At 42.9% G+C, this 72,089-nt stretch overlaps 1 protein-coding gene across 1 annotated transcript; it reads left to right on the top strand.

Annotated features, from left to right (window-relative positions):
• The first annotated feature begins 35,794 nt into the window (after positions 1-35,794).
• Positions 35,795-61,610, top strand: YWHAZ (tyrosine 3-monooxygenase/tryptophan 5-monooxygenase activation protein zeta). Its single transcript, XM_079301411.1, has 6 exons — positions 35,795-35,925; positions 38,129-38,432; positions 53,304-53,427; positions 56,822-56,985; positions 57,075-57,170; positions 60,571-61,610. Exons 2-6 carry the CDS (start codon positions 38,139-38,141, stop codon positions 60,628-60,630), a joined length of 738 nt encoding a protein of 245 aa, XP_079157537.1. The 5' UTR covers positions 35,795-35,925; positions 38,129-38,138; the 3' UTR covers positions 60,631-61,610.
• The last annotated feature ends 10,479 nt before the right edge of the window (positions 61,611-72,089 follow it).

Raw genomic sequence — 72,089 nt, 5'->3', positions numbered from 1 at the left:
TCTAAAGGATTAGAAGGCCCCAGTAAGGAGCAGGTTTCTCCTATAAATGCTTTCAGGTTGACTAATACATCTACAGGCAGCTCTCAAACATGAACAGCACAGACTTAGAGAAGTGAAGCAATTCAAATTTGTATGTAAGTTGTGAGCAGAAGTCAAATCAAAGAAGATGTTCCCCAAGGAACTTTTTCAGCCTCTGTGCTATCATTTGATTCAAATCTCATTAATTGCTATGCCTTAATACCATATAGGTTTAAAGGCAGAACTACCTCTGTCTGATGGGGGATGTAGCTGAGGGACTGCAAGTGTCATGGCCCTCTCTGCAAAAGACAGAAAGGTCTGAAAAGTACAAAATTTACCTAAGTTGAGGTGGTTCTGGACCTCATTCCAGAAATGGTTTCCAGCAACTAGTGCTGCCTCATCACCGTGTATTTAGCAGGGCAGGTCAGAGTTGTTGTTCTTCCCTTGCCACCACCAGAGGCAAGGTGCAGTCACCCATCAGCAGAGGCAGAGTCCACCCAGCTCCAAGCAGGGAGGAGCTGCTGTGTGCTGGTGCCTCCCAGCTCCTCTGCAGCCAATGCAGAGGGATCAGCACTGCCTGGGTGACTCACCACTGCTGGGAGAGGTGCCTGGGGGAGGTGGGGTGACTCATCCTTGGGGTGCTCCTCTCCACAGATGTTCACAGGATCCTGGATCACAGCAGAAATTACCTGCCTGCTTTTCCATGCTGTATTGCATGACAAGACATTTCTTTCTCTGTTATCTTGCACACACTTAGGACTTCTGTAGGAATGCACAACCTTGTCTGGGACTTGATGCACTCAGTGAAGGCCTTATGTAAGCAGGAGGCAAGAACTGTAAAATGGTTTTTACAGCTTCAGACAATTTGTGCTTCAGTTATGTTACATCTCAGGCCTTTGGTTCCATGTGCTGGCAGTATCAGCAAGGTCAGGGTGAGAGTAAAGCCCAGACTCTGGCACATGGCCAGTGTAGGCTGCAGGACACTGGTCACCATGTTCTAGCCAGCAGTGCAGAACATTTTATCATTAAGGTGGTAAAACATGGGACATTGAACACAGAACATTTTGACATCCTATCCTGTGTTTTCCGTCTTCCCATGAATCCACAGCATCGTTAGCAGAAATGCTGAAGAGTGGATTGTTAGCAAGTCTGTAGTCTTGTAAGAGCTTGTTATGTAAAGACTAAAACTGAATAAATTAGAAAAGCTTAATAAATAGCCACCTCACAATATAGAACAAAGGAAAAAAGTTCTTATGCTAGGACAGGTGCAGACAGAAAACCAGTAATCATCTGGAAACTGCACCAGCTCAGTGGGCCTGGGCACCTGTGGCCAGATGTGTCCTCTCTGCTTAGAGGCTGGCAGAACTGCCTGCACAGGACCCAGAAAACAAAAATCAGGACACAGAAACAGTACTAGGATTTCCTTCTGGAGAAATGCAGAGATCTGCCAGTGGGACATGTAGGATACCACCTCTACTCTCTGATCTTTTAGTGCTAACACATCTCTGAATAAAAACCATAAAGTCCTCCTAAAGGCAAAAAAAAATTACTTCAACATTTATGGAGTTAGGCCACAAGGAAGGGATCCAGAAGCTTTGCTTTGCATCCAGATGTGCTTTTTGTTGATATCTTCCCTAAGGGAATAAACATTTTTCTGTCTGTCAGACTGTGGTTATGTTAAATGCTTTAAACCCATGTCTCATAATGAGCACACTGAGAGCACTGGCTCTGCAGAGCAGATGGCTGCAGAACATGAGCGCCCTGAGAAATCCAGGGGACGGTCTTGAGCTGTGGTTTTATGTTATCTGCCTTCAGCTGGCACTGGAGAAGCCAATACATCACTTTGACAGCAAGGGTGCTAAGCCTCAGCAGCATGACACCCCAGCAGAGGTCCTGCCTTCCTGAGGCACAGGTCTGGAGGTGAGATTTCACTGCTTGTGCACACAGGGGTCATTTCCACTGTAAGGAAGGATAACTTGTGCCTCTTATGACTATCTGTTTTTTTCTTGGCACATTTCACATTGACACCCTTCTGGGCATCTTTGCAATGAAGTGAATGAAGAAGTGGATCAAATTTCCTGTCTTTGAGTAGAGGGGCACAAAATAAGCACTGTGTTTCAAAACTGGTTAATAATGTTCATGGAAGGCTTGATTCCACCAAAGTTAGTCATGCTGAGTAGTTTCTTTTCCAACAAGTAGCCTATTCATCTCAATTAGATTAGTCACAGCACGAGGAGAACGGAATTGGACTTTGAATGATTTCAATTAATTTTCTGCTGTAAAAAACCACTATTAATTAATATTTCCCATTTCCTTGGCATTTGGCAAATATGTTTTAACTATGCATAAATATTACTCATTTTCTACATTTTCTTCACATAAAACATTTTGGATAGTTTGTCAAGTTCCACTTAGCTTTTTAATACAGCATTTGTCTAAGCATAATTCACTGCATGATCTAAACAGAAGTGCCAGCCCAGAGCAGGCATTGCTTTATTCTGCTAAAGTTTAGAGTACTTGAAGTGAGGGCCAAATTTTTTGTATACAGAATTAGGACAATTATTTGACTGATCTAATGAAATTACTAACCTTTAATGTTATCTTTTCTATGTCTTTGACATTATCTTACCTATGCAGAGAAGGGCTGAGTTCTGCATTTAATCCTCATGGTCAAACATGATGCAATTTTGAATCAAAACTCTCTTCCATTCTTACATGCTGCTCTGGGTCTTCTTCCATGCAGGATCAGATGTCCTCTTCTGAAAACCACAGTGTGGTAAATAAATTGCAGAGTATCAGTGTGCAGGTATCTCTAGAGATAGGAGAAGGGGATCTTGTGGAGTATCTAAAGCACACATATGGCCTCAGGAGCAGAGTGGTGACTTTGCTCCAAAACACAACTGAAGGAAGGAGCTGTGCTTGCAGAGAGGTGCTAGAGCTGGATGAAATTCCTACATCAGAGGGCAGTGCTTCCCCTGCACCCAGGCTGGGAGGGAGGGGGTGTTGACCTCCAAAAGCAGGGGTGAGATGTTCCTGAGTTTAGCCCTGCTGGTCCCACATGTAAAGGGCTCAGTTTCTCTATCTCTGCTTCTGATCACAAGCAAGGCACAAACAACTTTATGAAAGGTTCAGCAAATGCTTCCAGAGGGAAGTGGAGGCAGCACCAGTGGGATACTGAGATCAGGGCAGTCAGGTGAACTTTGGGATTGGGGTTCTGACAGAGAGGTTCCTGGACCACTTCTGCAGACAGAGATGTTCCATGACTTGCTACTGTGAGGAAGGGCTGGGGGGCACTGGTTGTTTGCCTGATCTGCTGCCAGATAAATGCCAGTACTTAGTGGCACCAGAACAGTTTTCCACCAGAAGTATCTTCAGCTGATGAAAATACCTGGCCAGTTCTGCCCAGGGCAGTCTTCTGCAAGAGCCTCTGGAAACATCTGAACAACAAGTTCCACCTGCTCCTGCATATCCACAGGAATTTTAGGTGGCATTTGATGAAGTCCAAGTCTGTGCTCATTTCTAAGAGCTTGTCTTTCACGTGCAACAAGTGAGTTATAAGGTTGGGGGAAAATCTGAAAAAAAGAAGAACTGGTTTCACTCAATGCTTAGACATCTCTCTTTTTAACTTCTCCTGTGAAACTGATACCTGCCAGGAGTTTCATGCTGTTTTCTTACATAACTATACCAATTCTCTCCCCTGCACCACTACTCCTGACAGACACAAAACCATCCTCTCCCAAACAAGCAGCTGATCTCCATGACACTAACCAGAAATGTAAGAACCAGCTCAAGAGCCACAAAGCAGACAGGTGTGTCACTTCTGTTAATTTTTATGGATATTAGGCTGTGTTATAGATCAGGACCTTAGTTATTCTGAACACAGAGTGTAAGCAAAAGAAAAACACGTGTTATGAATATAAAAGAGGTACATTTGTTTCAGAGTGCTGCACTGGATTATCCAGATGACATTACAGAGGAGTACCTTCAGGGAAAACAGTGTTTATCAGAATCCTTGAATACTGAAAATTTAAAATCCATAAGCAGAGAAACTAAAGAGATGATCAGACCTCTTCAACCAGTCATCCAGAATGCAGTATTAATTTGCTGCTCTACCAAACCCTGAAATGCCATTCTTAATAGATAGGGAGTGATTTGCTAAGATCCATGTTATTTGCCTCTGGGATTTATAGAGATAACAGCAGGATCAGATAGAATTAACACCTTATCCTATAATATCTCATTTCTCTGAGAACATCTGAAAACACTCTACAAGTAGCAGTGATCCTTCACTGATGCATGGTACACTGAAGGCACTGTCACCTCAGAAAAATGGACAAAGGACCACTGTTGCTCTCCTCCTTAGCAAATATAATCATTGGCAAGAAACAAATACAACTTTTCATCACTGCTTTGCTTCATGGACAATTCTTTCAGAGTATTCCTTGTAAAATAACGAAAAATAAATGGAGCACATAGGTACTGTTTTTCTTTACCATGGGAAAGGTTTACCCATAGGACCAGTAATGGCATACTACAGCAGTGACCCTGGCCTCCATTATCTCAGAAGCTGCATTTTCTAGTTGCTGACACAGAACAGTTGGTCTGATTTGTTTCATATAATGGTATAAATTAAGTAGCCAGGTGAATCAAGAATGAATCCCCCCCACAAAAAGATATGCAATACCTTATATTTAGCTTTGTTCACTAGAAGTGTTCAGAATACTGAAACCTACCGTCCTGCAGTGAGGGAAAGATACATATTGGGCCATTTCTTTGAACACCAGAGACATTCCTTTAGGCTTTGACGTTAAGAGTAGGTGAATCCATATAAAATATGGATTTTTATCTTTATAGCTTTAAAGAATTTTCTGCAGTACAGCTGTGTTTTTCTTCAAAAAAACTTATTTCTCTTATTTGTCATTCACACAAACACAGTTATATATGGAGGTTAATGAATATCCAGTTTTCTGATGGTACCCCAGGGACCTGTGCTTTATTGTAAGGAAGCTCCTTCAACAAACATCTCACTTAACTGTCAACTTGGAGATGTAAGACTAAGGATTTCTGTATTCTCATTTCACTTATACAAGTACTGCTTTTAAAATAAATTGTTTCTGGCAGTGGTCCACTGGAGTTTCTGAATGACCTAGTTCCCTCCTGAGGCAGGACTTCTAAAACCACTTAATTCAAAGGCAGTTATCCTTAATTCTTTAAAAACACTTTGAAAAAACAGAATCCCAAATTTGGTGTTGTGTTTATCTGGCCAGCACTTTTGTGCTGGCTCAGAAGTACCTTCAAAACAAAGTTCATTTTGGCACATCCAATCAAGTAAGGGATTAGTATCTCTCATGTGGGAAAATAACAAATAGGCTTCAAGGAGTCATGGCACTGCCTTGCTCTTCTGCCATTCTTGCTGTAGAATGTGGGTTTTTGTCTGCCCTTCCAGCTGCCAGCGAGGGATTCAACTGGAGTCTCGCAGGGAGAGCAAATGGAGCCCAGCTGGGTTGGAGATGGACCACCATCTCCTTGCTCTTTTTTGAGCAAAACCCCCTCTGAACCCATCAGTGCCCTTTCTCTCAGATATTTCAGCACATGCCTACATCATTTCCTCCTGTGGAACAGTGCCATCACATTTCCCTTCTTGGAGGCATTTTCCCAGTGTGCAAAGGCCCTTCCCAGTGTGCAGCCCCCAGGGATGTGCTGGTGGCTGTGCTGTCTGAGGAGCAGCACCCCTGCATCCTGCCCACAGCCAGAACCTGCTGCAGGGTGCCCCCAGCTCCCCAGGGGATCTCAGGGACCTTTAGTGGAGTGAAAATGCTCTCCAAATCCTGCTTATCTAGCAAGAAGATTTGCAAAGAAGGAGCCCTCTGCCCCCTCATCTTGCACAGACGGTCTGACTCACTGGACTCAGGATTCCCATCTGGATGTCTCTTTGAAAGATGGGTGCAAGCCAAGGATTTCGTCTATTCTTAGCCTTATCTGTTATAAAGATAGTTTTCCCATGAAAATCTGCTGTCGTTGAGCCATCTCAGAGAACACCTGTCTCTGAGCAAAAGCAGCAGCAGTGTGAATCCTGCTCCCTGCTCATTTGAATGCGGTGTTAATATCAGAGCCCGATGGGGATTATGTAAGTGCTGACATAGCTGAGGAAAACCGCGAAAGAAACAAAAATAAATGGAAGTCAAATCATTTGAACCCTGTCACCGTGCAGTGCCAGCTACAGGAATGTGAATGGCACTTGGAGGCAGAAAAATCTTCTTACACCTCCTGTGCTCCAGAAATGACACCACTTGCTTGCCAGCTTCTTCGACCAGCATCTTCCCACTTTCTCCTGTGCTGCCTGAGGACATGGCATGTCCTAGCTGACGTGAGCCATAAAATGTGCCTCTCTCTGGCTCTCTGCTCCCCTCCCCTTGCATCCTGGATTGCTGCAGGAGCCAGGCAGCAGCAGAGGGGGATGCCAGAGGGGGCAGTGTATATTAAAAAACAACACGCAGCCTCTTAAACCACCCGGAACAAAATTGTGCAATAATTGGCTTGTGCAACCATGTGATCTTATCACTGTGAGCCAGGGTTTTCAGAGGAAGCTGAAAGGAGTGAAACACCCACTAGATCCTGCTTCAGATCATTTGAAAAGCTCGGCTGTTTCTCTGTCTTCCTTTCTTGGTGTTTTACATTTGCTCGTGGTGGTATTTCTCCCCGAGCTCCTGGGAGGGAGGCCAGGCTCATTGCCAGATCTGTTTGTACACACTCCCAGGGTGGCTTTGGGTTGTTGGCCAGTTTCCCTGTGTCCTGGCTTTCCCTGTAGCTTGGGGCTGAGGCAGCTCGGTCATCTTCCATCGAGAGGCTGGGCCAGCCAAGCACGGGTGGCATTGGCCCTGTCTCCAAAGGGCTCTGCAGGCTGCCACCCCAGCAGGGCCAGAGACAGACAAGATGTGGAGACTTAAAAGGCCTGAAGAGAATGAGGAAAGAGAAATCTTCCTCACTGCACAGTTAAGATAGAAAAATATGAGTCTGTAAAAACAGGAAGAAAATATAGCAGAGCATGCTGGTGTGCTGTGTGGTTCCTGTGCTGGGCTTATCAACAGCATTCTGGACCACTGTGTTTCAGTCTCTTGGCTGTCCATGACAAACACCTGAGACTCTCCCTTCCCCACAGATGTATCTTGCAGCTTGCCCCACCTTCAGAAAGGATCTCTGGCTCAGCACTGTGTGTTTCTGGGGTTGCATGGTGAGGCTGTCTCTGTTTCCTGCACACACGTGTTTCTTGTGCAAGCTCCCATCACTCAGGGATGCAGGGAGACACGAGTGGCAGGGGGAGCAGGAGGATTGGGTACTGGGATGGCAGCCCCAAAACAAAGCTCTGGACTCCTCTAATAGTCAGGGAGAGAAATCAACATATCCAGAACCTGATTCCTCTTGTTCTCGTGCACATGCAAAAAGATCAGGCAAAAACCTTTTAAGTGCCTGTTTCTCTCTATGCTACAAAGGGAGCCCAGTTGCTTAACTGAGAGAAGAGATGTGAAAAGCCCTGAAATCAGGTGGTATAAATCCCACCACAGCTGTAGAAATCAGGCAATTTCACACAAGGACTTGATATATAGCAGTTATATGTGGACACAATTATGTGTGGAGACACTTGCATGTGTAACATAACACCAGTGTGCATGAGGAGCTGTCATCTTCAAGAAGGTATAAACATACCCTTAATAGCTTTACCATCATGTGGCCTCTCAGTACTTAAAACTGTGTAAAACACCAGAATGACTTTAAAGAGTCATCAGGATAATGCCCTGGAGTGATCTGGGATCACAGTGACCCCAGAGCTGCCAAACCCCAAATTAGAGGAGCGTGGGGCACGAGGCCTCATCTAGAAGTCATGCATGTGCCACAATTTTTGTTCTTTTTTAGTACATGCTGCCCTTGATTAGTCATCGACCTGGTTTAGAAGTTGCACTGCTGCCACTCAAGCTGTGAGTGGAGTACATGTTTAAATATAATAGACTCTGCAATCATTTTAAAACTGGCCTAGATCTAGACCCACGGGGAGCTATAACTAATTTGATAGAAGCTGTAGCTTCTAAATAGAACCACCTGAGACCTCACCAGAGTTCAGCTATGGGGTTCACTGTTCAGCACAAACTCTCAGCTCAGGTCCCCAGACATTTTGTGGCCCTTCTCAGCAAACTGAGGCTGATTTGGGGAGCAACAGAAACTCAGTTTCCTCATGGGTGTCCTTCCCAGTGGGAATTATGAACCAGAGGGAGGAGGGGAATTATGATTTCAACTCCCAAAACCATCAGAGGGCTGCATTTTTGCACAGTTTTGAGTCAAAACCATATGCAGCTCCACAGTTTTGGCTGTGGTTTGCCTTCGGTTTTTTTGAGCTGACTGCAATAGTGACTGATCCAAAAGGTAGGAGGAAGTAAAGTCACCGTATGTTTTAACCTTCTACACTCAAATGTTTTTTTGCAGTGTGCAAGTCCCATTTTTAATGTCAGGAGCACTTCCCACCTTAGATTTTCACTTGTTCAGCACTGACTAAGCACCTCTGCAAACTCAGGACTAAATATCTGCCTTTTATCTGCAAGCACAACACTGTCAAGCAATGAGATTTGTGTATCTGTAGTGATTTAGGCTGAATTATTTGCAATAAGTGATGCTCCTGTACCTTCCAGACCAGAACATCATAGGGGCTGGCTCTACAGGGTGAACAAAACTTCAGCTGATGGTGGGTGACACTTCAATGCTACTGAAGCAAAAGCATCAGCCTTCAGACAGCACCATAGCTGAGATTGCCTTGCCCATCTCTGATGTCTGCTGAAGTGGAAATCAGCCATTGCCCCAGGCTCTTTATTCAAATTTAATTTCTTTCAAATTTCATCTGTTCCCTCTCCAAAAAAAAAAAAAGGTCTAATGGAAGCTTTGTGTGAGAGTGCTGTTGTGTTTTCCTCTCTTTCCCACTCCTCTACCATAGCATAAATACCACAAATCCATGGGGAAAAAAAGAGATAGTAAAGCAAATATTAGTGCTATTGAGTTGTAGGTTAATTTTTATTCACAGAATCACAGAATGGTTGGAAGGGACCTCTGGAGATCACTTAGTCCAGCACCCCTGCTGAAGCAGGTTCTCCTAGAACAGGTTGCATGGGATCATGTCCAGGCAGGTTTGAATATTTCCAGAGAAGGAAACTCCACAACCACTCTGGGCAGCCTGTTCCCCAGGATTTTTGTCATCCTCACAGTAAAGAAGTTTTTCCTCATATTCATATGGAACTTCCTGTGTTTCATGTTGTACCTGTTGCCTGTGTCTTATTCCATCACTGAGCACCACTGGAAAGAGTCTGTCCCCATTCTCTTGACACCTTCCCTTAAGATACTTGGATGCATTGATGAGATCCCCTCCCAGCCATCTCCTCTCCAGGCTAAACAGGCCCAGCTCCCTCAGCCTTTCCTCTCTCATCATCTTCACAGCCCTTCACTGGACCTGGTCCAGTGTTCCTTGTGTTTCCTGAGCTGGAGGGCTCACAGCTGGTCACAGCTCTCCAGCTGTGGCCTCCCCAGGGCTGAGTGAGGGGCAGGATCAGCTGTCCTGACCTGCTGCCACACTGCCACCACCCCAGGGTGGCCCCCAGGGCACACACACTCGTGGCTCATGGAGCCACAGGTCCTTCTCCACAGAGCTGTCCCAGGCCAGCCCCAGCCTGTGCTGGAGTTCTCCCTCCCCATTTATCCCTCCCCAGTGCAGGGCTCTGCACTTGCCTTTATGAGCTCCTCCCCACCTGTCCAGGTGTCACTGAACAGCAGCACAAGGCTCTGGGGTGTCAGTCCCTCCTCCACTACAGAACCACAGCAAACTCCCTGGGGAGCCCTGTGTCCTTTGTCCAGGTCACTGGTGAATCAGGGGAGCAGATGGGCCAGTTCTGAGCCCTGCACACCTGAGCTGCAGCCTCCAGCCAGACTGTGCCTGACCACAGCCCCCTGACTCTGCTGTGCAGCCAGTGCCCAAACACTCCCTCTGCCCACCCAGCCCACCTGGGGCTTCCTGAGCCGCCTGTGAGCAAGGGAGACAGTGCCAAAAGCCTTGGTGAAGGTGGACAACAGGTACTGCTCTGCCCTCAGCCACCCAGCCAGTCATGGCAGCACAGCAGCCAGATTGGTCAAGCATGATGTGCCCTTGGTGGGTCCATGCTGGCTACTCCTCATCACCTTTTCCTCCACATCTCTAAGACGACACCCAGAACAAACTGTTCCATCACCTTTCCTGGCTCTGAGGTGAGGCTGCCTGCCCTGCAGCTCCCTGTGTCCTCCTTCTGGCCCATTTTGAATACTGAAGTGACATTTGCTTTCCTCCAGCTCTCGTGTTCTCCACGACCTTTCAAAGATGATGGAGAGCAGCAACATTTGCCAGCTCCCCCAGCACCCGTGGGCACATCCCTTGGGGCTCCATGGCTGTGTGTGTGACAAGTTTGCCTCAATGAACACCAACCTGATCCACCTCAAACAGTGGGAAGTTCTCATTCCTCCAGGCTTCCTCTCTTGCCACCAGGGTCTGGGATTGCTGACAGCCACCTCTTGCAGTAAGGACTGAGGCAAAGAAGGCATTCAGCAACTCCACCTTCTCTGTAGCCTCTGGCACCAGCATGCCCACCTCATGCAGAAACAGGCCCACACTTTTCTGTTTTCTTTCTGCTACTAATTCATTGCAGATGATGCTACAACATATATTCTGAATCCAGTGCTACACAGCTGACCAAATATTCCAGTGTAGGTAAGGTTCACCTATAAAAACATAAATATCGCATGCAACTTATTTGCTAACTTTATGGCATCAAATGAAAGTGGGCATTCCTAAAATATTGATTATGTTATGCCCTCTCCACACCAGCAGAATCAGTGCTGCAAAGTCTGCAGTATTCATAACAAGCTCCACATCCCTTAAACCCTTGTCATCAGAACTGTATCATGCCCTTTCCTGCCTGGGGCACAGGGATTATGCAAAAGGGAGACTTTCCCCCTGGATTTGAATGCAGGGGAGATGTGGCTCACTTTACATGCTGACAGGGTTAATTTTTTTCTCTTCCTGCATTCTTTCGAACAGCCATTCCGAGGAGAAGTGTCATATTACCTCACCTCTCACTCCTTCTAAGCTGGACCTGGATTTGAATTTCCCTTGCATTACAGAGCAGTCTCAGTGCTGCTTTGGGTCCATCGCACAGGGGTAGGTGGGAACTTCACATGAAGGGAGTTAGATTTGCTTATTCTCCTTCCAGCCTCTTGTTTTACACAGATCCTCTGTCTAGTCTTCCCCCTTTTGTGCAGCTGTGGAAGATACAGGGACAAATCACTTCTTTAAAGAGGAAATGAAGCATTGCCTTCCCACGGGAGAATTCCTGAAGACAGAAAGACAGGGTGGTTAGCACTGCAGCCTTGTCCTGGCTTGCCTACACATGAAAGTTATTCCAGAATAAGCCAGGGGTTGAATGTAAAGCAGCATAGGCATTCCACAGCTGCTGTGTATGTTGCTGAAATCCCAGCAGAAGCAATGGGATGAAATAGCTCCATGCTGATTCACTGGGACTCCCCTGTGTCTTCTTTAGCTGTGCCCAACAGAAAGAAAACAGGTAAAGATTTTTGGAAGTTTGTGTGTGGTACAATATATACAAAAGCAGAAGTTAACTGATGCAGAATAGTCAGGATTAAATAAAGAATTCTTATTTTCCTAACTTTATAATACTGAAGCAATGAGACATCTCTAGGACTTCTTTCCAGAATAGAATGAGAAATCAAGGTGAAGATATGTGGAAAGGTGGCTTCAAACCATCTTGTTCCTTCTGGGTCCCATACAGATGACAGTCCAGAAAATCTCCTCCATGTCCCATATCAGCACAGACCCAATCCAAACACTGCCTGGCATCAGCCAGATTTCACCCAAGCATTCTATGCTAACCTGAAGCACCAGGTTTACAGGGATGGCTTTAACAGAAACTTCATGTCTACCATTTCCTGAGCAGTCTGGCAGTGCAGCTTTGGCTCCACCTCCATCCCTCCCAGCTGCTCTCTGCAGGACAGAAGAAGGGCACTCTAACCAATATAAACCCCACCTGGAGGGTGGCAAGGCACTGGCACAGCTTGGCCAGAAAAGCTGTGGCTGCCCCAGTTCCTGGGAGAATCCCAGCCAGGCTGGATGGGGCTCTGGGCAACCTAGGTGACCTTTAAGGTCCTTTCCAATCCAAACATTCAGTAATTCTGTGGTAATATGTTGGAATAAAATGTTTTCAGAAGGGTGACTGCTGAAATGAACACTATTCCGTGTGTTCAGCATAAAAATAAATACAGTTTTTTTTGCATACTGGCCTTCCCCAAATGTGGTAGACTCCAAACTTCCCAGCTGGCTGAAGCAGAAGCACTTTATGCCCCCCAGATTTAGGAAATCTTCTCCCAGATGTATAAGTAACCAATTTTTGTCTTCCCTAGAATGTGATCAGAGACTAACGAACAAAATTTCATGTAACAATGGCTTCAAGACTCGTTTGGGGATTTTTCCCCAAGAAGTGCTAGGCTATGTCTTTACCTGGAACAAAACAAACAAACAAACAAATAAAACAAAACAAAACAAAACAAAACAAAACAAAACAAAACAAAACAAAAAACAACCCCAAAAATTAAAAAAAAAAAAAAAAAGTAATATTTTAATGTACCTATAAGGTCCAGATTGAAATAGGTTTTCCTACTGTTCTGCCACAAACTGACTGCTAGGACAGGGGTTAGGTTCAATTGTTAGAGGGTCTATCCAAAAAAATAAGAACACTTAAGCATTTTTTTGAGTTCCCATAGAGAAATCTGGGGAAACTGCATTATATTATCTGGGCCTCATTGTGTGAAACACCTCCAACTGTGAGCAATAAAGTGAAAAATGTATTTGAACGGATATAACATTTTTGGACGGGGATGAAAGAAAAGCTCAATAGATCACATCAATTTGGTAAATCTGAACAACACTCTCCAACACCTTTCACTTGGCACATTGGCAGCAGTCACAGATATTTTCTCCTCTAGCTGGAACTGCTCTGCAGTGAGCAGCTCCTGCCCTCTCCCTTCCCTGCTCTCCATTTTCTCCAGCTCAGAGAAATGCAGTCAGGGAACAGGCTGATGTCTTGCTCCTGTTTTCTGCAGCAGAGATACAATTCTTTAGTCAAACACATCAATTCTATGGAGGTAAAGCTTCAAAAACAGACATACGCAGAGTGCTCCAGAGAAGATGCACCATCTGCCTTCCCCTCTCCTCCTCCTCCTCAAAGGAAGGAAGAAAGAAATATAGCAGAGGCTCAGCTCTTCATTACCTGCTTGCACTGACATTCATGAGATTCCCTGCAGGATTTTTCTTGCTAACCAGGCAGGATGAACACCCACAAAAATTGGCAAGGAGATGACTTTTAACTCGTTTTCACAAACTGGCTCTATTTCAAGTAGACAGTGTCTCTCTGGTATCAAACCAGGAAAAAATTGGCTTGGCTTTCCTCTGAAAAATAGAAAAGGCAAGTAGCCATCCTACTGGTTGCATTGAATACTAACAGTGAAACATGATGTTTCAAGGATTAAAAGGAATTCAATTTCACCTCTCAAAGCCTGAGCATGAAGTTCCATGTTGGCCTGATAATACATTTTAGCTGAGCATTGTAAAAACCCAAAGCAGAGTTTGCTTTCTGCATTGTCTGCCCCTTTGCCACTGCTCTAGAGGTGCAGGCACTATTGCCTGCAGCAGGGTACACACAGATGTCAAATTCAGAGCTTGGACATTGTGTCAGGAGAGAGCTGTCATTGCTACACCAGTGGTCAGAGTGGAACATTATGCATCCACATGATATTTGTACCCTGGGAAAATTAGACTCTTGGTACAGAAGCAAAAATGTAACTTTGTTGGGATAGGTTTTTTGGGTTGAGAAAAGTTAAACCATCTCCTTCAGAGGAGAAAAAAAGAAAAAAAAAAGGAACTCAGAAAAGAAAACAAAATAAAACCAGCCAAACTTCTTTTATCCAATGTACCCTGAGTAAGGAAATTTACTCTCTTGGCAGAACTATACAAGGCTTGACAAGGCTTGAGATAGACTTGACAGATGACTCAGATCAGAAACAAAAAGAAGCAGTGGGTAAGAAAGTACTGTTGTAGAAGTGTGGCTGCAGAGTTACTCAGTACAGGAAAGCATGTGCACTCTCAGAAAATATTAATCTTAATTAACTTCAATTTAAGTCAATTTGTTGTCTGGGTGCTACCAAGGAGTGTTATGCCAAACAGGTTATCCAAGACACTTCCCTATCTCGGAATGTTTACTTCTGGACTTTGAGTTACAACTGAGCTGATTTTCTTGGGGCAGTGAGGTTCTGTGACTGCACATAGGAAGGGGCATCTTTGAGACACAGCAACCAAGCTCTGCTTGGAAATGACCAAATTTGCTGTACACCATCTCCTTTGTGCACCCCTATTGCAAGATCAGCAAGCAAGGCTCTGGGAGGAAGCAGCACCCAACAGAATTACACGACTAGGGCTTTTATGAGTTACTGGAAGTCTTCCACAGCCTGAAGAAACAATTGCAATTTATTGCATCAATAAGAGTGCAGTTTACATGAGAAAGTAAAAGTACATTGTTTGTTCCAGGAAATTATTGCCATAGCTTGACACCACTTACTACCTTGAAGGTGAAGAGCAATATCACTACCTTGTAGTCATTAGCAATAATTCTGAGCAGCTCATCAACCTTAATACCTCCTGTGGCAGACAGGGAAACTTTGACTGCAATTGCTAATGTTTTTAGTTGCAAGCAAGAGTAGCAACTAAACTGAATATAGGCAACAGTGGGATGGATGACACTTTTGTGCTGCTACAAATATACACAGCACTGGAATCAGTTACCTTCCACCACTTTGTCTTGATCAAGCATGAGATTTTTACTCACCATAGAAATTTATATGGTTGCCTTTTATGTATACTTGTCAAAAATATTATAAGAAATATTGATATTTCCTGTTTAAATACCCTCTGTTTCCTGGCTTCTTTTATGTTTCTCCAATGCCATGTATAGAGTCTTGCTCCAGATAAACACCAGTTGAATCAGCTTGTCTTGAGTGTGCTTAGTTAGCTCTGGATAGTCCTGCACTGCATCTGGCTGCTCTTTGCTTCAGATTCAAGATAAATCTGTTGCCCAGATTTACCACCACTTCTGGCCTGGACATGGTCTAGAAACAAGAAGAGATTCCTTCCATTTCATTCATCCATGATGAATGTTTGAACCTGAACTCCAAGTCCACAAGCTCCAGTCACTGCAAATATTTGCATTTTGGTCCTACACTACAGAAGTTTTGCTGATAACTATAAACACAGTTTCCCTGTAGGATGGAGAAACATTTTACATTAGCAATGGAGACCTGTTGCTGCTGACAGGGTTAAACCATCTTCCTGAAAAATTCAAGCTATCCACCTTTTTTCACCTTTATGTGTTGTGTCTGATTTGGCTTTGAGTTCCAGGAGAGGTGCCAGCAAATCTTTGTTAGGAATATTAGTTTTTTCTACTCCTGAGCCAGTGGGGCTGCTGTGCTGGGAAAATCTGGTGTCCAGGACCTGCCTAGCACAACTCCAGTCCACTTTCACCTCTCTGGGCAGACTGTACAACAAATGATGTGCAATATCTTACTGCAGGCAACTCACCACATCTCCCTCCCCAGATCACTGCAGCTGCTGGGAAAACCAGTATCCCTCAAATTAGACACCTACTTTAAAGAAGAACAGTGTGCTTCACAGCAACAGACATGCTAAATGCTGTGAGTAATGACAGATCCGTGTGTTAGCAGCACTATCAGCCACCTACTGGCTCCTTTCTTCTTTTGATGAAGGCTTTTCTCCCTGGTTCTGCATGAAGCACACACTTCTCCTGTCAAGGTGGATGTTTCTGCAGAAGCAGTGGGAGCAGAAGGCAGGAGTTGTGAAGTCCTGACTGCAGCAGTGAAACAGGCTCAGTGCTGGTCCAACAACTGGGGCTCTTTGCCTCAGTTTCCCCACTTGTAATAGCAATAATGTCTGCATTGCAATCACCCTGCAAGGGCAGTTAATGTTTACACAGAGGTGATTGGGAGATACCAAACATCAGATATTCCCAGGATACACCAGTAAATCAATTGTATCTACACAGTGAACAAAAGCAGGCACAGATGCTAGCATAATGTTATGTATTTTGGTACAAAGTGAAATAAAAATCTTGCCTTCTGTCCCCAGATTTCATGTCAAACTTCCATTGCTTCACATGCTGAAGCAGTTAGTAATACAAAGCATATTTCTATCCTACTTTATTTTACACTAAAGGGTGAAGAACCATGATTGAATCTTAACACAAAAAAAAAAAAGGGCTTAAGTTACATTCTCCTGGGATCATCTGTAGCAAAGCATAATAAGTTTCTCAATATCTGACCTAATTATATCTGTCCTTCTAAGTTTTGTTTCCCATAAGAGCTAAATGTCTGGTTAAAAATAACATTTGAAATTCCTCCAAGTTCCAACAGAACTTTTTCAGCCTCTCTCAAATTTAATACCTATTTTTGCTTTAATTTTCACCCAACTTTAAAAGTTATGGTTTGAAGGCCAGCATTTTGCTCTGTTATCCAATTCCTAAATATGTCTGCATCAGATAAACTTGAGAAATGGAGGTGGGGGAATATTTTGTGTGTTTATTTCATGTTAGAAAAATACGGCAGCTATTGAAACAAATGACAGATTCACATGGGGAAGGAAGGATGTCTTTGTGGTTGGAAAGGAATTGGCTGTGTTAGAAATGTACCTTCTGATTCCCATCAAGGTCTCTTGACAGAAAACACCAGGAGATTCTGCAATAGTTGTATTCTACAATGGTTTGTATGTCTGTCCTACCCAAGCACCAGTGTGAGTCCCTGCCCCAGAGCAATGGTGATGGAGGGTGACACAGCCCCACACCCTGTGACCCATCTGTCCTTTTATTGCTCCCCATATCCAGGGAAGAGCTGGGAAATTGTACTGCTGTTGGGCTGGCAGAGTTCTTCATACTCATCTCCTCCTGGCCCTGTTACAGGGGGGCTGGCACAGAGCTGAAGCTGGAATGCTCTGCATCTAAATCCACTTCACACAGCAGCCAGGGATGCCAGGGGCCATTTAAGACCTTTGTGCCTCAGTTTCCCACCTGTAACCCATGGAGAACAGCACTGACCTTCCTGAAGAAACATTGCAAGGCTAAGTGCTACCATCTGCCAAGAGCTAGGAAATCAGGTTTAAAGTGTTAAAGAAATACAAAAGATTATTATAAGCAGTCCCATTCAATTCCCATGGAGATTGATAATAAATAATCTTTATACAGCACCCTCCACTGTGAATAGGCCAAGAAACAAGAGAGTCTGCAAACAGACATACAAACAGGATTTCTGGATGGGAAATTCAGATTAGCCCTTTTCTATTGTGAAGCTTTTTAGGCCTTGTGGAAGGAAGAATCTGGAGATCAGACTGACTATTTGAACGTCAAACTTTGTGCTCCTGCAGGAGTTCTGCATCCATCACTGAGGATGGGCCATAAAAGCCCATCCTGGAGGTTTATAGATGGTGCCTGCTCACAGGAGCAGAGCTGGTGTGAGCTCTGTTTCCACAGCTCAGCTCTCAGGAGGGGGGTGCAGGCTGAACAACAAATGCAGGTTATAATTGCCCAGTCGTTCTGCTTCGAGGGTCTGGGACACTTAAATGTCACACTGTATAAATGGGAATTGTTGGAGGAAATAGAGCAAAGTGATTTCAAAGGCATTTGAGCCCAGTGCTTCTGCTAGCTCATAGTACAGGTTCAAGGCTGGAGCAGATTGCCTGAATTCCCTCAGAAAGAGGCAGTGAAGGGCTGGGGGATGAGGCAGCAGCTCCTCACTGGGTGCTGTGGTGGGAAGGTCTGGTTTTGCTGGATGGGCAGCAGCCCAGTTTGGTGGTTCTGTTATTCCCAATGGATGTGTGCATCCAGATCCCTGCAGGCTGAGAAGGGCTGATCTCTCCAGTTTCACTGACCTTGCCTTAGCTGTGAGCTTATTCTGCTGCTGCAAAACCTGACTGCAAGCTCTGAATCCTAATATAACTTAAGCATTTGACTTTTCCTTAAGAGCTCCTGTGAGGGACACATTCATACCTTTCCTGTGGGCAGCCTTAGGACCAGAGGCTGCTGTGAGCCCCAGCTTTAATTGCACCACTGCTAGGGGGAATTCAAGGCAGAGTCAACCAAAGGCTCCTTAGAAGAGCTGGTGGCACTAAGAATTGCTGTCCTGAGAACAGGAGGCCAGGGCTGAGTTGCTCCTGCCACAGGAAAGGGGAAGGAAGGGCAGCACAGTGACGGAAAACCAGGCTTGCTACTGCCACCCCTACTGCAGAGATAGGAAGGGTGAAGACAGAAATGCTGTTGCAGGATAGGGCCCTCCCTTCACCCCCAGCAGCAAACCCTGCCCTGGCTCCCTGTGCTCCTGTGCCAGCCACTGCAGCCACTGCAGCCATCAGCAGCCAGCCTGGCAGAGCTCAGGAGGTGTTTGAACAATGCTCCCTCACACATGGTGTGACTCTTGGTGCAGGGCCAGGACATGGACTCGATGATCCTTGTGGGTCCCTTCCAGTGCAGCTTACTCTGTGATTCTGTGATTCTCTGAGCCTTGTTTCCCAGGCTGATGCCTTGTGCTGCTGTGACAGCCTGAAGTCCTGTGCCTGTGCTGTTTGTGCCCAGCATGTGGCAGTGTACATTTCCCTGGGGATCTGGGGTCTGCATGTACAGCTTGTCTGCACTTGGTGAAAAAACACTGTCCAGACCCTGCAGAAGGCTTTGCTAATATCTAATATCTGCTTGGAACTCTGTAGGTCCCTTCCAACAGAACTATTCTATTCTATTCTATTCTATTCTATTCTATTCTATTCTATTCTATTCTATTCTATTCTATTCTATTCTATTCTCAGAGCCATCTTTCTCTTCTCAGTGATAGAGTTCCATAAAGCAGGCACTTTGTAAAATGTCAGGAATCAATTTGGTCTGGAATGAAGGCTCCCTTGCTGAGACAGAAACCACCATGGGTGGCTGGGGCTGGCAGGGAGCAGAGCATCCCATGTTCATCCCCAGAACAACAAAACCACCAAGCAAAGGAGGGAAGAAGACAAGACAGCACCAAGGCATGGGCTTTACTTACATGGCAATCCAGCTAGCTGAGGAATGGAATATGACAGTAGTACCCTGGCTCACTTTTAATACAAAGGAGATGTTACCGTGAATTAAGTGCAATGTGCTTCTGTTCTCCATTTTCTAGCTATTCTCCCCTGTATAAGGTGTTGATCTGGGTTTATTTCTTTTATCCTTTTTTTTAAAGAGTAAAGTATAGTAGAAATTGAGGATCCTAGGCACTTCTGAAGGTTTAAGTAGCCCAAATTTTGGACATTGGAGGGGGTTCACCAAGATGTTTTCTAATTAAAAATGGTTTGTAAGCACTGAGCCCATGATGTTCTTTGATGATCTGTCACAGCTTTACCAATACCAGTTTGGGAAGCAGTACATGGGGAAATGGCTGTTACAAAAAAGCCAGTGAGATAAATCTTGAAATAATTTTACCCACATTAGGCATCCTATTTTGGGAAGAAACTGAAGAGATTTTTTTTTCCACAGAAAATACTGGTATTTACAAAAGCAAGATATTAAAGGTGATAAGACTGATTTACAGCAATAGTGCACACAAACATTCACTTGCTCCTAGATTGTGAGCAGGAATGTCAGATTCATTTCTAAATTGGGCACTTGCACCTGTATGTGTAATATTCCAAACACAGTTGGTGCTTCTTACTGTTTCCCTATGTCTGATTTTGAAAAATCTGTTCCTTGCTAGATTGAACTCATTGCTTCTCAAGTACCTTCTCTAAATACAAGTTTGCATGTGACATTCATCCAGGAGTTCTCTGCAGATTCAGTTCTGATGCTGTACTTTCAGATGTTATTTGTTTTCATTCTTCCAGAACATTTTTCAGTCCTCCCTTTCATTTCTATCTAACTCTCAATAAACCTTTATAATCCTGATATGCTGTTTTCATAGTTTCTCCAACAATCTCTTTGAAAAAGCTGGACAAGCTAGACCATCTCTCAAACGATACAAAACATTTTTCTAATGTGGATACTATGTGTGCCAAGAAATTCCTGAATTAGTTTGAGTACTCCCATACTGCATTCATGGATGTCAGCAGCAGTCACAGGAGCTGTCTGTCCTTGCTGGAGACTCCTTATTCCCAGGAAGGGAATTGCACCTCTTGGCTACCACATCTGCCACTGCCAGTTCTAATGAAGAGTTTCCCATCCCTCAACAGGAAATATTCAATCACCCACCCAAAGCCCATCAGGACTAATTCTGTTCAGTTTCTAAGCAACAATTCAGATAGCAAATGTTGGGGGGGGATTTATGGCCAAATACTGTCCCAAAGTCTCTTCTTCAACAATGATGGTTTTTTTCCTGCTTCTTGTCTAGACCAAGTTCTGATCACCCAGGAAAGGCCAAAGCAAAGGCACTTTAAGCAGAGAGACAAAACCAGGGTCCACAGTAATTTTGTATTTCCAGCAGAGCTGCTCTTCTGCTGCTGCCTTTACACAGTCCCAGTTCCTCTGCTCCCTTCCCTGCCCTGCAGGGAGGTTTCAGCACCCAGGCTGTCACAGCCTGGCTGGCCAAGTGTGCAAAGCTCTGCCCTGCTCCCCTGTGCACCTCCTGCACCCCACACAGGCAAAGGGGCTCCTGCTGTCCCCAGCTGCTGCTAAAGGGGACGAGGGCTTGTTCTGCTGTCTCTGTTTGGGAGAATGTTCAAATACCAAAGTTAAATCCAGGCTTATCCTCTCTTTTCTTTACATAAAAGCTTCCACTCAAAGCAGATGTTCTCAAATCTATTATCCTCTACATTGTTCATATTGGTTCTAATTTTTCCCACATTGCTCAAAGCTCTATCCTCAGGTGACTGTTCTCTGAGCTTTCCCAGCTCAGCTTTACCTTTCAAATATGATTTATCCATTAAAAAACAATTCTGCTGCTTTTTGCAGCTATCATTTTGTCACATATGGATTTATTCAATAAATGCTTTTAATAGCAACATTTCTAGGCTTTGTTTGTCAAGAGCTGCCAGGCTTTTACAAGCCAGGGTTGGCACAGACACAGAATTGCCTCTCTGTACCCAGGGGAGAATTTCCTGCTGGTCATGACAGAGGTCCTGCACACAAGTAAATGAAAGGAAATTAAAAATGTGGGTAGCTACATAATTCACAGCCAGTAAATGGTGAAGAGTATCAGGTTTCCAGCAACTTCTGGACCTCAGAAAAGCTTCTAGTAAAAGCAGGGATATGTGATTTTAATTTGCAGCTCCAAGATCTACAGAAAAACCTTAAAAACCCAGTTTCAACACAAACACCAGGACAGGGAACTGTATAAAAGCCATCAACAAGAGCAAATTCAGCCAGCCCAAGGGCAGTGGGAAGTAACAGCTGACAGGATAGAAGAGAGGTCAAGATCAGTATGCCAAAAATCTTTCATTCACAGGTCAGGCTGAAATTAAAGAGCATTGCTATGTCCTGCCTGCTGCCTGCTGGGGCACAGTGTGTGTCCAGTGTTTGTGTCTTGGTGCACACAGCATCCACCCATGCAGGGTTTCACAGGTGTCCCTTGAGCAGCTGTGGAAGGTGGGGGCTAAGAAAAAAAGAGGGAGTCTTTCCCTCTGTTCTGTTTGCCCAGTCCCTTCTGAGGTCCTCAAATGTCGATTGCTAAAGTGTCCTCCTTGAAAGATGCACAGTACTAAGTTTGTCTAAAGCAAAATCAAAAGAAAAAAGAAAATATACATTGCCTAATAATAAATTTTAGGTTCTTCAAGAACTGTAAACTTGTTTTGGTGCATCTTTTGCTTTCTTTCAATGAAATATTTAATACAGTCAGACATTAATAGGATTGCATTTTGCTCATCTTTCTCCATTCTTTCCATACTTACCCATTCAGTCCCACAAGGAATTTATTAATTAAATTCTCTCAGTACAGTGTTATCTCTCTTTAACTATCTCTATTTTCTGTACTGAAGCTTGTGTACATTGTAGAGAGGAGCCAGAGAGAGCAAAGAACCAAATAAAAAGATCCCTCCAGGAATACAGTATTCGATTATACAAAGAAAACCAGCAGTTCCAATTGCTCATCCTTATTTCCCAGAGGAGGCCTCAAATGTCTTTGTTCTTTGGCTCTTTAAAAAGAATTTCCTTTTCTGGTAAAATCATTTTACCTGTGAACTGCAGGCCAGGCTTTTGGTCACATTCACCTGCTTTTCCATTAGCAATTGTTAAAATTGTTCTTCCCCATGCTCAGCCTCCAACAAACAGCCTTGGGGTGTTTTGCAGCTCACAAGGCTTTGTGCCCAGGCTCCAGGACCTTCCACCAGACCTGGGTGTCCAGGGGGAGCATGGCCTCATGTGAACCACAGAGTAGGCTCTTCTCAAACATCAGAGTGTCATAAACGTGTTATTGCTGACAGCAGTGATGATGAGATCCTGGAGAGGGAAGGGATGAGCATCTCTCAAAGGGCTGTGCCTGTTTTATGGACAAAGAGCAACTTCTGCTCCCAGAGTTGTCCAAATCAGCTTCCCCAGTGCTAAAGTGACCACCATTAACAAAATAACTCTTAGAAATTTAAATGGGAAGCACAGTGGTATATATAATTAACTGATCTTTTCAAGTTGCAAGCTCCCTGTGTCCTTGAAGTCCACAAGCTGTATGACTCACAGCCATCACACCTAGGGTATATACACACAGTTATGCATGTCTTGATATGTTCAGTATTTTGTTCTTGTCTAAAGGCTGAAAAATTGAATGAGAAAATGCATTTTCTCCCTTACACTGGGAACCTGTTGTTACCTCCAGTTTACTGTTTCTCAGCTGGCTAGATATCACATCATTTATGTCAGATCTCCCCCAAGATTAATGGCATCACCTGAACAGTGTTAACAGCCTAATCTTGCTAAATCTCTTTGTTTTGAAATTTGATTGTGCCTGATCTTCATTATTCTAATTGTTTAATGTATTATAATTAATTAGATCTAACAGATTCCAATTCAGCCCAACATAGTCACATCTGTCTGCGAGCTGTGGGAAGCACAAGACAAACCAGGCTGATTCTAGGCTGGCTTTTCAGTCCAGAGACCAGGTACTATTTTTGCCACTGTCTTGTTTATCTGCAGGCAAGTAATCTATCTTTCTGTTTCTCCAAGGGATTCCAGCTTGCTGTGTTTACAGCCTAACTGGATCTCAGCACAGGTTAGTATCTTTACACACAAGTGTTACAGAAGTAGGAATAACAACCCATCCCATACACAATTGCCTTCTCAGTGGGACTGGCTCCTGTCTAAACTGAGCACAGCAATGAAGACTGTGAACATGGATGCTTGTGAATATGTATGTTGTTTCAGCATAAGGCATGGAAACCTCCCTTTCCTCCCCACCCACCTCATGTCAAGTTCTGGCAAGATTTTGGTACTTCCCAAAGGACAGGCTTTCTGCCTACACCTTTTATTTGCTGTGCATGACAGAGCCCCATCAGAGTCATGTCAGTTTTTCCCTGAAAATGCCTCTGCTGTTGCTGCTGCATGCACAGGCTGGCATCCAGAACCTTTACACCATCTCTCCAATGGTGCATCTTCATTCTGCCCACATCCAGGTTGAAGGGAAGAATCTATTTTTGCCAGGGATTAAGAGCTAGTTGTTTCTTCTGAAGGTAGAGCTGTGAGAAGAGCAAGCCTTCCTTTCCAGCAGTGAATGAAGTTGCCAACCTTCTCTTCTCCATCACCTCAACAAAGCACTTCAGTGGGAAGGGCTCTCACCCAGGACACGAAGGACCCAAATTCAATTCACTCCTCCACCTGAGAGAAGTCAAATCCATTTCTTCAGGGCACACTCTTGCTCTTAGTCTCCACAAGGGGATCTTTAGATCCTGATAAATATTTGTCATATTTTTCCAAAAATTAATAATAGAACATTGATCCTAAGAGCAGCAGCCTGCTGGTTTTCTGTCCAGGGCTCACAAACAAGGGTGAAAAGACTTGGTTCTGTTTTGTGCCCTGAGGACTACTTTTGCATCTTATCTGGTGATTACTGTGTAAAATTTATTCATTATGTCTTTCTGAGGAGTATCAGGGTTCCCTAGCACCCTCCTTGCAGCAGTAAGCACTATGGCAAAAAACTAAACCCCCCTTATATGTAACAAATCAGACCTTGACTGAATTCACCACGAAAAAGAAGATGGGAAGAAACAAACATATGCAGAGACCTGCTGCTGTCATCTCCACAAGAAAACCTCATGTTAATGCCCCCCAGGCTGATAAAAGACATTCCCTGTGGTGGTGTAGACAGCCAACAGCCCAGGGTCCCTGACAGTAACAAACAGATGCTCCAAAGAAGGCACAACAGGTGTGACCCAAAAAGAGCAGCTTACACTTGATCCAGCAAAGATCCCCCCACGAGGTCACCAAACAAGCCCCCACAGTACCACACCTCAGAAATGCTGCCTTTGCTCCACCCATGGGTTTGGGGCAGCCAGCCTTCTCCAGAAATGTCTAATCGAGATTAATTAACACCCTCCCCAAAAACTCCAGGAAAAATAGTATCTTACTTGGGGACCTTGGTACAAAAGAGCAGAGAAAAGGATCTCTAGCAAACATGGAGATTGGTTTCAAAACACTAAGGAAAAAAAATGTGCTTCCTGTATTTTTGAATCCCATTAATAATTGTCAGATCTGTAAAAATTTTCAGTTAGAACATCTGTAATCAAAATAATATACTATGTGTTTTTGTTGTACTGTTTAGGGATTCTTTTCCACTCCCAAAACATCACAGGCTTGATTTTAGGTAGAGACACATTTTTTTTTTTTTTTTTTTTTTACAATTTGTTTTTCCTCTAGAGAAAATGTGCTTTCAAATTATATGCAGGATGGATTAATGAATTTGAAGCAGTTTGGAGGCTTTTAGGGGGGCAAAGGGAGAGTTTGTGGTGTTGGGGCCAGGTATGCTCACATCCACCCCAGTAGCCATGACCACAGACTGGGAGGAACCTGGCAGGAACTATTGCAGCCAAGGGAGAATTTGTCAGAGCAAGAAGCTTGCTGGGGAAGGGAGGAGCAAGGCAAAATCACCAGCAAGGCAAAATCACCAGCAAGGCTGGTCTGTGGGAGGAGGATCACGGCAGGAGGGAGAGCGGGAATTTTTGGTTGGTGGCAGAGCACCAAGGCACAAGAAAAGAGCACTTTAATGCTGCATGTATCCAAGAGAATGTGTTGAGCAGTCCTTGACCACCCTCTGAGCTGCTATGCCAATTTAGCTGGGGAAGGGATCTGCTGGGGATAGAAATCATTGTATGAGTGTCAGAGTGGTGCCAGGGAATGTGTGAGCCAGGGCAGGACATGCCAAGCAAACTCCCAAACCCTCCTGGGAGTGGCACACTGTGCAAGTGCCAGGAGAGGCTTCATTTACAGCTGAGCTGAAGGTACATCAGCCTAGCTTGGGACTCAAAAACCTGCAGGAAAAATCTTCCCTGAGTTTGTGTCCAGATGCTGAGGAGTAGCAAGTGCCTATGCACCCAGAAGTCAAAAGCTCCATCAGAAAGAGAACCCCTGACTGTGCTTTCCTCATCACCAGCTACCCCTAGGAGATGGAGAAAACAAAAGGTTCAGAGAGTTTCTTCATCAGTGCTGAGCAGCTGTAGCATAGACTGCATTGACAGACAGATATAAGCCTGGAATTCAGGACATTTTCAGAACTTCCTGCCTGAACATCAAGCATGGCTCTAGCTGGACACCTCCAAATCTCCACTTGGTCTTGTAAACTTCTTCTTGAGAATACTCTACCCCATGTGCTTTCTGATAGTTGCAAGATATAGTACAGATCTTTCCACATCCCATGAGACTATCTGTAAATCTCATCTGTAGTAGTGATTTTTGCTACTTTTTCTTCAGCTGAATTTTGAAACTAGATAGGCTTCATTCTTTTATTACCCTCCTTCTTTTTTGTTTTCACAGTAAGTGGAACATTTTTTTCAGCAGGTTTGTTTCCCCAAATGTTGTCCCTCCACCTATTCTCCTTAGAAAGGCACCTAATCTCTGCTTTTGAGTTCTGAGCTTTCCTTGTCCACACCATTTCCTCTGAATAATTGGCTTAATCCATAGCCTAGCAAGTCTTCCTGCGTGCTGTTGTCTCCATACAACTTTTTGCATTTTTAGGCGTGAGCTGTAACCAGCTCTGGTGACAGTTTTTCTGTAAAAGAAGAAAAATGACATTGTAAAATCTGGAGCTGATTAACAAATCTGTTGGTGAAGCTCAGAGCAACTTGCAGCATTCTGAAGTTAGTCTACTGCTATTATTGCTGCTCACATGCTGTTTATCATATCATGGAGATCATCTGGTTACAGCCTAGTTGCACTCTTAATTAGCCAAGCCAGGAGTCTGCCAAGTTTCAAAAAAACAAAATAGTTTAACTGAGAAGTGAGACATTAACTATTTGAAAGATAATATCATCTATAAGCCTGGTAGTCTTGTTCAGGAGTTTAACCTTTTTCTCATTGAAACATCCTTTTCAAGTTAAATAACACAAAAAAAGAGAACCCAAAAGCAGGGAGAAAAAAAAAAGAGTGCCTGCCCTGTGAGACCTCAGGCCTGGATTTTTATCTTCAAAAATCTTTCTTTGGGGCCTAGCTTTCAAAGTCTGCCCTAGATAAATTACAAGAAAGATTGGCTTAGTAACTCTGGCACTAGCTTGCAAATATGAGCTCAGCCCCTTTTTCAGCCTCAGGTTTTTCCATATGGCCACAGGGAAATGGACAATGGGAATATGGACATTTTCCTGAGAGCTCTGTTCCTGCAGAGCCTTTCCCTGCAGGACTGAGTGTAGATGTCAATTTGCTGCTGACCTTTAAATGACAGTAAAACTGTAACTTGGCCACACTGCAAGTACTCCCACTAATTTTATACTTCCTGGGCTTATCTATTATGCAAAACCAGTCAGGTTTCACAAGCTGGAAGTTGTGTAGAAGAGCAGCTTTTATCACAGCCCAGTACCATACATGTGTGTAGTCTTTGTTTTGACATCAGCTCAATTGTGTCCTGTTTAGATAATTGAACAGAGAAGAACTATAAAAATTTCCAGACTAGATAAGTTATCCATCTTGTGGAAGAATCTGATAGAAATAACAAAGGAGGAAGGGCATTTTTCTTTGTTACTCCAGCTAAGCTGATTTGTAAAATATACAACTCTCACCTGTTTTTTCTTAGTAATACAGACCCTGTGGGACAGTTGCAAAATTTCGTATAAGAATATTATAAGACCATTGCAATGTACTATTTGAAATGTGCATACAGATTTAAAAAGTAATAATTTGCTTCATTCTAGTTATCCTCTCTTAAACTGGATTCATTAGTTCCCACACACAACAGCTGGGTCTTCAAAATGTCAGGTAGCTGACAAGGGGGCATGATAGGAATCCACAAGTGTTTCTGGAGTATAAATTACAAAGCAAGAGATTCTCCAGTCAGGATGGAAAGGGGTAAGTACCAGTTAGTTTTGTTACAACTATTGACAGGAGCATATCTTGGATGAAGAAACAGCCAGCCATTAACTGGCTTACACCAGGTATATTTGAGACCTCATTTCTAAATCAGACAGGATTCTTAGACTGGTTAAGTTACAGGAATTGATGCTGAGCCAGGAGAGCAAAGGGAATACAAAGATAGTAACAGACTCCAGAGATCCTGGGAGGAAAAAAGGTGTTCAGGGCCAAAAGGAGGAAGAGGCAGGGCAGGAGAATGGAGTTGTTCTGTAAGAAGTTAAACAAACAAGGTGGGGTTTGATTGATTGTTTTCATAGACTGAAGTTCCTTGTCTCCTATAATCTCCTCTGCCACAGAACATCAGGTTCTCTTCCAAGGCTCACTATCCATAGGGCAGATAATGTGCTCAACCCCAAATCCCTGAGCCCCTCCACCAGGCTGGCAGCTCTCAGCTGCAGTGTGAGGGCTGCATCCACCTGCCCCTTCCTCAGCACAGGACTTCTTAATGCTTTGTCCTCTGCACTTCTTCACAGACCTTATTTATCCTGAGATTTCAGCTCATCTTTCAAATTTGCTTGAAACCCAGCCCCAAAGTTTTTTGGGGAAATTGCTGAATGTACAGAGAGATGAACAACACAGTCTCACAAACCTAACTTCAAAGGCAACCAGGCTGAAGAACTGCCAGGTTTTAATTTCTGATCCTTCTCATGCTAAATGTTGTCTAACACTTGGGCAGCAATATGTGGCCCTGAGATCTTCCTTCAATATCCTATCAAGAATATAAAATAAATTTGGATAAATGTAGTCAGTATAAAATAAAGTGAGTTGAAATTGGTTGCTGGGATGCAAAACTGAAGCTGACAGGCAGTTGTGAGGAAACTTGTAAGAAAATGCTTATTTTATGTATTTCTTTGGAGCTTAGCAGCCTGGAGCTGTCAAGATGGTTTTGCACAGTGAAAACAAGGGAACTGAGTGATTTTACCAGTAGAAAATGTAAATTCCTACTGCATTAAGCAAAGCTTCAAGATTAGAAGTGCTATTAATGCCTATAACTTGAATAAAGTTACTTTAGTATGTATTTAGGGGGCCTAAGTTTTCCTTGTAAAATTGTATTTTGAATTTTAGTAGCCTGTTGTGCTAATTTTGCCAAGAGCTTGTGGAACTCTAAACAAAATATATTAGTAAATTTGCCTCCATCCACAGCTGTATCAAACTGTTTAAATCAGTAAGCGATTAATGAGATTTTTTTACTCCAGAAATTAGAAAGGACCACCTCATAAAATGACCTGTGAAGTGCTGTCTCATTTTAACTTCAGATTATTATGTGATGAACAATTCACTGTATTAACAATTCCTTTGATTACCTTATAGATGTATAGGTTCAATACATTATCCATTGATCCTTTTAATGGCAAATGTTTAGAGTGAGAGTTTAGAAGTTGGTGTGTATCCTATAGGAGCTATGCTGTTTCATTTTTTAGATATTCCAGAAATCCTCAGAACACACCCTACAAGACCTGCACCTTAGCATTTTTTTTCTGATCCCTTCAACTCTAACAACTATGTTCTATTTCTAAAGAATGCAAAGAAAATAAATAATTTATCTTTAAAAAATAAGAGACAAACTCAGGATAAATGCATGCAAGATGAGAAGCTCTGAAATTAAGTGGCACGACAGATTTAAACCAAGACATTATGGAGCCTTTCTCCTGACAATCAACATTAAAGTAACATTAGCTAGTACGAACAAATAAATAAAAAATAAGTCCAAAAATAAATCAAAGTAGGTATAATAGGATGATGTTAGTCTCAAGTTTGCTTCAAGACATCCTGTCTCCTCTGGCAACACTTTTTAAGTGTTATCCTGCTCACTCAAGAGCAGTCACACACAGTGGAAATGAATACAAGCTGAAGAGTTCTGAGATCCCAAATCCCAATGGCTGCTGTTTGCAAAAAGTAAAGAACTGTGTTCATCTATAAATGAACAGGATTACTCTGCATTCAGTCATTCAGGCCCATGTGAAGGACTGGGATAAGGCTGATGCACAGTTCATTTATCAATGCCATGCTAACTTGTGCTTGCAGCCCAGAGGACTCGGGTTCAGTCGCTGCTCCCAAAGGAGCAGTGCCCATTGTGCATCCCAGGGCACAGTGTGCCCATTTGGCACCATCCCTCTTGCTTCCTGTAGGGAGAAATGGGGAAGAAAAGACATGTGAGGGGCTCTGTATCTTTGGAAGACACACAAATATCATTAGGAAATCAGATAGGAATGAGAATATAATAAAATCATAATATACTGATGCCTTAGCATTTTAGCTTTTATGTTTTCCATATATTTGAAATCCTGTAGTTCTTTAGTGTATAACTCCATATAGAGTGTTAGTTTACTGTCTTTCCATTTTGGTTAGACTAAACAATTCCTCTCTAGGCCTGGGAATCAAGGACACCTTTATGTCTCAGGCCCTGAGAAATGTAAAACAAAAGTGAGTTTGGAGGGGAGCAAACCTGGGGTAAATTACTTCATTACCTGAAGCTGTAATTGGAAGATAAACAATATGCAAATGGACTAAACTAATAAAAGTATGAAAACCTGTGACCTGTTGTCCATTTTGGGTACAGTCCCTGGGGGTTTCTCCTGTCCTAAATGTACCTGAAGGCCCTTCAATAAATATAACTGTGTTTTATTCCCTTAATTTAGTCTGGCCTCTGGTTTTAGGTAAGCCAAATAAGGCATCACACAAACCACTTGCAGGCCTCTGTTTAGCCAATTGTTTTCAAACATTCATGTTAAATCTCCTCCTGGTTGCTGATGGTGGGATATTTATTGTGGTTTCTTCAAAGTTCTGATGACTGCAGCAGCATCCCTAAATCACTTGCTCCCTAGCTGCATCCCAAAATAATCTGATTAATCAACCTTACTCATGGGTGATGAGCTTTGTTCTTACATGCAACTTTTGAGTTCATATCTAATATTGTAAGATCAGTGCAGGTACAGAAACAAACTGGATTTTCCCTGAGAAAACAGATAAACCCAAAGCAATGGCAAAATGCCTTTTTCAAAATGAGTTCTCAAAACTCAAAAATTTGCACACTTTTACAATGTCACTAATATACTTGAACACTACAATGAAAGGAAATAAATGAGATTCAGAACCTACACAAACATACAAACATGCACACAGGTATGTGACACCCAGATCTCCCAAACCCTCCTTTCAGCTAATGGATTATTGGAAGTTATTGCAGCCCTGTAAGCGCAACTAATTCTTGATGTTTTCCCCCATCTCATATACTGAGGGTCAGAAATAAAATTCTTTAGAGTAAACTCAACTCCTAGTAATCTCTCTGCAAACTTACAGTCTTTCATAAGTTTCAGGAGCTTTTTCTAAACAAGGAAGACCAGCATCTATATTCCTTTGTCAGAAAGGTCAGTAGGAAGCAAAGAGCAGTGCTGATTTATCTTCATCACTTGGTGACAGGTTCTTGCCATTTTATGTCACTTTTTTCAGAATCAGGGATTGTAATAACCTATAATTCATCATTTCTGTGCCATTTATTTGTTGGGTATCCTGTCCTGCTTGGATACTTGTCACTGTTGACAGGATGTTTGCAAACATTTTAAAATTATTTTGGTGGAAAGTGTCTTTGCATTGTACTGACAGTGAATTGGAGGAATTACCCTTAGGGACACTTCCAACCATGCACTAACTCTCTAATATATATACCTAAATCCATCCATACATAAAATCATTTAATCCAAGGTAAAGTATTACTTATGCAGGACTCACTGGCATGTCGATTCTTTGGCTAGATATGTAATTTTTATAAAATAAACTAGACTACAAACAGACAGAGTAGGAGATTACAGAATGCTTGATGAGGCAGAGAGAAAGGCCTTGTGAGATCCAGCAGCTCCAACTACTTTGCACTCAGTGATGGAAAATTATCCACAATTCATGTTTTATCACTGGCACCAGACAGAGAGTCAGAATCTGACTCATTTTAGAACACTGGGGATGGGGGAGGAAACCAAAAAGAAGAGAATACTTTAAATTAATCCTTCACTAAAGTTTTTCAGGTGGGTCAACCTAGAAGACTGTCCTGAGAATGAAGGGTCTCCATTGATCCAAAATCAGAATACAAAGGAGATGAACAAAAGATCTCATTCCCTTATGCAAAGCTTAAAGTTTGGCTTGCAAATCACAGGCAGTGGCCAAGGAAGGAAATAAAGATAGGTATGATATATTCCTAAAAATATCAATAAATGTTTTATTCCAGAAAGGTTATAATAATCAAAGGATCTTACTTTTGCTAAGTTGGGGGAAGGAAATTCAAAACCCTACAGAAGTACACAAAATCTGCATAAAATTACCCCCATATGCATATGATCATGTAGCCTGAGAATGAGCACAGGAAGGTATGTAACAAAATCACAACAGTCAGGATTTTAAGCAAGCAGCTTTTGGAAATGTAGCTCCTAACAGTGGGAGAGCACATAACAGAGCTGCCAGCTCTTCTTTTCTTCCCTCTGCAGGTCGTAAATTTGCAGAATCATCTCCTGGTCTCTGGGGAAATGCCCTTTGCTAGGCTGCCTTTCCTCATTTTCCTGTTCCCAGGAAAAAAAAAAAAAAAAAAAGAAGAAAGGAACAACACAAAGACCAACCAACAGTAAGTCAGAACATCTCCATTTTCTAGCAGCAGCCTGGTTAGCACCAAGAGTCACACCAGTGAGGATTCACCCACTTCTAAGATCTATTCCTATGGATTTCCTGGGTTGTCATTCCTGGTCTGTGTGAGGGTGACCCCCAAAAATCCTGCCATCCTCTTCTAGTATGGGGATAACCCTACCTTGTACTTGTCTACTTTTAAATAATTACATTTAAGCACAAGAAAGAATAACTGAGCACTTGTGGGGAAAGGATGGGAGGGAAGAAGAACTAAAAGCTGTTTTAGAGGGGAAGTAAAAGACATCTGGAGTAATTTTCTCCCCTCCCCATTTCTTCTTCTCATGTAAGAAAGTAAAGTAAGAATGAGTGTAAATAAACATGCATATATGTACTTTCATATGCAAATGTTTCTAACTCTACAAATGAGTTTTTGCTGCTGGCTGCCGCCTGACAGTCTGAGATAGTGAAAGTGCAAGTCATTGAACAAAAAGCTGTGAGGAGAGCAACAGAGAAAATGCATCTGAAGAACAGGAAAGCTGCTTACAGCCTGGGTTTTTAAGAGACCAAGTTCCCTGGTCAAAACTGCAATAAGCAAGACAAAACAGAACATTCCACAATGGGGGAAAAGTGCAGGAAATGTAAGAATGGAAGACAGCAGGCGAGTATCTGTTTAAGAGACAGCATATGCAAAGGTGAGTAATGTCTAATTCCTTGGATCTGTTTCAAATGGCAGCGTTCATGAAATCCAGAGGAGTGGAAATGGTGTTTGGCAAAAATAGCCCACTTAAAAAGGGGGAAAGAGTGCAGCATCTGTTGACGCATGGGGCTGATGGTTAGTGGCAATTAGGGGTGTTGCAGGAGATGTTCCATTCACTCCGAAACCAAAAATAATGGAAAGGACAGAATGGAAAGGCTGATGTTTTCCTTCCACAAAACTATTAATGCTGCCTACAGTATTGCAGCCTACTTCACACGGGGTTCCCCTCTATTTCCTGGAAATATCAAAAAAGCAAAACACACTTGTGCTTCATCTAATGCAGGCTTCAGTCTGGGCTCTTCATGCACTTTTAAAGATTATAATTTTTCCTGTATCAGTTAATTTTTCATCATGTTACCAGAAAATATTCAAGTACCTCTGAAAATGTATGCTCTATATTTGGGTGGTTGCCATTTCAATGAGACTTTTCTACAAAATAAGGGTTTTTAGCTTATGTTAAAAATGAACTCTGTAACATAACTTGAAACAAGTTGCAGCAAATGCTGTGCCATCATACCATCTGTGTTCAAGAACAGCTCTAAAGCTCTCCTCCTATTGCTTCCTAAAGTGGAAAATAATGGTAAAAAATAAAAACAGATAAGATGAAGCATTGTGTATTGGAATACATTATCAACCTGAGCCTTACAATGTTTGTTTCAAAAACCCCCCTCTGCACCTGTGTACTCCAACAAAGCATCATTTGGAAACCAAAGAGGAGGGTTATATTCTTCACATTTAAATTAAGCAACAGTGATGTTCTCACCTGACACAGCTAGTAAATTCTGGTGAGTTTCTCTATACAATATTGCCTATTTTGCTTTTTTTAGCTCTTTTCACAAGCTTTCCAACAATATTCCATGGGAACACGAGTGAAATTCATTAAACCTTGGAGCTAATTTGAAAGAACTAGAACTGATGAGAAATAATCTTTTAAATATCCCACTGTTAAATTAATGTCTAAGATAACAGAGGTTGATGGGCAGAACTCACAATACAGTGCAATATACATTGTCACAGACCCCAACGCACACTTTAGGCCATGAGGAAGGGTAGTAAGGAATCCAGAAACAAACTCTGCAGGTAAAATGCTACCATGGAAGAACTAACTGCTCTTCATATGATGCAATGAAAAAAAGCCCAGTTCTTAAAAACTCAACTTTGAGGATCTTAAGGTAGCAGCTTTCCGATATTCAGTCAAAACACAGGATCACTGTTTTGAAGAGGAAAGTGACCCCGTTCTGATCACTTTATCTCACTCATAGGTCTATAGTCACTTTGTCCTGCAGGGTGCAAGGAAAAGGACCACGCTGTGCAGGAACCGCCTGGAAAAGCGAGAGAGGCGTGCAGGCGAGAGCAGGAGCAGCGCATCGGCGGGAGAAGCTGTGGATGCTGTTTGCCCCGGCACGAACCAGCCTGCTGCGGGCCGCCCGGAGCACACGCCATCCTTCCTCTTCTTCCCCAGCAGCAAGCGCCTCGCTCTGCCCCACCGGCAGATTGTCGTGACCGCAGACACAAACCCAGGCCCGTCCGTGCCGGGCTGTTCCTGCGGGATCCGTTCCGAGCCCCGGCGGCCCGGGAGCCGCTCCGGGAGCCGCAGGGCCGGGACACGCTCCGAGCCCGGCCCGGCGCTCCCGGGGGCTGGCACCGAGCGGATCCTGCGGCCAGCCCCGGAGAGGAGGGAATCCCCTGCCACTCTGGCACTGCCAGCGACAACAGGAGTCAGGAACAGAACCCTCAGCCTGCCTGGCCCTTCCCGAAAATATATCGAGGTGCTTTATTGTTCTCCATTTTATTTCTAATGCTGTGAGACAGTGCTGATCCCAGAGCCCAGGAGAAAGCAGGGGAGGCCAGGACACTGCATACTTGAGACAGGGATTCAGGCTGGGGCATGCTGTTCAGAAAGGGGACAAGTGAATGCCGACTTCCAAGACCTTTAGGAAACAGGGTGGTTTTTTTCCAGAAAACGAGAAAGCAGTGTTTATTAATACTCTTCCTACTCCTGTCAGCACGCTCTCATCAGCGTTTGGGTGGTGCTGTCCGAAATGCCCGCTCGCCTTTCCAAGGGACAGGCTCCCTCCCAGAGGGACGGTGCTGTGCCTGCAGACCCTGAGCGCCATCCGCCAGCCCCGGGAGGCTGTCCCGGGACCTGCCGCCAGCCCGGCTCCATCCCCTCGTACATCTCTCGTTTCTGCCCCGTTTTTGCAGGAGGAGGCTCCCTGCGGAGCCGGTCTGTGCCGGGACAGCCCCGGGGGCTCAGCCACCCGGCCAGGGGCTCGGCGGGGCTTACTGGGGCCACACCGGGCGCCGCGGGAGGCTCAAAGCCCGCAGAGCCCGCCCGGGTGCGCGGAGGACGGCGGTGACATCCGCGCACAGCCCGCACAGGCCGCACGAGGAGGCGGAGCCGCCGCCCCCGCTCCGTGCCGCAGGCGCGGGCAGCGCTCCGTCGCCCTCGGGCGGGTGCGGGGGTGTCCCCGCCGGGCCGGGGCGGGGGTCGGTGCCGGGGCGGGACGCGGACCCGAACCCGCGGCGCCCGGGAGCGCGCTCGGCTCGGGTGGGGGCTCGGGTGCAGGCGCGCGCCCGCGGGCGGGGCCGCCGCCGGCTCTGGGCGTGACCGCGGGCCGGGGGAGCGGGCGGGAGGGGGGTTCGCGCGCGCCCTCGCGCGCCGTTGCCATGGCGCCGCTTGACGTCACGGGCGGCGCGCGGCCCGCGAGGAGCGGCGCGTTGATTGGCGGAGACGCCCCGTGCGCGGCGCCGGGAGAGGGAGGGAGGGAGCGAGGCTGCAGCGCCGCGAGCGCCAGAGCCGCACAGTCCGCGCCGGCCGCCCGCCCGCACCGACGCACCCGCGCCCGCCCGCCCGCCCGCCGCGCACAGGTAACGGGGCCGCCGCCCGCGACCGGCCCCCCGGCACGCCGCGGGTCGGGGGCGCTGAGCGGGGCGGCCGGGGGGCAGCGCCCAGCCCGCCCCGCTCCCCCCGAGGCGGCTTCGCGGGGAGGGAGCGGGGCGCGGGGGCCGCCGCGCGGGGCGGCGAGGGCCCTTCTCCGCCGGGGATCGGAGGGAAAAAGGGGGAAGCGGCCGCGGAGGGGGCGGCAGGTGAGGGCGACCCCGCGGGCGCAGGGAGGGGAGCGCCGCCCCCGCTGGCGGGGGCCGGGGCGCGGGCGGCGGGCGCTGCCGGGTGTGGTCTCCCGCCGGGAGCGCTGCCCGAGCGCGGAAGAGCCGCGGCGGCGGCCGCCCCTCGGCCGCGCTCGCTTCCCTCCCTCCGCCCAGGCCCCCCCGGCCCCCCTCTCGCCGCCCAGGCCCCCCGCCCCCGCCCATCCTCCCCGCCCCGGCCGAGGGTCCGGGCGAGAGCGGCGGCTCCCCCGGGACTGGCGGGGGCTCCTCCTCCGCCGCTCCCCCTCCCCCGCGCCGAACGGCCCGGGGCCGGGCCCGCGGGCTTTCCCTATTCCGGGGCGGGGACGCGGCATCCTCCCGCGGGGGCGCTGGGCGGAGGGGAGCGGGCTCGGGGCGGGCCGGGCTCCGGCGCCCACCCGCCGTGACAAAGGCGGCGGGCGCGGCGCTCGGTGTCCCCGCGGCGGGCGCGGCGCAGGGCGGAGGGAGGGAGGGAGTGAGGGAGGGGCGGCCGCAGCGCCCCGGGGCCGCCCGCCCGCCCCGCCCTCCGCTCCGCCCGCCCCCGGGCCGCTCCATTTTCTGCTGTCACCGCGCTCGCCGTGCCGGAGCCGCGGCAGCGCCCAGCCCGCGGGGGCGGCGGGCGGCCCGCCCGGGGTGCCGCCGCCCGGGGCGCTGCCCGCGGGGCCCCGGGGACCGGCGGCGGGGCCGGCGCTGTGACCGCGTTCGCCCCGGTCACGCCGAGCGGTAAATAACATCGGCGAGCGCTGGCTTTAAAATGGCTCCTTAACCCCGCCGCGCGCGGTGCGGGCCAGCTCTGCAAGGCGCCTTTGCCAGCTAGCGCCGGGTTTGTGCCCCCCGTCGGGAGCTGGAGCTAGCAAAACTTGCAGTCACCTGGAATGTTAAGATGTGCTTAATTTGTTCCCAAAGACGGAACGTAGCCCTGCCATTGTTTCTCCTAACGTCACATAAAATGGCAAAAGTCTTAGTGGTTAGAAATGAAGATGCTTAGTTGGGTGTGTGGATCATACAGAGATATATAAAACACTCATGACCAAAACCGGTTCATGCTTTAATAATCTTGTTAAACTTTAAAGGATGATGTATCCCTAAAGCACATTACCAGTTCCTCCAAATGATCAACTTAGGATACACGGAAGGAGGGGTGGTGGGGGACAAGTATTTTTTCTTCCTGTACTGAAAGAAACTTTAAAAGTTTTTTTTAAAGTGCTGGTAAGACAGATTATGAAGCAGTTCAGCCAAGTTGTGCTATCTCAAATGCTGATGTTGAAGTAATTTTCTTAAGTAGTAACATTTTCTTTTGTCTCTGAAAGCACAGCCTCCCGGGCAGAGTAGCAATACCTGACACCGACCATCCCATAGTGGGGATTCCCATTTTGGGAAAGGGAGTTAGAGTTGTGGGAAGGTGTACAACATGCAATTTAAGTATTTGTTGCATTCTGACTTTTTTTAGCATCCAGTGTTGGATTTGATTTGCAGATGTTTATGTGAAGTACCTCTGCATGTAAGGCTCAGAATGCTGCTTGGTATTGTTTGTCAAGCCTTTATTTGATTGTCCTCTATGGGAAGCTTACTACTGAGTATTTTCTTTGTAAATTTTGCTACACTCATAATGTAGCCTTTTGAAAGAGTGGTGGCAAAGAATTAGGATCATGCATAAGATAGAAATGATTCGGTTTCAGTTCAGCCTTGAATGCTTTTGTTTGTGTTTATTAAAAATAACATACTTTTAAAAGTTTACAGTTTTTCAGGAGGAGCCAGTGGATTTAACTCTCTACTCCATGTGTTCATGTGTTTGAGCATCCAGTGCTGCTAGTATGCCTTGTGTTCTGGATTTCAGCTGTAGCTCTTACAGTTCCAATAGAGAATACAGGTTGCTCTGCCTATGAAGTTAAAGCACCTTTGTCCTTGACCAATGTCTGAATAATGCCTCACTATTTTTCCTCTTTAGAAATATCAGCATGGATAAAAATGAGCTGGTGCAGAAGGCCAAACTGGCTGAGCAGGCTGAAAGATATGATGACATGGCAAGTTGCATGAAATCTGTGACTGAGCAAGGAGCTGAGTTGTCCAACGAAGAGAGGAATCTTCTCTCTGTTGCCTATAAAAATGTTGTAGGAGCCCGTAGGTCATCTTGGAGAGTCGTCTCAAGTATTGAACAAAAGACGGAAGGCGCTGAGAAAAAACAGCAGATGGCTCGAGAATACAGAGAGAAAATTGAGACTGAGCTAAGAGACATCTGCAATGATGTGCTGGTGAGAAATAATGAAACTGTTGATCCATTTTTACTTACAGTTGCAGAGTAAATGGTGCTGGCCCTCTGGCACTGTTTCTAGTCTGTCAGTAGTGCTGTGGTCTCCTATGCTATTTCTGACAATAAGATTTAAAAAATGTCTGAATTTTTCTTTCCCTATAATGTGCTGATGATTTATATAGTATTTATATTTATTAATGCTAATAAACTTGGAGGCATATAGAAACGTTATAAAAGGTCATCATATTTCCCTGAGACTGAGCTGTGTACAGGTTTAGTTTGGGGATTTCTCCTTCCTCGTTAATGCAGTATTTGTATCCTAGACCTCTTGATTTCTGCAATTTTAGTATGCTGCTGTGGTTGTAAGAGGTAGTTCTTACTCTACGGAAATTGTGCCCCTCCCTGGGTGAGATGATGTAATGTTAGTTATGACTCAGCCGTGCAGAAAATTGCCTGCAGGAAGAGGCAGTAAAAGTGATACCCGCTTAAACTTAAATTTTTTTTGTAGCAAACCAGAAGGGTGTTCAAGTTAAACATTTTCTGAGACTTGTAGTTACATTAAAATGTGCATGTGCACAGCAAGCAATGCTGCATTTTCACGGGGAGGCTGGTTTATGAAATCCAAACCTCTTCCAAATGCTTATTCCAGATTGTCAGGTTTTTTCAGCTGCACACGCCCGTGGTGCTTGAGTGAGCACACGAGGAGCAGCTGTTCAGTGCTGCAGCCACTGGTGGGGTCGAGGTGACTGTCAGCAATAGAGCTGTCCCCTGCACTGTGGACACTGCTGGCTGTCATCCCAAATGTGACAAGGGATCACCTGCAGGTGACAGAATGACACGAGATGTGAGGGACGTGTTAAATAGCTAAGTGCCTGAAGATCTGATACCAAATTACAGTTAAGATCAATGAGGATCATAAATTTTGCTTGATGTGTGAGACAACTAAATGATATGGGTGGTGATAGCTTCTAGAACACTGGTTCTCCAAGGGTTTGTAAGAGTCAGAATGGATAACTGAGTCTGGGCTTCCAGTTCAGGCTGGCTGCTATGGTTATTGTAACACACCCAGTTTTGTATGTTTTGTTATCCTGTGTAAGGATAACTCTTCAACTTCTACGCTGAAAATGAAATGCAGAATTTACTCATAGGAAAGAACTGATTTACTAGTACTTGTGTTGTAAAGTGGCAGCTCATCTATTCAAGCCAAGGAAATGAGGATCCAAATCTGGCATTCTATTTGGTTATTTCTTTAATTATTTTACTAATGAAAGAGTGGGATTGGGTGCTTTCAGTTAAGGGTGATCTGAGATTCTTTTGTAAGCTACATTTTGGTTTAAGAAATTATTTTAATTAAATCTGGGCTTAGAAGCCATAGAAGAATTTAGTGTTTGCAATTAATTTTTTGTCTGATAATGGAAACCAGGTTAAGGTGAAACTAGCTTTTATTGTGCATGCTAAATACAAAAACTTAAACAAAACCCAGTTTTGGAGTTTGCTGCAGTGCCTGGGAGGGGAGGAGTAGGGGTGGAGAGCCTTGTTAAATTTTCTGAATCTCAAAATGGACTTGAATTTCTTTGTGTTAATGAGACATACATTATTCAAAGAAGTTATTGTTCTTTGACATGTTACTATTTTTAAGAAGCTAATGACTGACTAATTTTTAACATTGCCACTCCCATTTTTCTTAATACGTTAAAGAAAAATTACTGTCCAGAAGAGACAATGCCTTAGGCAGAGATTAGCAGTAATAAAACTACTTTTTTAGACTTGCATTTAAAAAGAAAAAAATTAAAACTTTTATGTTCAAAGGATAGGATTTAAAAATACTTTCAAATGACATGTGCTACCTTTGATGTTGCCAATTACATTGAAGATTTAGATTATATTCTTGTTTTCTTTCTTGAAGTATCCTATGCATGTACATTCTTGCTCACCTGGAAGCATGGCTGACTGTACTGCTTTATCCACTTTGCTTTAACAGGGAAGAAAAGAACTGTGATGACATTCAGTTGTTTATTATGTACAGGAGTCCATGCAATGCTACATGCAGATGTAGAACTAGGGTTTGGTTTTGTTTCTGGATTTTTTTTCAGATGTCTGTAATTTTTATGCAGCATAATCTAATCTATAACTGTTTTAGTGTGAAGTATGCCATTAATTGATAAGATCTGAAATGTTACACTTTCAAAGCTTTTAATCATGAGCCTAATCAATTAGAGTACAAAAGCAACTCTGCACCTTTTGTATCTTTTGCTGAGGCTGTGGGTCTTTTTGAGCTGTTGTTGTGTCTTCAGTTGTCTGCTAGTGTCTTAAGTAATGTTTAATGCCCAGGGGTGTTCCATCACAGCTGAGTGTGACTGCTGTCCTAACTTCGGTGTTAAAGGGAGGGAAGCAATTTAGAGAATGTGTTTGTGACTTGAAGAGTGTGGCCAAAGCTAGCTCCTCTGCAGCTTCCTGCTGTCTTCCTCATTTAATGGAATGAAATCTAGTGTGCTGGAAGAAATAGCTCCTCTAATCCTATAGATATCAAGTATACTAAACTGGGCTTTGTTTCCATCTCTCCTACTAATTCCCAGAGAGAATAGGAGCAATTAATGATGAGCTTCTTTCTTGTTTCATCTCAATTGGGCACAATGATAAAAGTTTTAATAGTTGTGTGGTTAGGTCAGAATGCTTATTTTTCTCCTTTGCACTGACCTTGCAACAGGAAAAGACAGCATCTGCATCCTTGCCACTTCCTGAACACCTTTTTCTTCAGCCTGCCATGGAATACCTCTACAACTTACAAAGAGTTGGACTTGTTTCCTGCAGCCTCAGAGTGCTGCTGTACAAAGAAGAGACACCTAAAATACCTTGTTCCAGCACCAACTGACAGATATGCATTTAAGTATATTGAAGTGTAATACTACCAGCCCTAGTCTGGAGTTGCTGTGGTAGTGCTGGTAAACATCAAATAATTGTGACACAGTGAGTGTAGTACAAGTTCCTTGCACTGAAGGCTGTGGCAATGAAGGCTGTATTTCCAAATTCTTCAATAGTAATATAGTATGTGTGATGCTAGGTGTAAGGAAGTACACTGCCATACTTAAGCATCTGAAAACTGCTTTTGAGTGTTACAGAAAATTTCCAGTTGATACAGGAAATTAAGCTTTCTGTTAAATACTTTTCCTCATGTTAGCTAAGTGCATGCTTCACATTCTGTTTCAGTTTTTATGGTAGAAAGGAGGGTCTGTCTAAGGTACCAGTATAACAATCTGTGATAGTCTTTTATTTGTCATTTCATAATAAAAATAGTTTTTAACAGGTGTGGATTTTCTTTAAACTGCTTTTTGCTATAGGTAGAAAGGTGAGTTGTAACTGAAGTGATTCAGATTAAATCTGCAGTAGGTGAATTTTTCAGCTAACCAGGGTTCTGAAGTACAGAGAAGAATTGGAGAGGTCTTTGAATAGCTAACTGTTAGAAGCTCTGGCTGTTAGAAGTTCTCAGGAGCTCTGGCAGCTCTCAGGAAGTCTTTTACATGAGCCGAGTGTAAATTAATAATTGAAAACATGACTGGCTATCTTCACATTAGTATGAATGTAATTCCAGACAGTTACACTCTTCCCTAGGCTGGCACATGGTGCAGCAGTCCCTGCCTGTCCTCCAGATGCACAGTATGTGACAGTTCCCATGTTCTTGCCCAGAGCCCATGCTTCTGGGTGATGTTGCTTCCCCCTCCAAGTTCCCCTGCAGAAATGCCCTGAGCATTCTCTGGCAGTGCCCAAGCACCCTTTCACTGTTTCTTTGCCCTTTCAGTTGTTAAGGTCTGGAGAACTTCTGCAAGCCTTGGCTGCCCTTCAGCCTTCTGGAGTTACTGTTACACATAGGTGCTACTCAGCACTTTCCCCCCCATCCTTTCCTGCCAGAAAAGCAGCAGGTTAATGTGGTGTTTAGGACCTTCCAGTAAGATTAATTGTTTGCTTTCTTCACTACATTGTTTCTTCCTAATTTCACCCTCAGAAGCCTAAAAATGTATTCTTTGTGTGCTCATACTTGAGATTTCTTTGCACTTATTATGCATGCTTCACTTTTTAGAAGTGGTAAATGTGAGAGCAGAAGGTTCAGTTATATCTCAATTAGTGACTTTAGGTTTACATTTCTTTGTTGTGTGCATTGTTGAGAGGGGGGTAGAATGTTTAGTAACCTGTCATGGGGCTGCAGTTCACTGGGGGAAGGGAGTGTAATTCCATTCCAAAGGCATCTAAATGGCTTTTTAAAGAACATTCCACAGAATTAATGCCTATTGCCATTATTCTCAAATTGCTTTGGAACTATTTTCTAGTTGCCTGCAAACATCTAATAAGTTACTATGTTAACTTCTATGAAATGTTTAATAATTGTTAATAACAGAGTTAGGAAATTTGGTCTTCTTTCCTACAGGAAGCCATGTGGTTTTTGACATGTACGTGTGAATTGTCTTTTTTAAACTCAGCCACTGTAAGCTTGATGTGTCCTCCTGATGGTTAAAGTGCATAGCTGTAGAGTGACAATACCATACAACCTGCTTGCTGTGATGATGTCTGATACTAACAGAAAATTCAGTGTTCTGACTGAAAATCGCCTTCACTTCTGTGCCTCCTTCAGGCTTGCTTAATTTTTTATTTTTATTGCTCTTTTCTTTGAGATCTGTGTCATTTTTTTCAGAAAAAAAGGGAGGCGTTTGTAGAACCTTCTGTTTGCAAAAATGTCAGTCACAGAAAGGGGTGAATAATGTGTTGAAATTTAGGAGTTAGGTGCCCAAAGAATTGAGGTTAAAAGGGAGATCATTGTGTTCAACTCTGCTCAGAACAAATCTGATTTGATCACTTTGCTCAAGGTCTTGTCAGTCATTTTTATTATCTTTAAGCATGAAGATTCCACAGTCTCTGGGCAGCCTCTTTTAATATTTGTTTATATTTATTGTTAAAGAAAGAAGCTCTGATGACATGCCCAAGTATTCTCTTGTTCCAGCTTGTTGCTGCCTTTTGTGATGTCACTGTAGACCCCAAGGAAAAGTCTGGCTCCATCATCTCTAGGCAGCTGTACACAGCAGCAAGATCTGCAGTCTTCTCTGGGCTGAAGGAACCCATCTCTCTCAGCCTTGCCTTATACCCCATGTGCTCCAGCCCCATAGTCCCTTCAGTATATCTGTGTTTTTCTTGTGCTGCAGAGCTCAAACCTGGACACAACTCAAGATGTCATCTCAAGTTGTTAAAATTTGCATTAGGAAATGGTAATTGGTAATGTGTTAGTAGCATATGTAAAAATATGTGAGTACTCTGGTTCACAGATGCTTCTGTGAATGAACTTTTATATATTGCAGAGCAAAATGTAGCCAGGATTTGCTAACTTACAGGGGTGATTGGCATTTAAGCTTTTGATTAACTCTACAAGTCTGTTTTTTTTTTTTCCATAAGGATTTGGTTGGCATCATTGCTCATATCTGTTGAAGGTGGGAAGCAGAGGCAATTTGTATCAACCTCATGATTTCACCCACTTCCCCAATTGTAGCTACACCCTTTCAGATTTGGGGCTTTTTTTGGCCGTTGGTTTTTTATTTTGGTTTGGGTTGTTGGTTTGGTTTTTGTTGGTTTTTTTTTTTTGTTTGCCTGCAGTGAAAGCAGTGCCTAAGAGAGTAATTTCCTTTACTTTTTTTAAGCAATTAGACTGTTGAAAAACCATTGAATCTTTGATAATTAAAATATTCATGGATCAGTTTAAATATGGGATTACTTGTGTTGTTTCTAATTTGTTCTAATCTTAGGAAGCAGGGCATCCACAGTGTTGACACATATGTTTAATGTTCCCATTTATCTTAAAATCAGCTAAGGTGCTCTGCATAAATGCAGCTACTTCTTATATTAGCTCTGCTTGCACATGTGTGTACATATATGCACGTGTACCTACATTTTCTTGCATTTATTGAAAATAGAAAAAACCTTTATTATAACCACTAACCTGCTGTACTAATTTCATGTGGCATTAATTTTTAATAATTGGCTTTGATTTACAATAAAAAGGTACAGAGTGCTTATACTGTTCAAAAGCATCAAATTGACAATTTGCTTTATTTGACAGCAGCCTTCATTGTTCAAGTACTTTATGTACTTACTGCTGACACTCAGTTCTAAACAGCAAAATAAAGTGAGTTTATAGGTTAGTCACCTCTGACAGAACTCTTCATCTTTGTGCTGCTGAAGGAAGAACTTCATTGCATGTACCTGCAATTTTGTGAAGCTGCTAAGTGTATTTGTTTCACTGGTTGGTAGCTTAGAAGTCTAAAAGTAGAAACACTGCATTGCTAATGTATCAGCTTTTTTTGTGCCTGTGGAATGCTGTAAGTGGTAAAAACATGAAATTTAGAATATGAGCAGAGTTAGTGCATTATCTCTGCACATCTGTACAAAAAAACACTGCACTATCTCTGGTTTTATCTGGAAACTTCCGTCTTGTTACTGTGCACGTGACAGAAGTGTATTTCTGAAACAGATTCTCAGACTCTTTACTTGTAATTTGTTGTGGGCAGACATCAGCTCCTGGCTCTGAAGCTGATTGTCCATTTAGTAGTTGACTACCGTTTTTTACATAGGTTGAAAAAAGCTTGTGCTATTAAAGTTGGTTGAAGAGAATTAAGATTATGATTATTTCTTAAATTCTTTTGTTTCTTTCTGAATGTTAACTCTTGTGCAGTGGATTATTTTTCTTGAAATCTGACAGAAGATTGGCAGTGCCTTTTCAGAGGAGAAGTAATAATAAGTCATGTTTTGCTGAGACCAACAGTAAATTCTTTAAATTTTTAATCAGATATAATATGTTGGACTCAATGGTCTCAAAGGTCTTTTCAACCTACTTGATTCTGTGATTCTCTGAGGCAGCTCAAATGAGGCAGAGAAAAGTTGTCGGTTGGTTCTGTTGGTGATGGGTTGTTTTTTTTCTGAATATTATACCCTTTGCAATGATGTTACAAAAGATTTAACAAAGGTAATCTGGTCTTTAGCTGGTCATTTTCTCTTTATGCAGATTAGGTTTACTTTGCTGAAATGGCATTTTTCCTAATGTTTTTGACACTGCGTCCTATAGCTAACCCCTATAGCTTCATGAGGTTTGAAATTGGCTCTGAGTGCAAGCTACTGAAAGATAAATGGCTCCTGCTTCTCTTTCTGAGCAAGGATAAAAAATGTTGCATCATATTTATGGGGAATTTTATTAGTATTCGTTTAGAGACCAAAACTGTAGAGTCTTAAAACAGCTTAAGACATGTTCTGGTTTGGAGTACAGCTGCAGTAGCTGTAGCTGAGACCTACATCCTGGGCAGAAATTCTCACCCAACTCAGTTGTTTTCAGTTTTTTATTATCTCAAGTTTCTCAGGGGATGTTGTGAAAAGAATAATGATTGATGCATCTGGTACCATTTTATTTTGATGCAAGTCCCCAGTATTCAAGAAACAGTTTAATGAGGTGATGCTGAGAAAAAAAAGGCTCAGGTAAAAATTGCATATTGACTTTGATCATCAGTGGAAACTGTTTATTAAGATCTACAGCGATGCCTCAAAAAATTTAAGACTTTAATCCTAATGTTTTCTATTGTCTTTACAGCAAAAAATTTAAGACTTTAATCCTAATGTTTTTTATTGTCTTTACAGCTCCTCAGAGCGGGTTACTAAATTGGGGAGGTATTTTTGTCTGTGCTTCAGAATTTGGTTCCTTCACAATCATGTTTGTTATGCATGCTTTGATAAAAAACAATAATGATTGGCATGAAACACCTGAGGAATCTTCTGAGTTAGCTCAAGAGTGAATCCTGAAATGAGGCACACTTTACTTTCCTCTTTGCCATAAATACTAACTGGAAAGCAGAACAGTAGAAGCAACTAGCTGGTAAAAGACATGGTAGTCTGAGTTGGGGAGGGCAGATCTGCAAAGGGAGCTGCATGTGTGGCTGTAGAAGTTTCAGCTGAGATGCTCCTCATTCCCTGAGGTGCTGTCCATTTCTTGTTTTGCTGACCAGTGGTGTGTCCATGCCAAGCACCCTGTATACATTTTTGTGCATACACCTACTTCTCACTGACTTGTATCTATCCCCCAGAGTATGTCTCAGCATGAAGATGGTTTTTTCAGGGTGTCCTTCCGTGTTTCCTTTGCCTGCCCATATGTTACGCTGTTTTTGTTCTCTTTTCTAAGGAAATACATTTAGACAGGATTAGTAGTATTTTTATGTATAGACTAAGATTTCTTGCCATTCTGACATAAGGGATTTTCTTCTGCCCACTGGTCCTTTTAGATATTTTTTCAGTTACCATCTTACTACTCAGGCTTCATTTCCTCTACTCATTTCCTTTCTAGATCTTCACCAGATTTACAGCAAAACTGCTAATGCAGTGTACCTTTCTCCTGCTCTTAGCAATTCCACGTGTTCCTGTGTACATCACATCTCCCACTGTAGCACAAACGCTGCAAATTACTCCACAGTCAAATTCTTCCCTCCCCCTTGAAGGTTCTTTGTCTCCCAAATTCTGAATTCCTCCCCTGCTGAGGGTCATACTTCCCACTTCATCTCTTCTAGCCAGCCTTTTCACTTCTCTCAAACTTCTGCTGCTGTTTCTGTGGGCAGCCAGTTTTGTAGGAAGAAAGAGTAGCTGGTACTGAGAACAGGCAGCAGGCTGGTTTCCTTCTTCTGCAGATGTTTCAACAGAGATCTCCAGTGCCTCAGCAGCCACTAATATTGACAACTTGTCTTGTATTCCTGTTCTAGTGAGCAAACTAGCAGAGAGAATTCTGTAGATAACTTAAAACTGTAGCTTCACTTCTGACTGGAGTAGAAGACTGATAACAGCCCTTTTGTTTTTCACAAGAGGGCTGGAGGTCACCCATGAGGCAGCAGTTGCAGAGCCCTTAATCCCAAACTCTGGCCAGAACTGTAATCAGGAGCAGCATAGTAAGCCTGGGTCAAAACAGGGTTTGGGAAGGGATTGTCTAAAAATATACCTTTTAAAAATGCAAATATTTGTCTCTTTTCTCCAACAATTCAGATGGGTGTGTGTAAATAAAGTGACTGGCCACAAATGGTTTAATTAAACCCTTGGTAGTGTGTGTGCCAAGCTATGCAGTGCAGCTAATTGGTTGTGTTATTTTATAGCTTGTAACTTTCCTAATCCTCCTGTAGAAAACAGAAATGGAAAATCACTTGCTAACTTCTAATGGGAATTGATAGGTGTCTTTTAAATTAAGCTGGGAAGTAGTTTAAAGACAAAAGTAGCACTCGTACAGGTAGACAAGTATCTGCAGCTTTTCTGGTGCATTGTGGGTATTAAGGTTATTTTGATGTAATGGGAGTTTGAGCAATGTGTGGAATGTGGACAAGAAGCCTGCTAAAGGTTATTACCTCCAGAGAAACCACACCTGGCACACCAGGAAGTCCCTGGGCATTGATGGAGGCTAAGAGAAACATGACATTTTCTTGCTTTGTTCACATGTTCTTCTAGTGGCATCCTCTTTTGGGCAGTGTTGCAGTGAGGTTAGCAGACACAGGAGTCTTGTCAGCTGCTATCATCCCTCTTGTATTCTTGTAGTATCTTGGAGAAAGATAGTGGAATAATACAGCATTGAAAACACCAGGCTGTTGTCATTAAATATTACATTAGTTTCAGGCTGAGCTTAAAAAAAGATAGTTTCTTTCATGTCTTATATGAATTTAAAAAACAAGAGTTCTTCCATGTCATCTTCATCCTTATGTCATGTACCGTGGGTGGGTGACAAGTGAGATGAAGTTCAGCTACTACTCTTATGTAATTTATTCTCAAAATTAGAAAAAAACATCTTAACTCTTGTTAGGTGTCTCTTCATACTGCATGAAAACAAAATGCCTGTTTATTTATTAAACACAAAGCCATGTTATTTCAGAGAAGAACTGATACTATTTAAAGTACCTAAATTTTATCAGAGTATTCTTTTTGAGTTTTGCCATTCTGCACCTTGGTTATTTTGTGCAAGAACAATATCTTTTTATTTCTCCTATAGTTCTAGTGTTTTTATTCAATTAGATATTTAATTAATGTTTTCATATTTAAAAAGAGGGCTTCTTGTCTCAGTACTTTTGCTATGTATTGTCTACTAATGGCTGCTACATTTTCCTAGAATCTGATGTCTGTTCTTATTTTCCCTCTTGTCAGGAGGGAAATATATAAATAGAAAATTGAGTTGTTGATGCAATCATCTCTAGTGCATTAATAATTATCTAAAGTTTCTAGGCAATAACACGTACTGAGACCAAGCCCTTAATAAAGTGAAATAAGCACTGAACTAGAACAGAAGGCAAAGCTGAGCATTAGAATGAAATTAATTTAATGTTGTTATGGTGAATTTGAGAACAGATTTGTGGCCCACTCAAGTCATTTGCCAAGGATGCAAATGCTTTTAAAACAAGAGTAGTTTTAGACTTCTAGTGTCAGGAAAGGACTCTTCAGTCTGTGTTGGCTTCCTGTCTTCAGCTGCAGGCCTCACCACAGTTTGACAACTGAGGCATGTCCACTTGCAGTAAGAAGCAAACAGACTTTTAGAAGAGGGTTGGCTGCTGGGGTTTCTTTGTTACTACTTGTTAGGCTTCTTTCACATTCTTGAGTCTGATAACTCCTAACTTTTCAGACTTTATCTTGCAAAATCACAGGGAAAAGTACATCAAAGTGGCCTTTCATCAGAGTGGCTCAAAATGTGATGTGCTTCATGTTGTCACCTGTTGACTGTATCCTGTTCAGGTGGAACATGTGTACGAATGAAGGAATTCAGTCTCTTTCCAGTTTAGTGTTTAAAATAAGCCAGGATTGAAGTTCACCATTAGGGTAATTCAACTTGTGTGCAGACAGCTTCTGGTACATCTTTGGAGACAAAGACTTTTCTGTAGTACTTGCTGAGGGTGAGGGAATGTACCAGATCCTACCAATGGTATGTGTGAGCACAGCTGAGATCTCCCGAGTTTCAGTGTGTTTGTTGGCCAGTCCAGAGAAGCAGAAACCTGTTAACTTAGTCATAACCAAAATTGCAGGTGTGAAGTATTGAAGCTTGGTCTTTGAATGGCCAGCATATTAGTAGGAGTTGATATTCAGATTTAGTACATTAACAAAAAAAAGTAATTCTCATTAAATCTTTCTGAAAAGACTTAGAAAAGTGTTAGAAGCACTTGTGTGAGGGGTTACAGGTCTACAATGCTATGGTTTGTTTCACAGCAGTTGGATTGTTGCTGTCAGATTAGAAGCTCTGACAACTACTGCTGTGTCCTTGGGGATTTTCAAGGACAGGGAGTGGTCATTTAGTTTAGTTCTGAAAACTGTTCTACCAGATGCTGATCAAGATGCTGTAATGGACTGCCCATGTGTTAGTATCTGTCAAACCTAGATGGGTGTTTTGCATGATAGCAGGAACATCACAGACAAGCATGAGACCTTAATTGCATATGAGGTAATAATAGACATGTGCTGTGTGGACTGCAGTTGTCAAGGCACTGTATGCATTGCAGTGATGCAGATCACATCAACACTAGTAAATACAGATCACTTAACTGATCCAGTCTTGGACCATCAGCTGCCATCAGCTCTCTACTGAAAAACACTGCCCTATCAACTGGTAAAAGAGAGGGAATGTGGGCATGTATTGCTGGAGCTGCTGAAACTTTAGACAAGTAACCTATTAATAGAACTAAAATATTCTTCCTTGGGGGGAAAAAGGTATCTTCCAGAGACGCTTTGCAGTTAAACCTATTAGAAAAATTCACAAAATAAAGAGTATTCTCCACAAGCTGGTGTATTGGCAGATAACAAATTGTTAGATTTATTGTGCTTTTGATTCTGCTATCCACTGTAATTGGGCTTTAAAAGTTTAGTAGTTCTATTGGTCCTACCTGTCTGGCTTTCTGTAGCCACACCACATCCATGCAGGTTATGCTTTCACAGCCACCCTCAAGGATAAATCTGTGTACTCTCAATCTACAGGCTAACTCTAAAGGAGTGGCCTGTGTCTACTTTTGCCAGTAAAAGAAAATAGATCCTGAAATAAATGGACTAAGACAAGCAGAAGAAACTGAATTTATAAGTCTAAATAAATCATAGGGTAGAGATCTCCTATCAATCTTTTCATATGCTAGCTTTTAATTATTCATCTGCTTGCAGGTTTTATTGTTGCTGTTTATGAAGTATTTGGCATAAATAAAATTCCTGCAAAGATATGTGGCACACCAGTCCTACGTGTTGCTTGTATAGAATAGACTCTTTCATCCAAATATGAGTAAGCTCCCAGTGCAGTTTGAGTTGGAGTCTCTGCATTGGCTGTATTCTGTGAATAGCTGTTCAAAGGTATTTTCTCAGTTCATCAGTCTTTGAAATTCGACATGGCTTTAGAACTTCTTGCAGTGCAAAATTTACAGTGTTCAAGCTCCTTTTGCCCTACTAGTGTTGGTTTATTTAAGAAGATATTCAGTAGTCTTTCCTCCTGTCTGTCTACTGGTGCAATTCACCCATTCAGTTTGCAAACAACTTCACCTCATTTGTGATCTAAGTGAAGTTTAAATCTTGGGGCTTGGTTGCTGCTGTGTGAGTAGAGCTGTTTTTAAATCAAATGACCTTCTATACAAATGAGGAATAATTTCTGTTTCTGGAATCACTGAAAATATTTTGGTCTGGCCAATTAATGAAGGATGCAGAAGGAGGGCAACTCCCCATGGTGCCAGAAGCTTAGGTGCTGACTGACACACCTGGCTTAATTGAAGTCTCACAGAGGAAAACTCATAAGGAGCCTTGTTCTCAGTAGCTGATAACCTTCAGTTGTCATTGGAGTTTGTTAGCACTCAGGAAAATGTCAGAACTGCAAAGCTTGAAGCTCTCTGGTGGTGAGGACAGTGTGTGTAAGGAGTTAGAGAGGGCTGAGGTGTATGACCCATAAACCTGCCTCCTGCCTCATCCCAGCCTCACTGGGACAGAGCTGGCTCTGAACCCTTCTGGCATGCTGGGATGTCCTCAGAAGGGTGCCTCTGGCATGAGGCAGCTCAGCAGCCCATTTGACTGTCTCCAGAAAAGTATTTCTACTGCTGCCTGGCTTGTGTTGAGTTCCCTTCTGTTGCCAAAGAATTGTCTCTGCTGTCATTTGGATGGGAAGTGAGGACATGCAGTATTTTTCACTGTCTCCCTCTGTGGTTATAAAATGAAGCTATATACCAAGCCCCACACTACTGGAAAAGCCTAATATTAAAGATGAATAAATCACCATGTTGAAGCCACTAAAGAAAGTCCACTTACAGGTTTTTTTATCTTGTTGTAGCATAGGTATAGCTGAATCTTGTTTGACTTTGATGTCTGTCAGCCTGATTTCTTTATTATCTGTCCGTTGCAACAGAAATGAGAGATGAGAGAGGTGCTGTGGTGGGTCACTTCATTTTGAGGAGCTTCATGCAAGTTTGAGTCTACCAATAAAATTCATTATTCATACAAATGAATTGGCATTACTGTTATTAAAGAAAAAAGCAACCAAAACAAAAACCAAGACCAGATTAGCTCTTCTTTTACTGTGAATTACAGTTTTCTGTAGCTTAGTAGTTGGCCTGTCAAGCAGAGCAGGTGCCACAGTTGCCCATGTCACAGAGCAGTAGTTGCAGCCTTCCATGCCCAGGGTGTCCTGTCCCAGGAGTATGTCCTGTAAGACATTCCTTTAACCTGCTGGATGGCCTTGAGAGGAAAGTGCTGTAAAGCAGCCATCATTCTGTAAGTTGGAGCTAAATTTGTTTATCTGTTTCTGTGGTATCCTTGGAAATAAAAGCTAAAAAAGTGATGCAAAACTGCGATGTCAGTCATCTCATTTACAAGGGAAAAAAAGACGGCCAAGAAATTTGTACTGAAACCTCTTCTAAAAAATTATTTTCTGCATAGCCTTCTCCAAGTATATGTAACAGCTTCTGATTGAATTCTGACTATTCAGGCATGGTGTACCTTTTTTGACTTTTAAATAACTGGCTTTTCTGTTAAAGTCTGACTTCAAGCATTCAGTATCACAAAATTTGACAAGCTGGAACCTTAATTTGACTGAATGTGTTAGAGCTAGCGAATTTTTTTTTTTCCCCTTTTTCATCATAATAGAATTGTTGCTAAATTACATGACTGCCTCAGCTATGTTAACTTGCTATTAAGCAGTTACAATAATCTAGAAAAGCCTAGTCTTAACTGTCAGCCCATGGGGAGGATTTGGTGGAGTGATTCCAGAGCTGCCTTTGCTTTGGAGGATAAAGGAAATGCCTGTTAGGGCAGCACATAAAGTCAAATAGAGGTGCTGCAGAGCTGAATGTCAGATTGTGAGCTGTCTGGAAATGCAAGAATACAGGTTCACCTTGTGTTTCTTGCTGGTGATGCCAGTAGAGCTTTCAAGTTAATGGGAACTGGGCTAAGGAGGCTTATTTATTGCCTGTGTATGTAAAATAATTTGGTCTCTGATTTGGCAACTGATATATCAAATAATTTTATTGTGTTTTGTGGATGCAGACTTTCTTCCATGGTATACCCTCTGCCTAGAGTCTTTGGATTACCTTATTTCTGCCAGAGTTATGTATAATGGCTTACAGAAAGCCATCCTTTGGTCATATAAAACTCATCTGCTAAAGTGACACAGCCTCCTTCTCCCCATCAAGGCACAGAATGCAGCATTCCTTTTATATCTAGAGTTGGAATCCAGAACACGTTTTCTAGCTGACGATGTTATGTAGGATGTGAAAAAAAAATAAGCAAGAAGTGAAGCTGTCTTGACTTTGAAATAAATTGAAATATAATTGAATTGTTGGTTCAGCATATGTTCAAAACACTGTGTTCTTTGTTTCCTTTTTAGTCTCTGTTGGAAAAGTTCTTGATCCCTAATGCTTCGCAAGCAGAAAGCAAAGTTTTCTATTTGAAAATGAAAGGAGACTACTACCGTTACTTGGCTGAGGTTGCTGCTGGAGATGACAAGAAAGGTATTGTCTGTCACTCGTGAATAAACCTTGTCCAGTTAGATGGCTTTTGGTGGGGCAGTGACACAACTCTAATTTTAGAGTAATTCTGATTTGTAAATTTCTTTAGTAATAGGCTTCCTGTTTCCTGAAGGAAAATCATAGATTGTTGGCTTTCAAATGAGTTACAGAAATTTCCACTTAGATGCCGAAGCACAAAACGGATACTGAGTCACAAAATCTTGGAATTGTCTCCAATTTCCACATGCATGTATCTGGTTTATCACTGAAGTACAGGTTTATGCATTTCTGTCTGGCAGAATGTTAGGGTAGACTTATTCTTGCCATTTCTCCTGCATTTCTACGGAATATAAGAAGTTTGCGTGGATTCAGTGAGCAAAGAGACTTGAAACAACTTGGAGGAGAATATGTTTAATAAAATTATTCTTACTGGTAGGAAAATTGCTTCTGTAACCATGGTAGTTTTATGTCCGGATATCTTCTATTTCCTCAAATTTCTTACATTTTCATATAAGCAGCTTGTCACAGTTGCAGGTAAGTTGCCTTTGCCTAAATTTAGTTTAAAAAGTTAGTATTGGGTACTCAGCATTTTGAGTTCCTTACCTGCTGTGGTTGGAGGCACCATGACAGCATTGCTGCCCCTGTGCAGAGTCCCCTCCAGTCCAGAGCAGTGCATCAGTTGAGATCCAGCTCACTGCAAGCAGTGCCAGGCTGTTTCCTGGAGCCACTTGAGGGCTGCTGGCAGTGTGCCCTGAGGAGCAGCAGCTTGAGCACAGAGCCAGCCTGGAATGTCAGCCTCCCCCCGGCTGCCCTGAGCCTGCAGGAGCTGGGAGTTGTGAACCTGGGGGTGTGGAGCACTGAGCTGTGCAGGCAGCACCTGCAGCCTTGTGCTGCCCCAGGCTAATGAACCCCCCAGTGTGGCACAGAACCACGTCTGTGGCACTTCTGAGACTAGACTGAGCTTGGCATGGAGACATGGGATCATTTCAAGGGGAGAGATGTGTCTGCTTTACTGGCATGTGTTACATCCACATTCCACAGTGAAGCCCAGTTTTCCCAGCTGGATAATAGAGTTACACAAAGATCCCAAGACTTAGTATGCAAGGCTCAATTTGATTTCTGGTGTTTACTGCATGCAAACTGAGCCAGTCTTGGTGACTGCAGAATTGCATGTGTTACCAGTACTTTAGATCTGTTACAGAGAGTTGTGTGTTTTCCTTTGGTAGTTTTAGTGATCTCTCTTCACATGCATAGGAGGTACAATATTTTGGGACCCAAAGTTTCATTTTCTGTTGAAGATTGTTACAGGCTCTAGAATTAGACTGTGAAAAATGCTTTCAGAGTACATTTTTATTTAACCCAGTCTCATGGCTGAGCAGTTTTTGGTGGGTTTCCATTTTTTCAGTTCATCCCCCACCTCCAGTGTTTCATGTCACATGTTTTTACTAAATGTGGTCTGTGACCTTGAAGAAGACCAGTTGATAATTATTGTTTAGGAAAGAATGGCTGTTGAGTTAGACACTATTCTTCCAGCCGTTTGCAGTAAATACAGCAACAATATAAAGCTCTCAACTTTAGGAATTGGGTTTTTATCTTCATAAACCACATTGTTTATTTTATTGAATGGGGCTTCCTTATGGCAGTCTAGCAAACAGGAATGTCAAGCAGGTACCTCACTCTGTTTTGTCCTTGAACTTTGGAGCTGCACTTTCTAAAGAATTCAAGGTTATAAAACCTTTTTTGTACTGTGTGACTGATTTAAAAATTAACAGAATACACCAAATTATGCACTTAATGCTCCAAATTGTTGCTCAAAAGGTAACTTATTTTCTCAAATAAGGAGAGAAAATACATTTTATGTTTTGAAATTTTAAAGAAAAATTACTAAAAATAAAACTCAGCTTCATTCCCTGAAGTGACTTGTTTTTCATTCTGCTTGTTTGCCTTTCATAAACAGCACCATTTGCTAAGGCTTTTCCATTGTGAGAGGAGTTAAAAATTTCTCACAATTTTTAAATTCTACTTGCAGTATACCTAGTTCTCCTCAGCTGTAATGTACTAACTCCTGGTCATTTTCAAGGTGTTAAGGTAACTGTCTGATCTGAAGCATTCCATTATTAGTGAGGAGTGCAGAGAGAACAGTCTTGATGTGCTGGGCAGTGCATGTCCTCACTCTTCCACGTGGAAGAGAACTAGATGATGCTTTAATTTTTGTGAATATTTAAAGTGAACAAATAGTGATTGCATAGACATCCTGACTATTGGTACTCAATTGTTTTCAGGCTTGGAGTCTGAAAATTCCTTAGTTAAATCCTGCTGTGTTTTTGAGTCCTTACCTTTAAATTCCTCTCTCTTTTTTTTTTTTTTTTTTTTTTTTTTTTTGAGTACATGTGGCTGCACTCTTACAGACATGATGCTGGATGCATTTCTGGCTTGATCCAGAAACGTTAGGTTTGGAGTCCTTTTTGCATCTGAATTGAATGACTTAGTGCCCACCTTTTTCTCAGATGCTGGTGGAGAGCTGAGGAACAAGTGGCTCTTTGTGCTCAGCATCCAGCACCTCCCTGGCCCCTACAGCTTGGGCAGTGTTGGGTGTGATCCCTGACTTGAGCAGGCAGAACCTGCTCTAAGTTCTGGTGCCTGCAGAGGGAAAGGAAACTGCTGAGCTCTTCAATCTTCATATGCACATTGTTGCTGCCAGGTTTTGCCAGTGTTAATACCTTGTAGACCTGAACCAATTAAGAGTGACAAGAGATTAATCTCTAAAATAAAGGAGCCAAATTATTTATTTTTCTCACTTATAAGTTGATAGGTACTAGAACTTCTAAGTTAGGTAAGAGTGCTTTCCATATCTGCATTGGAAATAGGACTATGTTGGAAGCTTTTAAACTACATACATTTTATTTGAAGTATGCCACACTATCTTTGCTGAGCAGTTTGAATGGAGACTCGTAGATGACTGTTACTGAAAGGGTTCAGCATGACAGAAAAAGGTCATCAGTGTTTCCTGTGACTAAAATGTGGCTCTCTAATTCATTGCAGAGTTTAAAGACATGGAAACTGTGGTACTGTATCAAGTAGATGGTGGCTTTTATCTTCAGTGCTACAAAACTGCTGCAAACATTTGTAAATACAAGTGATCACAGGACAAGGGAAGAGACACTCAAACCTGTGATTTGGTCAGGAGCAACTTTCCTCCTTTTTAATGATTTGAAAATGTAACTTAATAAAATCTGCGTTAAATAGCAACTTGTTAGGTGAAGTGCTCATTCACAGGCATTCACTCCTGACATGGTTTCTTCATGCAAGTGTGAACACAGCCTGATTGTATGTCTGGATACAGTGTGTGAATTACTTACTTGTTGTGGGTTTTGTTTGTGTTTGTTTTTCCCCCAAGGGATAGTGGAGCAATCACAACAGGCATATCAAGAAGCTTTTGAAATCAGTAAAAAGGAGATGCAACCAACACATCCCATCAGATTAGGTCTGGCTCTGAACTTCTCCGTGTTCTATTATGAGATTCTCAACTCCCCGGAGAAAGCCTGTTCCCTTGCAAAAACGGTAAGTCAAAGAGGGGGAAATTCCATTGAAATTATTTGCATAACCTTTTGTCACATGCCTAATGGAGTTGTTTGTTTTTATAACACTAGGCTTTTGATGAAGCAATTGCTGAACTTGATACATTAAGTGAAGAGTCATACAAAGACAGCACGCTAATAATGCAGTTACTGAGAGACAACTTGACAGTGAGTATCATCAAAGTTTGTGTATAGATTACAGGATTGGTCTTCCTGGCACTACAAATTGTCCTTTTTGTTCCTGGCCATGGAGCTGTGTGGGGCACTCAGAAACAAATCTGCAGTACATCATCCTTCTGAGCTAAATATTATTCCTGCCTAGTTTTTGTTTGGTTGGTTTTGTTTTGTTGGGCTTTTTTGTTTGCCTTCTAATTAACATGATTTTTTGACAAATGACGAATTAACCACGTTTTTTCAGGTTATTTTATTCAAGGAATTTAGCATGTTTAAATTATGAGTCTGGACTGTGATTAGCAAACCTACTACCCAGTGTTAAAAAGCATTTGAGAATACAGTTGCATTTGTCTCTTCAAAGCTTGTGTCAAATTTCATATAGCTTATTCTGCATTAATGTATCTGCAAGGAGGAGATTCTATATGAAAATTAGCTAGCAGCTAGCAAGCCCGCTTAAGGACCTATTACTTACAGGTTTTTTTGTTTGGCTTTAATTTTGGTAAAGCTGAAATGGAAATCAGTGCTAGCTAGGCTATTTCCATGGCAGTCTGAATTCCTTCTATTTTTTCCTCCTTGGACTCACAGCTGTCTGTGGTGCAAGTTGTCATAATAATCAAAACCTTCATCTTGTGTGCGGCATTTTTTATCCTACTTTGAACTTTTAAACTGGCAAAGATAAACATCTAAAGCAAATGAAATTTAAATGCAAGCAAACATTTAATAGTGTAATTAAATGGCTTAGTTCACTCCTTGGTCTGTGGGGAGAAGAGCTGCAAGCAAGAAATGAAAAAATAAGGGACAGTTCTTTTTGCCACGTGTAGCCCCTTGTTAACACTTTGTGCTTCTGGTATCAGAGACTTTTGCAAAATAGCTGCACTACTTCAAAAATAACTACAAGTAAAATTGTACATTTGTATAAAATTGGAGTTGCCATACTTTGTGCTTTTGTGTCTAACATTTAATTCCCCTTGGGTTTTGGAGCCTTTTCTACTGGAATAGCAACTTAACACTGCTGAAAAAACTACTTGTAATTGTTCCATTTGTTGCTTACAAAACAAATGGGAGTGATTTCTCAACCTCTGTATTGGAGACAGATACAGGGCTGGCATTGCTCTCAGTGTCTGTGTACAGTCCCCTTGAGTGGGATTGCTCAAGAGCTGCCCTCTGAATGAGTGGTTTTGGAACAGGGAATAGAAGCTGACTTGAATTGCTGGCTTCCCAGTAAAAGTAATGTAAAGCTTGTCATAGCAGTTGGAAAGCGAATTGTTTCACACAAGAACAAAAGTCAGACTGAGCTGCCATAGAGTGTGAATTAGGGTAGTAGGCCTGAGGATTGATAGGAGCTTTCCACTGCAAGGAAGAAAGATGTAAACAGATGTAAGATTCTGTATTCTTGAATGAATGTTGCTTAGCCTGCTCTGTAGGAGTGCTTTGATTTCATGTTTATCCACAACTTCTTGAAGTACAAAACTTTGGGGGGGTGTGTGAGTGACAGAGACTACAGTGAATTTCATAAATATAGAAAAGGTCCTGTTTTGCTAGTTATGCAAGTTCATGAAGTCTGAGGTAGGTGGGCTTTAGACAGTGATGCAGCATGTTGATCAGTTCTGTGCAGTAGCAGTTCCCTCAGTTGTGGTTGTTTTACCTTGAGTCTTGTATGGCTGAAGAAGTCTGTTCATTCTCTGTGGGGACTGAAGGCAGAAGGGGTTCACAGGGTTATTTAACATATCAAAATCTGCTTTACTGGAATTGCTGGATAATTTCTTTCCTCTGTTATGAAATTTTGGGGTTTTTTAATTAAATAAAAATCTGCCCTTCTTCCTAAGCATTTCCCTCTTACCTCCAGCAGATTGTTGAACTGATCTCAATGTTTCAATTGATAAAATTGGTAATGCCCCTTTCATAGCACTCAGGCTCTTTTGTCTTAATGAATGTATATTTTAGATTGGACATGAGGAAAATTTTCATCACTAAAAGGGTTGTCAAGCAAGGTGGCCCAGGGAAGTGGTTGAGTCAGCATCCCTGAAAGTATTTAATTTATGTAGATGTGTTTGGGACATGGTGGACTTGGCAGTGTTAATGGTTGGACTTCATGATCTTGAAGGTCTTTTCCATCTTAAATTACTCATGTGACTATGTTCTAGGGGTGATGATTTATGATAGAAAACTTTGATAAAATTCTGATAAAACTTCTGATTCCTTACAAGAATAGCACTGAAATTGAGACTGTGGTACTACAATAATGTACTAAAGATTGCAGTGCAGGTCTAGAAACAGACCACTGGTGTGCTGTTGTCTCCAGTAAAATAGCTTGTTGCTAAATGCCTTCAGCATGGAAGATTAAGTGCAGGAACCATGCCCTATATTCAGAGCAGGGATAAGGCTACTGGCCTTGGGCAGGTTTCACTGTTGCCTTCTGCTCCTGAAAGCATGAAATTTTTCTGATGATGGATTCTAAGAATAAAGGCATTCTGTAAGACTTCAGTGGTACAGCAGTGTCAATGAAGAGAATTAGTTGGTTTGTGTTTTACCAACTTATACTATAGAGCATGAATGATTCAGTTAATGCTACTCTAACTCCATAAAGTGAGAGATGACAAATCATACTGGGCTGGGAATAGTTTGGAAGCAACCAGCATGTAGATATTTGGTTCACAAAATAATTTATTGGCCCTGACTGCTGCTCTGGAACTGCTGCTCAGTTTCCTTAGCTAATACTTAATCTTGATATATGGTCCTTAGTATGATTTTATGGAGCTGAAAATAACATTTTGTGAACAGTGCATGCTTAGCCTGGTTTTCTTCCCTCCTTGCCCTGCCTGCCAAGTTGGCAGCTGGCTCAGTTCTGAAAGTTGCAGAAGGGGGGGAGCACAGCTAACTGAACAGAGCCAAGGGATAGAGGTCTTGATGAAGTTATTTTGGAGCTTAGAAACAGAAAAAAACCTTCAGATGCCTGTTCTGAAGAAAAGCTAATGTGCTGTGGCATTGGATGTGGAGAGATGCTTTTCCTTCAGAAAGGCATGTAAAACTTTCTTGAGGAGAAAGAAACTGTTGTTAGTTCCTGATTGTCACTTACCTGCTCACACAGGTGTGATTCTTCCCTGCTTCTTAGTTGTATTTTAGTGAGCCTTGTGAGGAAGAGACTTGGGTTTTGACTGTGCATAAACTTGCTCATTAAATGCAGTGTAGGGTTGGGTCACCTGGAACTGAATTTCCATCTTGTCATAGCCAAGAAATAGATTCATGTTACTGTGTGCCTTTCTCCACAGTGCTTAGCAGACCTTTTAGAAGTTGGTATTACTAAGACATAGGCCTTCCTTTAAAAATGACTTAGTAATTATTAGCAATAAATGCATAATAATGTACCTGTTACTCTGTTTCCTTTCTTCAACAGTTGTGGACATCGGATACCCAAGGAGATGAAGCCGAAGCAGGAGAAGGAGGGGAGAATTAACCAGCCTTCCAACTTCCATCTGCCTCATTCTGAAATTTAAACAGTAGACCATTTGTCATCCATGCTGTCCCACAAATAGTTTTTGTTTACGATTTGACAGGTTTATGTTACTTCTATTTGGATTTCTATATTTCCCATGTGGTTTTGTTTAATATTAGGGGAATAGAGCCAGTTAACATTTGGGGAATTTATCTGTTTTCATCTGAGGTGGCCAATATAGGGTTGTGAAATTTTTATACAAGTTTTACATGTTTGGCATAGTACTTTTGGTACATTGTGGCTTCCCACAAGGCCAGTGTTAAAACAGCTTTCTATGTCAGGCAAAGATGACTGCTTGCATATTGGTCTGTCACGATGGAAAAAAGGGATAATCAATGTTGCAGCCACAGGTGTAGTTAGTCTGAATATCCAAGCAGGAGCACACATGGCTGCCAATAAACTGATGTCCCATAGATATTGCATGTCAGGTGAACATGTGACATCTGTGGAATATTCCAATCAAGTGTACATCTTTGATTGCAGCTGAAGTGTTCCTTAAGACAACCCAGTCAGCTTTCTCTAGAGAAGGACAGAGAAACGGTTCACATTCCATTATTTGTAAAGTTACCTGCTGTTGCTTTCATTATTTTTGCTACACATTTTATTTGTATTTAAATGGTTTAAGCAACCTAAGAACAAATGTACAAGTAAAGATGCAGTAAAAAATGAATTGCTTGATATTCATAATGACACTGTATATCGAGCACAGCAGTAAAACAAAAACCCATGTATTTAACTTTTTTAGGTTTTTTGCTTTTGTGATTTTTTTTTGATACTTGCCTAACATGCATGTGCTGTAAAAATAGTTAACAGGGAAATAACTTGAGATGATGGCTAGCTTTGTTTAATGTCTTATGAAATTTTCATGAACAATCCAAGCATAACTGTTCAGAACATGTGTATTAAGTTGATGTAAGTGGAATAAAAGTTTTATGAATGGACTTTTCAACTACCTTTGGTGTAGATTTCATGTCATCTGTCTTCCCATATCTTTTAGAGGAATGGCAGTACTATACAGAAGTTCAACATGAAAGTGTATTTCTATTATGGAAAAATTTAATACACATTTAATAATTTAATTGATTTTAGGGAAGTTGAGATTGAATACCCCATATCTGATGTTAAGATTGCTGTATCTAATTAATTAGTTTACAACTTCTAGGTGCCTGAGTTTTCTGACTGGAACTCTGGAGATACCTTAGCATAGATGGTCCCTATACTTACAGCAAAAGGCACAAAAACTTCTTAAAGAGCTGGCCTTTTGGAATAGTTATATTTATGTGGAAAACCATCAAACCATCACTTGCTACTGTTGAGGCATTCAAGGGGAGCTGAGCAGGGGCCTCTGTCCAGAGGATTCAGACAGTGCAGCTCAGTTTGTGGAAAGCCCAGAGTGATGCAGCAGTGATGCTCTTGCATTCCCCATCCCCAGGGAGGTGCCACCGTGGTGTTCAGAGTAGTGTCATGGTATCCACAGCATTCATGTGAAACTGAAATAGTTACAGGGAAATTGAGACTGATTTTCAAATTGTCACATCCCTGTTGAGTGGCAAGGATCTTGGAAGGAGTTGAATTGTATTAAAATATTAATGTTACACTTACATAGTCAACATGAGGGAAGCTTGAGTGGCTTTTTCTTGATCTGCATCTGTAAGCACAGTGTAAGTATTTTCTAGTTTTACATACTCTTCACTGGAATGAAGAGTTACCAGGTTAATCTTGATACAGTTGAACCACCTGACTGAACATGAACTCACATGTGTGCACATAGAATTGATTTGAGCATGTTACAGATCTTGCTTTTACAAATTAGGTGTTCTTGTATTTTTTAAAAAAAAAGTTTGCATCATTGCATTTGGATCATGATGTTTCATTTTCAGGAGCATCTGAGCCATTTATTCTGGTATTTAAGGATTCAGATTGGTAGAAAAGACGCAGGTATAATTTTACACCTTTATAAAAGTAGTCAGAGACATTGTCACCATTCCTGGAATTGGAAGGGGATAATCTGTTACAGTACGTAATAACAATTAGCATCTGATTAAGAACAGGGGAAAGGGAGGTGTATGGAGGGCAGAGGTTAACAAGGCTTTCTGAGGAGAGCCTGGTGCATCTCTGTCACCAGTGAAAAAGTAACAATGACTTCTTTAATACATGAAAAGCACTTGTCAAAAGGAAAAAGCAGTAATCAAATACATTTACAAAACAAAGGGCTACATTCCAGTCTGGAAGCAAGGCAGACGATGACAAAAAAAAATTCCAGTGGGGGTATGTGATCAGCTTTGGAAAGGACCAGAAGAGCTCTGTAGCATATGTGAGTTCTGTCTTAGAGACACTTTAATGAAGATATTGCCTGCTTCCATTACTGTAAAAAAAAAATTTGAGTAATAAGGTTCAGTGAGTAATTCCACATGCCTGGAGAAATCAAGGTATTCATGAAAATTAGGAAGCACATACAATCGTGAGAGTGGAACACAGCAGAAGAAATACTTTACTCTTGTGCCTTTAAGCACAAAATACAAAGCCCCTGAAGTGTGGCAGTGCTGCCTCATGCTTTGCTGAGCAGAAAATGCTTCTGTGAGCTTCACATGCTCTGAGGGCTGGGTGTAGGACTGACACCACACACTCAGGGCTGCAAATGAGGGATGGGTGGACAGCTTGAACAGGCAATACAGACTGTGCATGAAACCTTTCTGGAAATGGTTGCTCAAAACACCCTTTAAACAGGGGAGCTTGCTGCTGGTATGGCCTTAAAACTCATGAGAACTGTTCTGAACAATCACTGTTACCTTTGAGCTGTGTTCAGAGACCTTGCATTAATCCTGTGAGTTTCACTGAAAATAATTTTTTGGCTACCCAGCCTTTTGAAAAACTGATATTGCCTGTTGGCTGTAGTAGTAGGAGCTGCTCGTTGTGATAAGTGCTTTTCAACTCTTGAGGTTATAAATTCTACAGTAAATGTTGCTTTATTTGCTTATTCTTCTATTACAAAATCATTTGTCCTAAGGATTCTTCTCTTTTTTTTTTTTTTTCTTTTGTCTTGTAGCTAGGTTTGAAATAACAACAAAAAACCTTTTTAAACCTACCAAGTGCTAAGTGGCATAACAACTTGATCTTTGAAAAAAATCAGAAATACTCATGATAAGACACAACTTCAATATGAACCCAGATCATTAAGCTCAATTCAATGTTGTTTACATTGTGCTCTGCTGTCTCCAAACTCTGCCTTTGAGAGGTGAGGACAGAAAAGTGCTCTGAAGGTTTTCTGTCCTGTGTAATTCCATTTCCAGCTGAAAGCAGAAAAGCTGAGGCAGCTCTCCTGGTTTAGACTCGGGGTTGGTGTGATTTTCCTGGAGTCAGCTCTTCACATTGTCACCAGTTCTTGGAGTTGGGAGTCAAGTTGCCTTCTCTGCTCAGGGTGAGGTGTGGCTTCAGTAGATGCAAAGCTCTTCCATCTATGCCCATGTGCTTGACACAGAACAAACCATTCTGGATGTGTGGATTTGCTTCACAGATGAGCAGGGACAGGTGGGCACAAACCATCCCATCAGCAGTGGCTGGAGTGGGAGAGGCTCTAACTGGGCATCCCTCATCACCATGAGGTGAGGGATGCACCTGCAGCTTTTCCAGAGGGCTGGAGTCATTTGCAGTGGAATGCAGGGTAGGGCCAGGCCAATCATGCCACGTACCAAATTGCTTTTTTAGAAGTAGGGAGAAAATTAAAACTTCATATTCCAGGCAAAACACAGCAACAATGATGGCTTGAAAGTAGCAGTTCCTAAGGGCTTTGGAGGTTCACTCTGCAAGCCATGCAGTTTTGCTTGGCCTGTCAGGAACCCACATTCCTGGAACATCCAAGGTTCTTGTAGCAAACAAGATAGTTTTAGATGTCTTTGGAGAACTTTCTGCTAGAGCTGTTCTGCAGATTTTTTTTTTTTTTTTTTTTTTTTTTTTCCAGAAACCTTTTAAGGTCACTGCTCAGATGGTTGTGTTGCCCTCCTGGCAAGGCCTCCAGATATTTCTAGGATTTCCAGGCTGTAGTGGCTGAAAGTAGCCTTGAGGGAAGGTGAAACAGGGTCCCCACAACTCAGCTACTTGATGCAGATCTGGAATGCTGCAATTCATTGAAACCCATAACTTTATGAGACTCCTGACTGGGAAGAAGAGGGCAAAAAAAAAAAGGTTTCAAGGAGAGAACTTCAAATATGTCATGCCCTGGATTGCATCTGAGGCTTGTCTTGAAGAGGGATTGGAAAATAGTGTTTTCAACCACAACTACCTTCTTTTTGTTTTGTTCTTTCTTAGGGTGTGTTTTTATGGTGGTTTCTTTCTTACTACAGACGTGCTTCTCTGAAGCAGCTTAGCAAATTATTTTTGTTGACGAAACATTTCTTGCCTGGCAGGAAACATTGGTTTGAGTGGGAGAAATTACTCCTTTGTGTTTGTTTTATGATCTATGATTTATGATTTATTTGTTTGTTTTCATCTCCTTGCTTTTAATCCTGATCCCTTGTATAAACTGGCAGTGGCTTTAGCTGTAGATGAAGTGCCAACCACACAAAATCTGAGTGTCATACACCTGAGCTGCCATCCCAGAGTCCATCCCAGCAGGCTGGAGTCCAGGTGACCTGTAGGACAAACACAGCAGCTTGTCAATGTGTAAATTTGCAAAGCCAAGTCCTTGCTGCTGAAATTTTTAGGTTCCTTAAAGAGGAAAGAATTGCATAAGTATAAATCAAGGTAGAATATTCTTATTCTTAGATTATTGTCAATTTTAATTCCATTAGGGTTTTTATGGTTTTTTAGATCTAAATTTGATAATTTTATTTCTTTATGTTTCAAAAGTAACACTTGGAAAGGTTTTCCTCTGCTGCTGGTGCTTTCTGCTGCTGCACAGCCACACAAGGGGGTGGGAGGAAGACTAATTCCCATTCTTGTGCCACAGAACCAAGTGCTTGCCCATTGCACTGAGTGTTTTTTAAGAGGCTCATTGCAGTTTAACCTTCTGGGACAGGGTATTTAAGCTGTTTTGCTGCTAATGCTAAGCCATTTAGCATCAGCATGTCTAATTCCACTCCTACTGCCAAAACAAACTGGAGAACCCTTCTAGGTCAGTGAGGTTGTCTCTGGATTGCCAGCAAGTGGCATTTCATGAATGAGAATTTTTATGACCAAGGGATGTTCCTGGGGTGACCAAAGGGGATTCCAGTAAGCTTTGTAAAGAAAACACTGAACTTCAGCAAAGCATCTTTGAGTGGTGGATTGCCTGGCCAGGCATTGCAGTGTGACCCCAGACCATTCCCTGTGCTCTTCATGCCACGTGTGGAGGGGCAGAGACCAGGGAGGGCTGACAGGCTCTTGCCCTAGAGCAGAAAATCCTGAAGCCAGGTGCCTGCCCTGTAACAGGGGAGCAGAAGTGTGGTGTATTGCCAAAGGCAGGGAACATCAGCAATGAGCAATCTCCTCCTCCAAGAGGAAGCAGGTTCGTGGTCACCCTGCAAGTCCAGCACAGCTTGACCTGCCAAGGCAAGAGGATGGACTTTACTTCCTGCTGCCCATCAGTAGTATCAAAGAAGTCCAACATTTGCATAGCAAATTTTGTAGACTATCCCTCTTTTCCCAGTCTGTTTTTCTCATGCTTGAAATTCATTGTGTGCTATAACCCAAACAAAACAGCAGGTTGCACAGCTGGGCTACAGAAACAGTTTAAGTTTTAGGGAAGATAAGTCTGTGATGTTAAGTATTCTGAGAGATAAATAGTTTTTTTCCAAAAAATGCCAACAGGCACTTTGGTGAGGTGAGAAAAGAAAATGCTGGTGGCAAGACTAAAACAAAAGGAAGTAAGGAGACCTGCTGAGAGAGATAGGGAAGTGAGGCAGCAAAAATTCAGCCTCAAAGCACACAAGAGATTACACAACCCAACTTCTGAGCCAGCCCTCAGAGCTGGGACCATTGGAGTGGCACAGGCAGTGGGAGCTGCCATGCTGTAGGACTGGGAGATGTTTCACAAGCTGCTCACACATGGATTTGACACATGAGAATTTATAGACAGAAAGCAACCTGGAAAAATGGGCTGGACTCAATGCAAAATGGGATAAGGTTTGTTAAATGTGACCTCCAAAAACACCATTAGATTTGTACCTTTTTTTCTTTTTCCCCCACCTTTTTCTAAATTAAGAATTTATCTGTTAAGTGTATGTCAGGCCTGTGTTACTAACAAAACTGATGAGATGTTGATGAAAATCTGGTTTTGGTTGTACTGCTGTCCACAGTAGAAATTTAGGTCACAATTAAGGTCCTAGGGGAACCAGTAAAATTACATCATCATTGGAGGGAAGATACCAAATGCTGCAGAAATACGAGTTTTAAAGGGAGTGCCTAATTGATTTGGAGTTTTCTTGGCTAGAAAAACTGTCAGTTCCTGGTGAGTGCTGGGACATGTCATCTCAGACTCAACACTTTCTCCTTTTCCATTACTGCAGGAGCTCAAAATTATTATCCTGAGGGGTTGGTCAGCTGGGGGAGTTGTGCTTCAGTGACTATTTCAGTGGTACATTACACTGAATACCAGGAACCATTTTTCCTGCTCTGGAACCTGCTGTACACACAAGGCCCAGGGTTTTGAATAAGCTTGCAAAGTAAAATGAGAATTGGACTTGACATTCCCAGTTGCAGCCTGCTCAAGCCAAGGACAATCTCCAGCCATCAGGAGGGAGCTGCCTGTGTGCTGCCCACCCAGCAGTGCTCAGCATTTTGGGAGAGAGGTGTGGGGTTAGGAAAACAGCTGGTGGATTGTCAAGAGGGGAAAGGAAGTGGTTCTAATGATTGGGATGCAGTGAACAGTCTTCCTGTGGGATAAACATAATAACAGCAGGGGGAAAAAAAACCCCAAAGCTCCTTGTTAAGTGTTTTTGTAGTACCTCATGTTCTAAACCCATGGAAATGGAAAGGATGGATCCAGGATATTTTCTAGTCAAACTGCACTTAATTAGGGAAGCTCCTGGAAGTCAGATGAAAAGCTAAAGTTCATGCCTAGATGGCCATTTGGTGGTGGCAGAAAATGTCTGTGTGGAGGGCAAGGGTGGATTCCAGTGATCACCCAGATGAAGTCTGTGATGTGTTCACAGCCCCCTGAGACTGTGCTTCATACCTGTACAGAGCCACACTGATTCATGAGTCACCTTCTCCTTTATCCTATTAATACCTCGAGATTGATAACAAAGGGAAGAGAAAAAGAAGTTGCTGGGCTGGTTTTAACCTAGTAGTTGACTTTAAAAGAAACTTTACTGTATAAACTTTAGACTAAAACATATCTGGATTTTGTATCTCTGAATTTAAATACTTTTTTCTTTATCATATGCATGAAGCAAGGTAGTCAATTACTGAAGAGCATCAGTGTCTGGCCATCACTGTCATCCCTGATGCAGTATTCCAGACTGGTCCCCCAGGAATTCGGTTCCTTTAAACCTGGAGTGATAATGTGATCAATCTCCTTCCCCTGCCTGCCAGCTCCTCCTCCACTGGGGATAAACCCTCTAGGAGCTGGATGGATTTCCTGCAGACCCCCAGTGCTGGCTGCAGGTGACACAGCTCAGCCATGGAAGGGCAGCCAGAGAAGGGGGGGCTGCAGTCACACCCACCCTCACTGGTGTTCTCTGTGTCTTGTGGGATGATAACAGGAAATTATATTTTCTTGGAATGATAATGAGTGTCCTGGTTTGAAGGACAGGTGTCTGCGAATAAAGGCAGAAACTTCTCCTTGAAATGGAGAATGTAAACCCCCTTCCTCCAAATTATTATAATTTTGAAATTAAGGGGCTCTCAGGCAAAGATATGTGCATTAGGAATAACAGTTCTTTACTATGAAAATTAAAATAGAAATACAGTATTACAAAGAACAATCCCAAAACACTGACAGAGTCAGAATACAACCTGACACCCTGTCAGTCAGTCAGGGTGGTGGTAGCAGTCCCATTAAATGGTGGCTGCGTCCCCCTGCAGTGGCAGATGTGGTTCAGCTGGAGCAGTGCTCCTGTAGAAGGTGCAGTTTTCCTCTGAAGCTCCAGGGATAATGTGGAAAGGTCTGGCTTTCCTCTGGAGTCCAGTGGAAAGAAGGTGCCTTGCTGTCCAAAATCTCAGTTTTTCTCTAGGTAGGAAAGGCTTGACTCCTCCCCTGGCTGGTGCATCTCCCATGGGATGATGTAATTTTATCAGTCACACAGTGGGACAAAATGGCTCAGCAGCAGATGATATCTTCCTGGAGGGAGGATGGGTTGTGGAAAAGATAAAGATAATTGCCCCAGCTGGTTTTAAAGATGGCCCATTAGCAGATGGTATGTGCCATGGAGATAAGGAATCACTGCCCCACCCAGCTTCAACAGATGGTGATAGAATAGACATTGCTGGTCACATCCTGTATTGCAACCCAAGACTATGAGGAAGCCTAAACTCTGCCCTTAAAAGCTGTCCTTGAAGGTCCCACCTGAGACATTGGCAGAGAAATTCAAGCAAGATTGCCTTTCTCCTGCTCCTATTCCCTGGCTAAAGAATGGAATTCAGTCTGCAGGGCTGCCAGGTTTGACTTAAGCTCATGTAAGAGATCTTTTAATTGAAATGTTCAATTAAAGCATTTATTATTCAAACAAGGAACTTCAAAATGTAATTAAAACCTTATACAAAATCACTGATATTTTTGAGGGTGTGTAAGCTGAATTTGAAACAGACTCCATGTCACATATGGAGCAGAAACTACGTCACACTCTGCCTAACAAGGTTCCTGGAACAAGTTAAAGAATCAGTTAAGAATCCTTCGTGATGAAATACAATGTCCACAAGAGATGAGCCAGATGACCTTCTCTTGATTGAAGAAATATCTCTTACACTCTGATGATACATTTTTCTTTCACTTGCAAGTCCTACAGAATTGACTCTAATACTGTTTTTTGTCACAAGATCCTCTTTAATTATGTTCTTTCTGTCATGTGGCATGTGCTAAGGCTTAGGTATCAGACTCTCTAATGCAATTTCAGTGGCATGTTACAGCAAGGAATAAAATCTATGTTCCAAAAAATGAAAATGTTGCTTATGTTGCTGATGAAAAACCAAGTATTTTTGTAGTTACTTAAAAGCTGCTGTTGAAAGTATTTGACACCCACCTTCAGCTGTCTCTGAGGAGAGCCTGGGGATGCTGTGCAGGGTCTGACTGTTCTGCAGCTGAGGAAGGAGCACTGAGAGAAGGGTGTGTTGTTTCTCAGAATTTTCAGAAGATGCAGAATTATCTGAGAGAAGAGGAAAAGCTCTCAAGAAACTCTTCTGGTGGTAAATGATGTGTTGGGCTCTACAGGGCACAGTAAACATGCCCTGGGGGTTTATGCTCTCAGCTGCTGTTCAGTGCATTTGCAGAATTCCTCCAGAGGTTGATCATGATGCTGAAGTTCATTTCTCTGTCCATAACTGCCTGGCAGCTCCATCTGCTTTGTGTAGCCCAGTGGAGAAATGTCCAGTACTAAAGCCTTGGTGCCTGCAAATGAACACTGTTGGCAGGTCATACTGGAACTTCATTTTCTGTGTTCAGTAATGAATTCTAGCTCATCTGGTAGGGCAGCAACATGTTTTCTGTCCAGAACACCCAAAATCTTTCTTTTTGCCTTGCTTACAGGACAGCATTATCTGTCTCACGACAGCAAGTGTCTGGTGTGGTAGGTCATGGACTAGAAAGATGTCAGGCTTCAATTTCAACACCACATCCATCCTAATGGAGCAGTTTTGAGCCCAAAGACCCCTGGACAGTGTTCCTCAGCACCAAACCATGGAAGAGGCCATGGTGCTGAGCTGTACAGCATCTAACCTTTGGACTTGGTACTGTAGATGGAGAAGGAAGAGTGGGAATGTCCCCTCCACCTGTCTGCAGGAGCAACCTTCAACAGGGTGGTGGGAATGCCTGTGGCCCCTCTAAAGCCAACAGGAAAGAATGGTTCCTCCACATGGGTGTAACAGGCACAGGGATCTCGTGGAGGTGCCCTTCCCTCCTGTGATGGCAGTGAAGCCATGATTCTGCTGGCTGCAGTCAGAGGAGCTGCCCCTGCATCCTGTGTGTGCAGCCTTGCCCACTGCCCTTGCCCCACATCAGTGCCAGCTCTGTGTGCTCACAGGTCCCAGCAGCAGCTGGGGAACTGCTCTGGAGCTGCTCCAGAAGGACATCCTCTGCATGGATGGGGACAAAATCCTGGGAGCAGGGAGATTCTTAACCCTGCTGCTTTTATAACAAATTTCCTTGCTTCCAAGCAGTGGGAATGCAACTCCTGCAAAATCCTCCAGGTTTCCTTCAATTCTGTGTTGGTGTGGCTGAAGCAGGAGGGCAGCAGAGCCACCCCTTGGCAGGGTTGGTGCCTGCAGTGACCCTTGTGCCTACAGACACCCCAGGGCCTCAAGAAGCTGTTTCTTGCCAAAACCATAATCTCTAGAGGAACAGAGGAGCTGTGCAGACAATAAACCTTTGATTCAGCCTGCCACACATGCAAATCCAAATGTTGCTGAGAATAAGTATCCAAGAATATTCAGGAAACCTGCAAATGGGACCTGGATGCATTTTTTTTTTTTATTAATTCCAAGCTGTGTGCAACACGTTGGTGCTGCCTGCATGGGGTGGTGCTTGCCAGGACACTGAGCTCCTCTCCCCTGCAAAATGAAGGAAAGGAGCCCCAGGCAGCAGGGGGAGCAGGTACAGGCCAGGGCTGTGTGGGGCTGGTCCTGGCACTGAACCACAGGCAGGGAATCAGCTGTTTCTGAAATCAGCACAGGCCTTGCTGTTCTTTCAGAGAAACTATGTTGGAAGCTCAACAAGGCAGAAAGCACTTGCTGCAAATGGAGAGCAAAAGCAGCAGGGCCAAAGTTGTAGTTTACACTGCAGGGTAAGATTTACAGTCTGCTGTTTCTGTCCCAGGAGGACTGGGCTATCTGCACATCTCTTTGTGTGGTTTCACAATCAGAAAACTGATGCAGCTGAAAACCAAGCTGTATTTTCTATGGTGAGGTCCCTGATTGCCAGGGCATGAGGCACAGCACCAGCACCAGGACTGGGGACCACCCTTTGTGACACAGCCCTAATATTGGGGATCACAGCCTGCATGCAGAGCCTGATCCTGCAAACTTGCTGCAGCCACGTGCACAACTAGGCTGCTCCATCCCGTGGAACAAAGCTGTATTTTGTGAGAGCATTTATGATCTAAACCAGACTGATTCATCCATGAGCCACTCCTGTGTGAAGCAGAGGTCACTCACTGCTGGATCCTGTCCTGCACACACTCTGCTCCTGTGTAGGATATAAATCAGGGCTAAAAATGTTTACAGATTTTCCTATTACTGAAAAAGAAACTAGATTAGGCAATGAAAAAGCACTTGGCTTCATCATTTATTTTCCC

Source organism: Erithacus rubecula (genome assembly GCF_903797595.1).
Source record: "Erithacus rubecula genome assembly, chromosome: 3".
NCBI lineage: Eukaryota > Metazoa > Chordata > Aves > Passeriformes > Muscicapidae > Erithacus > Erithacus rubecula.
This window is presented reverse-complemented; position numbering and strand designations above follow the sequence as displayed.

Bases quoted from the DNA above. Each gene is read 5' to 3' on its own strand.
- YWHAZ (XM_079301411.1), top strand. From the start codon at position 38,139: ATGGATAAAAATGAGCTGGTGCAGAAGGCCAAACTGGCTGAGCAGGCT. The intron at 53,428-56,821 runs GTATTGTCTGTC...TTTTCCCCCAAG, and splicing joins TGCTGGAGATGACAAGAAAG to GGATAGTGGAGCAATCACAA. The intron at 56,986-57,074 runs GTAAGTCAAAGA...TTATAACACTAG, and splicing joins CCTGTTCCCTTGCAAAAACG to GCTTTTGATGAAGCAATTGC.